The 63,328-nt window shown below is 31.2% G+C and overlaps 2 protein-coding genes across 2 annotated transcripts in view; both read left to right on the top strand.

The window, feature by feature from the left end:
• Positions 1 to 8,738: 8,738 nt before the first annotated feature.
• Positions 8,739 to 43,575, top strand: LOC107437252 (annexin A13). The gene is made up of 11 exons (XM_043046976.3): positions 8,739 to 8,860; positions 16,978 to 17,020; positions 22,464 to 22,527; positions 23,501 to 23,595; positions 27,354 to 27,558; positions 31,204 to 31,283; positions 34,692 to 34,745; positions 35,450 to 35,639; positions 38,263 to 38,321; positions 39,872 to 39,994; positions 43,441 to 43,575. Exons 2-11 carry the CDS (start codon positions 17,006 to 17,008, stop codon positions 43,507 to 43,509), a joined length of 954 nt encoding a protein of 317 aa, XP_042902910.1. The 5' UTR covers positions 8,739 to 8,860; positions 16,978 to 17,005; the 3' UTR covers positions 43,510 to 43,575.
• A 3,393-nt stretch (positions 43,576 to 46,968) lies between these two features.
• LOC107453180 (cGMP-dependent protein kinase 1) overlaps positions 46,969 to 63,328 on the top strand; it is a 90,093-nt gene continuing 73,733 nt past the window's right edge. The window contains exon 1 of the mRNA XM_087166423.1: positions 46,969 to 47,603. Coding sequence (XP_087022549.1) covers positions 47,308 to 47,603 — 296 coding nt within the window. The 5' untranslated portion in view covers positions 46,969 to 47,307. The remainder of the gene's footprint in view (positions 47,604 to 63,328) is intronic.

The raw sequence follows: 63,328 nt of genomic DNA, 5'->3' as shown, positions 1-63,328 counted from the left end.
TCAGTACTGAAATAATGTATGCACAGTAGTAGATGGATCACGGGTTAGATTCCTCTTGTTATCGGTCTAACCGTTGGAGGTTTTCGCGGTTTTTCTCATCGTGTCAAGCAAATGCTGGTTAGTTCCTCAAAAAGTTCAGCACAATGGTTAATTTGTTCCAATGCTTAATCCTGGAGTTCCTTTGTCTTCAAAATTACAAGGCTACGGAGCTGAGCATAATAATCATAAACTCGAAAATGATTCGGCTGTTTAACAGCGGTTATAAAACTGAATAAAATATTCCGTAGAAAAAGGATATGCAAACATTAAGCACTTACCGGTGAGAAAGTGGCTTATGATTTATTTGATTATGCTGATTAGGGGGGGGAGGAGAATTATGAGCACTGTCTAGGTAAGAGACGTGGTGGCTCAAGGGATAGAGCGTTCGCCTTCCAACGAGGTGAACCGGGTTCGATTCCCAGCGATGGCTGGTCGATTCGGATTCCACACTCGACTAGCACTGACCACAGTGCTGACATAAAATATCTTCTGTGGAAGACGGATCATGGGTTAGAGTTCCCTTACTATCAGGCTAACCATGAAATTTTCGTGGTTTTCCTCCCTAACGCAAATGCGGGTTTAGTTCCATCAAAAAGTCCACCACGAAAGGAAAATTTTTCCCAATACTTGATCCATGAGTTCCCTTGTCTTCTGGATTGGGTTCAAAATTACAAGGATTCGGAAATAAACATTTGTAGTCGTAAACTCGAAAGATTGGGTGGGCTGTTCAACGGCGAATATGAAATAAAATGTTTAGGTAAGACATTAATATAATCCTACGTATAAAATTTAGAAAAAATTCTTAATGCATTGTAGGAGATTTGTGACATGCTGACTAAGACATCCCAAAATTGCCTAAAACATGTTAACGAAATATTTGAAAAACTCTGGATTTTATTTGAAGATTGTCTTAAAATGTGCCATTTAACAACTATTACTCTAACTGCTTCGCAACGATTTTTGAATTCTGTATTTTTTTGCCTTGAAATCAATAAAAAACTTGTTGATTCTAAAAAAGAAAGAAGGAAAAAAAAAGACATTAATAATTGTCACGTTTCGTTCTTTTTTTAGTGTGTGCCAACTAGTAACACGCACGTATGATTGCCATCATTGTTTAAAAGTAACTAAACTTCGGGCGGTTATTCATCATTCCTGACTTTCGATTCGCGATCATTAAAAGAAAATTAACCTCTCTTTTATCTTTTGGTGACCAACGGCGCAGCGGAAACTTGCATCAAAATTAAGATGGCGACCCGCGGAACTTTCGTAGGACTGGTGGGCGTTTACTTCCGAATAATAGCATTGAAGAGATTGAAAGAGAGGTGTCATAAATAACGGACTGAATTCTTTTGTTTTAGAAAGAGTTCGTTAAAAAAGAAAAAAATGCCACGACAAAACAGACTTTGAACGAAATAAAACTAAAATGTATAAATGATGTCTTACTATTTATAGAACTTTTGCTTAAGGAATATCTTTGTATTGAATATTGTAAATTTCAAATGATTTTCCATTGCATTAATAAGTTAGCCTAATTGGGAGCCGGGGCAGAAACTTCTTTTGGGGCCCCCCTTTACTTCAGTAATGAAGAACAGAAGTGGTATTTAAATTTTTCACCTCATCTATATTATATAAAACGCTAATACGTATGTATCAATAAAACCGATGATATTTCTTTTCTCGCGTTGGCAACAGTTTTATGTTTTAATTGATAGGCTTCGGCGCGCAAGAGCACGTAGTGAGCATTATATGTCTAATCGGGTGAATTCTCACCGAATTATCAAAAAAATTCTCATAGAATTATCTCCATCGAAGATTTACATCCGGCGTTCAGTACTATTTCATATTGTTTCACAACACATGGTTTTAGCCCACTGGTGGGAAAGACTTTAAAACAAAACTTACAACAGTTACTTTTCTCAACAACTGAAATTTAGAATAGTGTGATTAAGAAAAATATGTGAACTGTTTGCAATTTCAAATTAATATTGAAATGCACAGGTTTAGAATTTTCTACAGTGAAAAGTTTTCGGAACTTCAGTGTTCAAAAAAGTATACAAAAGCTAGACGTTAAGAACGTATCCAATGAGCGAGCATCGGATTGCGAAGCAATCCGAAACGAACTGCGATAGCAGTTCCGGGGGTTGGCGAGCACCAGCGAGCAGGGGGCGAGGCCTCCTAGTTATATATATATAACAAGTAAATTTACTAGAATGCAAAATAGCTCTCAAGTCTCCCCTCACCTCCAATCGTCAGACGAAACATCGTTCTGTCCATTTTATTGATTTCCTGACAATTCTATGTCCATCATGCGAATTCTGTTTTCTGATTGTTAACTTTGTCATCTAGCTGCGAAAAATTCATATCCTTGCTGAAATTAGGGCGGAATTCAGTTAAATTTTCGGAATTACGATAGCTCAATTAAGCCAATCGAAAGATCGGATTTTTGTAAACATATCACATTTTGCGAAATGTTAAAATACAGGCTTTTGATTGGTCAAATTTGTCCATCGTGATTGCGAAAATTTAGCTGAATTCCGCCCTAGAAAACCATGGATTTACGAAATATAGATTTTTTTGTGTTCATACGAAGGAGTATAACATACGAAGGAGCTAACATAAAACTGACGGATTTTACTCTGTACTGATATTTTGTTTAAAAAAAGTTAAATAAAGAAACATAAAATAAACTTTCTATCGATTTAGTGTGGGGCCCCCGGACAACTGCCCGTATGCCCCTGCCTTAGTCAGGCTGTGGTAATAAATAATGGACAATAGTCCTTTGAAACCTGAATTATTTTTGATATAGAAAAAGTTTTTTGTGGTTTAGTTCAAATGTAATATTTTTTTGTGTATTTTATGATATTTGTTTACTCAGTTATTGCTTCCATACGTATTTATTTGTTTTCTTTCATACCATTCAAACTATTTTAATTCTTATAATTTAATTGCTTAGTGATGTCAATAGTGATTTATTAGAGTAACCCCCTTTTTTCACCTTTACACGGATTCGTACATTAAAGGAGACTACCCTCAAGGGAAACAAAACTTTTTGTTGCTGTTGTCGTAGGCCAGGGGTGGCGAACCTTTATACACCAACGTGCCATTTTTTTCTAAAAAATTGTTTAATGAGGTCATGAGGTCAAATAATTTTGACTTCGTGATTATTGGGAAAATAATAATACTAAATACTATCTACTCAATACTCTCTATTTACATTGAAAAAAAAAACATTTTGCAATGTCTCAGTTATACGCGTTATTCAACTTAAAGTAACATCAGTGTGACTTCTGTTGTTGCAGATTAGAAGACAAATAGCTTGTCAATTATTATTTGTCTTCTAGACAAATTATTATCTAGACAAATTATTTGTCTTCTAGTTAAGCTGTTAGTTTAAGCAGGACTGTTAATTTTTTTTGCTAGTTATTTATTGTTAGCTTGTTTTTTATGGTTATTAATTGCTTTTTTAGCATTAATTGATAATTTTTTATTAATAATTGTTTATTATTTTGTATACTTTTTGTGAATTTTAATTTAATTGTTACATATGCTTCATAGTGTAATAACAATTCATAGTGTAATAACAAATGTGATCGGTGCCGTGCCCAAAATATTGTGTCGGGTGCCATAAATCGCACGCGTGCCATTGGTTCGCCATCCCTGTCGTAGGCCATTAAGACAAGGGGGTGCGATTGTTCTTGTTTTCCAGTGGTGCCATTTATGGCCAAGAATTTGACTTCTGTCATATCCGTTTATAGGGTTGACCCATTCATTCATCCACAGATCGCAATTTTGACATGAACCAGAGAACGATCACTCGCCAATTTAGTGCTCCCAGAGGTATGATTTGTTATAGAAACATGGAGGACTCGGTAACCCAACAGATTCAACGTGCACCAGTCACCATTTACTACACGGGAAGTCTTCAGCTGGTTGGATTCGAACCCCCGTTCTCACGAACTTGAGTCCAGCGTTAATCTAGATGCCCTCTTGCTGTAAATAATTTTCTACACTTTTAAACGGTCAAAAAGCCTAACTACATTTTTAAAACACTGTATTTAGAAAGCTATATGAAAAAATCGGTCTCTTGGCGGCATAATCGAAGTTGACGATTTTTTCGTTTAAATCATTACAAACATTGAATAATTGCAGATTTTTTCGGCAATGTAAATTTTACCTTTTAAACATAAAAAAAAATTATTATTATTATTTTTGACTTATATTTTTATATTACATTACATTTTTAGCATTTAGATTGATATTTAGTGCAAACTTCTTAAGCTAAAACTCAGCTGGCTGAAACGGGATAAATCTTAACTTAAGTGTTATGAATGATTGTTACAAACTCACAACAATTATGAATTATGACTATTACAAGCCCACAACTGTTATGAATAACTATTATAAACTCACAACAGTTTAAAAAATAACATGCTATTCCTAGAAAGCTCTGACAACTGAGCATTTGATAAACGGTCGTAAACAAGTATCGTCCAAGTTGAAGTTTTCAAGCATGTAACATCTATTTATATAAACTAGGAAGATTCGCACGAGAACTCCTACAATTGCTTACCGTCATTCATATCTGTTTCTTAATTCTGTTTTGTTTATACTTTCCACAAAAATGCATAACATTTTGTTATTGAAATAGATCATTATTTTAATTTTATGTATTACATTTCTCTAACATGCTGATTGTAACGAAATGAGCGATTATCTGGATTTGAAAAATTATCATCTGTGTGTGAAAAAAAAATTTCTTTTTTGACAGAGTATATGAAAAAATTAAAAGATATAAAACTGAAGTAATTTAATTGTTCACAAGATTTTTTTTTAGTTTTTTTTTAATTGTTAATTCTCGACCTAATAAATTTCTCTTTTTTTTTTCCTTCACTAAATCAGACTATGTATATTTTTCTACACATCTTCATAATTTCAAGTTTCCAAGTCTTATGGTTTTAGCGCAAAACAATACAAAAAGGTGATATAAATAACACGAATTAGAAAGAAAATCCCATAAAAAAATGATTTACGAAATAAAGAATTTCAGAAACGTGAAAATTTGGAGCAGTTAGCCATTTTTCATACCTTTTTCGAAACCCACCTTCATCTAAAAAATACAGATAAAACAGACAGACGTGTCTTGCAAAGGATTCATGAACCTTACTAAACAGTTTCGGCAGCAATTTTTGTACAGGTGACCATGACAACAAATGGATGGATGTAATTAGAAGGGGACCCCAGGTCCCCGGGGGCTTGGGAATCACACCCACATTCTGTGAGAGATGCGTTCAAAGGCGATAAAAACAAAATCTCAGATGGTTTATTGTTTTTGTGCGTGTTATACCATGTTCGTAATGTCTACACTTCTTGCATACTTGATGCAGATTGTTAATCAATAGCCGAAAATAGGTAATTCATTTATATTTTTCGATGGAACGATTTCTAACATATTTACTAATACATCGAGCTTGTCATCAGAAAGTGAATTTATATCGGGCAATAAATAAAAATTGCATACATTTCAATCTAATTACATTTCAAAATTCACGAAAATGGTAAATTTCCAAGTAAATTTTAAGAATGAGTAAAAAAAAAAAATGGGTTATATAGATTTCCTAAGTTTTCATTAGAAAATTTCTTAGCTTCGCATACTTGATGCAAGATTTTTAAAAATTCCTTTAATTTCCATTGCGATTTAATTTTGCATTACTGAAGTAAGGTTTTCTAAAATTTCTGAATTTTAGAAATAATAGAGGCAACTCGATACAAAATTTTCTAAACTTCTTAATTTCGTACTTCTAAAGCGAAAATTAAGATTGTTGATTGATAAATGAAAATACATAATTCATTTAATGTTTTCTCATTAGGTTTGTTTAACATGCATTATGATTTTTATGCATGCAACACGCTTGCTTCTTATGTATTGATTATGACATCAACATACCTGCCAACTTTTAATTCCTTCCATTATGATTTCTCCCAGTGGTAGTAAAACGGAATTAAAATTTCTATTTTAAGCAAAGAAATACGTTGTATTAGAAAAATCTTAACTTAACAACCATGAATGCACACATATTAATATATATGCTTAATTTTTTTTAAGAATAGTGGTGATCAAAGTCATTTAAAAATTAAGTTCATAAAAGAAAAAGTAGTATATATTTACTAAAACTTTAAATATAAAAATAAAATTTTACGCCAAATGCGTAAAAGTTGGCAGGTATGCATCAAGCAATGAATTTATATATAATACATAAAAAGGTTTAACAAACCTCTTTATCTTAAATCTCTTTTTTAATTTATCGTTCAGAATTAAATACGTTCTCACGATTAGTATTCACATCTAACTTATACAACTATGAAGAACGAAAACAGTTCAGCGTTTAGTCATGTAAAAAAGCAAGCTTTGGAAAAAAATTACGCATTAAGAAAGCGAAAAAAGAAATGATTTTAAACAGTTATAAAGTTGAATTGTAATCTCAAATCCTGACCTCCTAATATCGGATGTAGCCGGACACCGTGCTACTGCGATATGTAGAGCTTCTGTTTTTAATGTCATCCGTGAAATTAGGAAGCGTTATGCATTCACCGAGAAAGAAAAAAATGCTATAAGAATGAGTGCATGATTACTTTTTTCCGAAACAAAACTCGAAATGAACTGTTAATAAAGTTCTGCGAATCCCAATTTTCCTGTTCTAAAGCTTTTTATTATCTTTTAAAAAGACAAACATCTAAAGAGAGATAGTTGAAAGAGAAGAATTTTATGGAGGTATCTGCGATCTAAGAAAACAATGAGACAGCAAAGGCTTTAGATGTGGATGAAACTTGGTTAATTGTGGGTCATACGCTTCATAAAGTGTGGGCAGATACAACTTTAAAAACATCTAAAGAAGCCTTTTTATCTGATCTTTCTACGAGTTTGAAAGGGTCTTTTTTTGGGTCTACGACGACTAATGTTCAACTCATTAGCCTTAAATTTTTAACCCAATCCCTTGAATCAAGTATTGAGAAGAATTTGCCTTTGTGGAGGACTTTTTGATGGAACTAACCCGCATTTGCGTTGCAGGGAGCGGAAAACCACAAAAACTTCCCACGGTAAGGAGACTCTAACCCATGATCCGTCTAAAACTGAGGATATTTTTACGTCAACATTGCGGTTGCTGCAAGCCGGATGCAAAATTCGTATCGACCAACCATCGCTGTGATTCGAACCTGATTCCCCTCAATGGAGGGAGAACGCTGTATCCCCTGAACCACATTACACACGTTGGTAGCAATTCTTTGAAAGAAGGCTTTCCAATTTTTAAATCAAATAAAAACAAAGACGTCGTGTTTTGAGAATTGGTTCGCTGAGATTCTTTTCTAACTCGTATAAGACGCTGTTTTAGTTATGGGTAATGCCACCAAACCATTTAAGAAAAGCTAGCGATTTGCAACTTGGAGGGAAAAAAACAAAATTACAGACTGTCTTAAAGCTATAAAATATTATTTTTGGTGAAGGGATTTTAAAAACTGAATTACTGGACATAGTGAAAGGAAACTAACATTTGCTGCGGATGAAATTACCAAAAGTCATAAACAAAACAATTTAAAGCAATGTTCGCCAGTAATGTCATCAAATCATTTCAAACTGTCGCCAATAGCTCAATAAGTGGAGTTGATAATACGGTAATAATCGAATCAAATCATATTAAAGTATTATTTATGAGGCGAAATATAAATTAAAACGTTCAGGGTATCTTTGGGATGATATATTTATCAAAAGGTAAGGCCAATGTAAAAAAAATTGCGAAATAATAATTTAACTAAATTTCACATATATTATGAGATTCGAAATGTTGATTATCATAGACGTATAAGGGTTATTAATATCTCATATGGTTTGGTTTATTAATGTTGCACGAGAAGAGCTACACTAATCAGACATTTTATCGTTTGAACCCGAACCATGCTCATGCTTTTAAGAAATTACTTTCAAATGAGAATGCTGACGAAATATGTAAAAAGAAATTTAGTGAAAATTTTGCAGTTTTCCCCATCTCGTCCATGCACCTATTACCATTTTTCAGAGCTCTGTCTTTTTCTAACTATGTTATTTTGACTTCGAATGCCACGTTATGCCATATTATTATGATTTTAACCCCTATCAAATGACATGGACAGTGCCTGAGCTGATTCCTCCCTTTCATATCGCAGGACTTTCAGTGCACCTTGCTCCGTACTTGCTCAATCGTCTAGGAGTACCAATTTACATTGAATTAATATTAAATAATTTGCATCAGTTATTTTGGATATGCAATTTAATTTGCAAATAGAAACCATCAAATAAAATGAAAATCGTTCCTCAACTAATGATATAAAATTATCCTGGTCATTTCTCCAAAGCTAAATTAAAGAGTACAGTAAAATAAATTAAAAATGGACAATGTCCATTATTCCAATCGTTTATCAAATGACTTATCCCGGTCAGGGAGGTAAAAAATGTTTGAACAATTTTATGATTCCCGAAACTCGTATTGTAAAAGAATTGAAAAAGAAAAAAAAAGATCCAGTTTTCATTCCGGAATGAAGGGAGTGGCTCTTGAAAAGTAAATCATCATTGGTTAGGCTTTTAATCCCAGAGTGAATTGACCAATGAAAGGCTTTACTACGAGTTGCGTGATGAATGGAATTTTTCCTTTCAATGCTCAAATTTCCAGTGTCATGCTTTTTTTTTCTCTCGTCAAAACGTTCTATTAATTCTCAGCGATGCATCAAAAGCTGTTCAATACATCCAATGTCGGCCACAGGTTCATAAAGAGGTGATTCGTCAACAGGCTATGTAAGTAAAAAGTTTTTTTTTTTTTTGTTTAAAAATTTATATTTCACATATTTGTAAAAAAAATATTTATCACAGAAATAATGCAATAATTTCTTTTAAAATTTTTTTCCTTCCAAATACAGTAAACTCTCGATATCTCAACGTTGAAGGGAGGCTAAAAGATTTTCGAGATAGCGAGTTTTCGAGATAAAGAGTTTAGAACTAAATATGTTCTAAAAAGTGGAAAAAATACATTCTAAAATATTACTCTAAAAAGTAGAGTTATGAAACATAAGAATAACTACTATTACGTTTGCTTTATTAATTATTAACTCATTATATTTTTATTGCAAACACAGTTGAAGTACTTGAAGCATTATTGTGATTAGCCTCATTTCTATAAAATTTGACGCATCAAATTGTTTCTAAGTATTGTTTCCACATACGTATTAGACAGGTTTCCAGAATTTCCACTAAATAACAACTACACAGAAATATGTTATTGCATACATGGAAATTGTGGCCTTATACTCCAAAAGCAGATCAATTTGAAAATGTGGCTTATCATTAGTGGTGATCAAGTACTTAAGCGAATGTGGTAATAGAGTTAACATTGTTGTCTCTTATGTTTTCAAAAAATTTTTAAAGTTTAGCTCCCCTTTGAACTACAGCAAATCTAAAAACAAATATTTTTTTATTTATTCAAGATTTGAAAACCATTTTTTCATTGACAAATCTGTAAGTAAAGTTTGTAAAACCTGAATAAAAAATGAACTTTTATCTTAATATCGTTGCTTATTTGTTGTGAATAAGAAATATTTTTAAAATTGTTACTATTCAAAAAGTTTGAACTTTGAACTTTTTTTATTGCTCGTACAAGTTTCTTAAATGTATATAAACTAGTTCTCTTTCTAAAAGCTATGATTCCTTAATGATGGATAATTCCTGTTCTATGATTCTTTACTATGATTTTTAATAATTTAGTAATGTTTAATAATTTTTCTCAAAACTGATAATGATATTCATCTGCGTTACTAAAAATGAAAAAAGAGGTGTTTTTTTCATCGATGATTATCCGTACTCATGCATTGTTTAAAATACGAAGTTTTTATTTTCATTTTACTTATTTATTTATCTTATTGAAAACAGAATTTTTTTTTTTACAATCACCTTTATGTAATCATATGTATTAAGCGTTTTATAAATTATTATATCATTTACAACTTGTTATGTGTGACCGATTTTTTTTATTTATTTATTCCTTCTTTTTATTTTGCACATACCTAATCACAGAAAATGTCATACTTAATAAACAAATAAGCAAAAGAATTTAAATATTTGTAGGAGGGGATTATTCAGATAATCAAGTAAAAATATTCTTTGCAAAGGATAAAAACAAAAAAAATTAAACACTAAAAAAAAATTTAAAAAAATTAGACTGTATTATTAATTCTAGAAAATAAATTAGATGTGTCAACGAAGTATGCATTTAAAGCATTCAAAAATTTGTTATTTTAATTTTATTTAGAAAAATTTCCTAATGACAAACATTGAAAGTAACTTTTTTCTTTGTTATTGCTTGTAATTAGTTTTTTTTTATTATTATTTCCATTGTTACCTAGTTTAATTCTCTTAATTTTTCTGCTACTCAGTTTAGTAAAATATAATGAGTCTGTTTAAAATATTCTTTTTTAAATAATTCCTTTTGAAATAATTCTTTTTGAAATAATTCTTTTTGAAATAATTCTTTTTGAAATAATTCTTTAATGTAATATATTTTATTTATTGTACATGTTTATTTTTAATTATTAGCTCTCTTTTAGAATCAAATTAATGCTTTGAATTATTTGCAGCTTTTTTTTCCCAACTTTAAGTACTGATAACATTATTGATGCTTTCGTCTTAAATTATTAAATATTTTATTTTCTTGATTTTTAAATGTCGATACTTTCAATTTGCAACACATTTCTTTAAATCGGAACGTGTCTCACAGTGAAACGTTATTTCAGTACGAATGCTGGACAAAGTTTAAACGGGCAAGAAACAAATCACTGTGCTTTCTTTTTTCATCTCGTTGTTTTTCGCGTATGTTCAGTACAACTAAATCGCTTACAAGATGAAAATTTATGAAGTTATAATTTTTTCTTCATCTCCGCCTAACGCCGCCACCGTTTTTCCACCCTGTTAAATACATCCCCCCAACTTCATTCGATTTAGCCGTGAAGATGTCAGTGTCCTGCCATTGTAAACAGAGCTGCATGAATAGTCATTTTTATTAGTTTTTTAAGCGAATTCCTGTAGTATCTATATGAAAAATCTATTTTTCACCTCATTATATGCAAAATCTATATCTCTATGCAGTTTTCCCAAATTATCTGCTTACGCTTATACTCATACGTTTATAAATTTAGTGTATAATCACCCTGTATTAGGATGGACAGAAAAATCGAAACACATAAAATCTCTTATCGGCGTGGAATCGTTGTACAATGTGCATAATAAAAAAACGGACCACCCTTAATAATTTTTGATCTAATGAACAGATCTTCACGATCTAGGACTCAATCTTAATAGCTCAAGCAGGGACCTCAAATATGCTAATTAATAAGTTTCAGATGATATTTTAAGTTACGTAATACGTTAAGTTATAGTAGTCGGAAACCCAAAAAATTGGTTCGGCTGTTGAACGACGGTTATAAAATAAAACAAAATAACATACACGATACTCAAGCTATGACTCGAGAGGTGCGTGGGGAAGTAGTACAGCACGTAATGGAGCATTGGGATGATTTTTCAATCTTGTCTCAGGACAGAGATGGAAATACTTCTGCTGCCAAATGTAGTAAAATGTCCCGAATTCATACTTATGGTGGTTAGTGTAATTTATAGGCTGCCAGTCTAATTTTGAATTATAACTAAAATTTTAATACATAAAGAACTTTGACAATATCGCGGGTATATCTTGAAAATAGTTAAAATTGAAATTAAAGTAATTCTGTCTGTGCAACAGCTAGACCAGGGGTTTTCAACTTACATGAGGTCGAGGAGCCGCAATTAAAAACACCAGTCAAATGGCTGGCCGCAACTTTATCAAAATTTTATATAGGACTGTTTTATGTTTGAAGGAACATTAAATATCACTGTCAGAGTTTTATCAACTAATACAAAACAAAAGTATTGAATTACCAATTAAAATAAGAAGTAGATTTATGATGAATTGCTTAAATTAATTCTTTTATCCACTGTAGATAGAATCAAGAATGTTTTTTGTTGATGGTATGTACAGAATAAAATTGTGTATAGTAATCAATCATTAAATAAAAAAAATAACTTTGATTACATTCAAGAATATTATAACATAACTTACATAACCTTGGTATTAGGTTAATATTTGCTTTCTCTCTTTACATTCAACTGTTTAAAAAAAATTTTGGTATTTATTTCAATGTCCTGGCATTCATAAACCAGGAAAATGACAGCCAGGATAATGACAATTTGCCATTATATAGCATTAGCTTTACTTCAATTTAACATTTCGGCCTAAGATGTTTACATTCCACAGAAAACAACAGGATGTCTTGAAATAACTCAGGTAAATCTATGTAGTTTATGTTATTAATGATTACAAGAAGGCAGGAAAATGACAACATAAAAAAATCTACTCACCTCAAAAAAATTTTTGAAATAGGTTTTGAACCAGAAAGTTGGTTCCTTATTCATGCAATAAGACATGTTCAGATTGGATGGTATTCTAATCAATCTATTATCTGGTGCTATCTATTTTGGTTATAAATCACTAAATAAAAGTAGCCAGGAAAATGATAAATTTTTTTGTGACAAACAAATTATTGACAGAAAAAATTATTTTCAACAAATAATACCCTCTAAAAATATTCTAGAAATGCTTACAACGGTTGAGATAAAAAAATAGATATTGAAAAATTTACGGGAAATTTTGAAGCTAGTTATTATTGGAAATATTGTTTGTGACATACCAGGAAAATGACATTTTGAAATTCAATAAAAATTTTTAAATATGCAAAACATTCAATGCTAATGCAAGGTCATTTTAAAATACTTACAGCAATGCTATTGATTAAAATTTAAAAAAAAAGTTATTTTAGTATTAGATCTTGGACCAAGAGACGGTAAATTGTCATATTTCGTGAGAATCACCCATATATAAATACACAAGGGTATACAATTCATCGTTTGCATAACTTTTTTATGGTCTTAGTGTTACTCATAATTTATAATTTTTCTGATAAAAACAAAATATTTTGTTTCATTTTTAAAATAAATATTAATATTGCTATTGCTCCACAATTTGGACTTCTAGTTTGTATGCTATGCAGTAATAATTTGTTTTAAACAATGCATGCAATTAAAATTTTACTACGTAAGTATAAAATGATATAAGAGTAACACTAAAATAACTAATTTCGGTTTTGTTATTTGTCTCTTTATTTAAAAAAAAGTATTACTAAATACCTTATAAGAACATACTATATTTTTGTTGTTTGAAACATTGATAGTTATCGACTTAATTAACATTTTATATGTAAAAAAACTTATTGATAATCAACAAGAGGATTATTCTCTTTTTATTTTCTGAAATCAAAATAAAATAGATATAATAATAATAAATATCCACACCTTTAACAACCTATAATAATTACTTAATAGTAGGACCTATTTTTAATAATAGAACCTATAATAATCTAGTTAATATTTTCCTGAATAATAAATATACAGTAATATATATATATAAATATAAAAATTCCTAAATAAATTTGAATATCCAAACAATTTTTCCTACATAATAAAATAATTTTCTAAATAATAAAAAAAGTATTCTTCGGCTTATAAATTTTATTTAAATATAATTTTATTTTTGATCGAAGAAATTATTTATGACATGAAATGTACTTTTATGTATTTTTAAGTTTGTACAACTAAAATATATAATAAAATTCGCTTGAAATTATTAAAAATTTTTTTTAAAGCATCAATGTAAGTTAAAGAGAGAAAATAAAAAGCGATTTGTTTGCAAGATATTGGCGTGAAAAAAATGCGCCAAATCCGATGCATGCGTTTCATCAAAAAAGCAGTAAAAATATCAGAATGTTTATAGTAATATGAAATTTAATTGTAATGAAAATACCCACAAATGTTAACTACATTGTAGCAGGGTTTGAAAAAACACGGGTATTTTAGAAGAAACCCTATCCGCCTGGGTTTTATTGAAAAAGCCAGGGGAAAATTGGGTTCTATTTGAAAAAACCCGGGGGAAATTGTTTTTTTTTTCATTTAGTGCTCTTAAACTCTAAGTTTTACTGTGTAAATATTTTTATTAAAAAGTGTTGTATAAGTTTGAAAATTGAAGTAAATCAAAAAGTTATTTTAATTTTGTTACATGTATTTCATATTAAGTTTAAATAACGCATTATCACTAAAACATATTTGAATCTTCCCTACTGTTAAGTGCACAACGTTTCACAATCTTTAACTCGAGCATTATAAAATATAAATGCAGCAATAAAAAAGGAACAAGTTTATTAATCTTTTTGTTTTCACACACATTTATTTACTATATTTATTAAAAATATATACATACATATTACCTATTATAAAATTATAATCAGTAAATATTTATAATCAGTAAAACCTAAAATTTCATCTGACTTTTGACTTTAATAAATACTGAAATAAATATTTAATGGTCTTCCATGTTTTTATAATAAGATTAAGAGAAAGTGAAATTTAAATTATATACAATTATAAAGAGTATCAGTTACTTGTCCCACTTTTTAAAAAAATAATTAACCCTAGGAAAATGATTTCATTTTTCGATAAATAATTTTAAAAAGTTCTCTTAGAAAAAGTTTTAGCTTATTTTTTTAAAGCCAGAAAAATAAAACAAATTTCTAATTTTTTTAAGCACAGGAATTAAAAATAATAACCTGTTTATTAATATATAAAGCATGCAACTATATTTGAAAAATTGATCTTTTCAGACTATAATATTTAAACTTCTATTTGATTTAATTTCATTAAAATATTACTTTTTGAAAAAACCCACTTAAAGTTTTCAATAGTACTATAAAATTATAGATTCGAGTTTCCTCTACTTTACAAATAATTAAGAACTTATTCATATAAATCATGTAACTCTATTTGACAAATTTATACTGCACAATAAATTATATAAAATTAAATGTGCATCAATAAATTTTAATAAAAACATTTCTTTTAAAAAAAACCGTTCCAAGGGTTTTTTTTCAAGGTGGGCCCACCCAATAACGAACCCTGTATTGTAGTCTATTAATTTAACTAAAAGTATTAAAAAATATTAGCTATTTTGTTAGTTAAAAACCAATTTAATTCATTCTTTAACCCAACGTGCTAACATACAATTTGCAAATAAATGTTTAAAAGTGACTATAAAAGAATAAAAAAAACTTATTTGTGATATGTAAAACGTCCTCCTTTTATGAATTTTTCTTCACATCCGTATGCACAGCAGTATTCGACCATTTTTTATTGATATTTATTGTTCAAAACAAAGCTTAGCAATCCACCGCCATAGTAAAGCAATGGGGATAGGGTTTACTGGAGAGAAAACCGTTCCGGAATCACGTGACAGTGTTCTTTGCGACAAGGGATGAGGGACTGGTTCTCTCTATTAAAACCTCTCTTCTTAGATAACAAGCTCACTACAGGGACAATTTCATCGCTATTATGAACCCAAGTCAAAATTCTTGATGCTCTCATCAAAATATTTTGATGGTCTCAGTGCTGTTCATGATGATCCAACATCATTTGATGGTCACATCCAACATTTTCCATTACGCGTTCATGGTTTTTGATATTCCAATAAACTTTCATCATTCCATGATGGAAAATGCTACTTTAATACTATGAAGGTTAACCATCAGGAGAAGTTTGACTGACCAACAACTCATGATGATCCGTGATGGTCCCAATTATACATCTCCTTGATGGTTTAATGGGAATTGCTGTTGGTTCTCAGGAATATACCATAAGAAAATTTGTGATGGTTCAACATGAACAAACTATTAAAACAGGTTGTTATTCTTCTTATGAACCATCTTATGGTTATTCTTATGAACCATCTTACGGTTATTCTTCTTATGGACTATCATAAATCAGTCGGAATTCCTACATTGAGATCATGGTTGTTCATGATCGTTCCAACATTTGATTTCTGAGACACTATGATGGAAATTTGTGATGGTTCAACATGAAGAAACTATTAAAACAGGTTGTTATTCTTCTTATGAACCATCTTATGGTTATTCTTATGGACCATCTTACGGTTATTCTTCTTATGGACTATCATAAATCAGTCGGAATTCCTACATTGAGATCATGGTTGTTCATGATCGTTCCAACATTTGATTTCTGAGACACTATGATGGAAATTTATGATGGTTCAACATGAACAAACTATTAAAACAGGTTGTTATTCTACTTATGAACCATCTTATGGTTATTCTTAAGGACCATCTTACGGTTATTCTTCTTATGGACTATCATAAATCAGTCCAAATTCCTACATTGAGATCATGGTTGTTCATGATCGTTCCAAGATTTGATTTCTGAGACACTATTGATGGAAATTTGTGATGGTTCAACATGAACAAACTATTAAAACAGGTTGTTATTCTTCTTATGGACCATCTTACGGTTATTCTTCTTATGGACCATCATAAATCAGTTGGAATTCCTGCATTGGGATGGTGGTGGTTCATGATAGTTCCAACATTTGATTTTTAAGATACTATGATGGAAATTCAAAATGGTTCAGCATGAACAAACCATCAAAGCAAGTTGCTATTATGTTGGACCATCATAAATCAGTCCGAGTTCTTCATAGAGGTGATGGTTACTTATGTTGGTTACCATCAAAAAATATAATGATAGATGATGGAAATATTGATGGTCACCATCAAGATTATGTTGGTCCATCAATGAAAATCTAAAATTTTGACTTGGGAATTATCGTAATAACAGAGACTGTGATTGACAACTTTTCCATCGACTTATTCTTTCGATCCTAATATTCATTCAATTTTTGTTTTATAGCATTTAATAATTTTTTTTTTTCATTTTAGAAAACAAAAGGAAAAAGAAAAGAAAAAGATGGCCACAGTTATAGTAAGCACATTACAAAATATCTATTTTTTTTTTCCTCTTCTCGAATATATTTTTTTAATATAAATACGAGTCATGATTATTTCTGTTGTTTCCAAGTGTCTTAGCTATGGGTGGTGTTTTCAATAAACAACAACAATCTTGAGCTTTTGATCTGCTCTACTTCCGGTTAGAAAGTATGCAGCTGCTTACTATAGCTTATTCTGCGATTGGATAGATTCAAATAGATAATTTTGTTTTTAATAAAATAAGTAATTTCTGATTTCAAATCTGCTGTGTTTCATAAAATATTAATGGTATTAATTAATTCTGGTGAGCTTAAAGTGAAAATTTGTTTTAGTTATTTAAATATGTTTTGTTAAAAAAGGTGACATGGTATCTAGATTTAGAAAGAATTCGCTTTTTTGGCAGTCCCGATTTGGCTTCTTTCAATTGTTTATTACTGTTCTTGTTGCACCAGCTTACGTTAGTGTTAGCATATTATTCGAAAGGCGAGATCAAGTTTATTTTACAAATTATCATTTAAAATTAAATTTCGAAGTTGGTTTATTGTTGACGAGGTATGAAGTGCTTCATAACGATTCTTTTCTCTCTTTTTCTTTTTCTTTTTTTTTTTTTTTTAATGACTATTCTTACGTCTTGAAAAGACAAGTTTTCTTCAAATGACAATTCTCTTTCTTTTAAACACAAATCTATATTATATAAAACGCTAATACGTATGTATCAATAAAACCGATGATATTTCTTTTCTCGCGTTGGCAACAGTTTTCATTTTTAATTGATAGGCTTCGGCGCGCAAGAGCACGTAGTGAGCATCGTATGGCTAATCTATATTATATAAAACGCTAATACGTTTTAATTGATAGGCTTCGAAACGCAAGAGCATGTAGTGAGCATCATATGTCTAATCGGGTGATTTTTCACCGAATTATCAAAACAATTCTCACAAAATTATCTTCATCGAAGCCGATGCTTTACATCCGGTGTTTAGTACTATTTCATATTGTTTTACAACACATGGTTTTAGCCCTCTGGTGGGAAAGACTTTAAAACAAAACTTACAACAGTTACTTTTCTCAACAACTGAAATTTAGAATAGTGTGATTAAGAAAAATATGTGAACTGTTTGCAATTTCAAATTAATATTGAAATGCACAGGTTTAGAATTTTCTACAGTGAAAAGTTTTCGGAACTTCAGTGTTCAAAAAAGTATACAAAAGCTAGACGTTAAGAACGTAACCAATGAGCGAGCAAAGCGAGCATCGGATTGCGAAGCAATTCGAAATGAACTGCCAAAGCAGTTCCGGGGGTTGGCGAGCGCCAGCGAACAGGGGGCGAAGCCTCCTAGTAATAAATAAAATATCAACTACACGTATACAAAAAAATACAAGTCAAGAGAGTCTCAAAACACATTGATAACGTTGCGAGCCAAATGGCTTCAAAATGCACCGGAATGAGTAACCCGGAAGTATAGACAGTAAAGAGCTTGCAGCGCACCCATCCATTAAACTACATCTGCAACTTTTGCTAAAATATTTAACTTATTTTCTTTTTTTGAATAAATATTAAAAGCTAATGAGCTCAGAACATTAACTGCAAAGATGTTGTGGATATCATTTAGACATTGCTATCAGGTGATTGCAAAAGCTCGTGCCAAAATTTGATTTACATAAAAAATACATATATTGCTTATTTTTATATAACTTTAAGCTAAGTAATTTAAAATCACGAAATTCGAACGAAATCTGTTCTGTTGCTGTCGCTGCTTAAGGGGCAATAACTCTCCAAAGGAAGAGGCGGAGCAGTTGCATCATTACTGCCAGGTTTTTCGGTCGATAGACGACTGGTGGCTGAGTGGTAACTCTTCGCCCTCTCATTCCACAGGTCCCCTGGGTTCGATCCTCGGACCGGGCAAGGTTGATTTAGTCTTTCATCGTCGATAAAATGAGTACCAAACATACTTGTGGACTAAACACTAGGGATTGAGCGTATGGCTGACCACCCAACCGGAACATCTGCTCCTGTTCCCCAGAGCCCAAGATCAAGAAAACTGAGATGTGCATAGTAGGCCTTGGCCCTCTGTGGGCTGTTGAGCCACTGAGTTTGTTTAGACTCAGACTGTATAGAGATGAATGAAAATAGAAGACTAGGTGGGGATCCAATTTTATTCAACATCGCTTCTTTATTTCAACATTATTTTTTATTATCAAAGCGGATATTATAAATAATTCGGATATTCACCAAAGCGACTATGTGATTGATGACATTCACCGGTGAAAGTCGACATTCTCTTGATTTCGATCATTCACGGTAACATATATATAAAAGTAATAACCAAATTAATTAAATTGCATAATGCTTAGATTTAACAAGTCGGGACACCAACTTCTAATACGATTAAGCATGGAATGTACGTCGATTCGGGTATTCGAGCTCAAACAAGGTTAACGGTTACAGTAAAAAAGTGCTAGGTGCAAGGCACCAACAGAAAAGAAATTTACGAAAATTAGGTTATAGCCGAAAAGTTGAAAACTGTGGGTATTGTGATAGCCTCATCACTGATAGTTTCTGTACATCTTGTTTTTAAGTTGTGCATCGAGAAAGGATTAGTTATTTAAAAAGAAAGCTGTGCAGTTCACTCCGAGAGTTCGACTCAACGTATACTTGTTTAAAATTTTCAAAATTGAAGAAATTTATTTCAACAAAATATCGTTGTACAAAATATTTACAATGCGCAGAAAATATTATGGATACTTGACAGTGTACAGCTAAGCACAGGTGACGCCGGGGGTTCAAATTCGCCGTAGGACTTGCGAGTCACTACTTCCGACTAATTTTTACGCCTAAAGCTTGAAAAAAAAGCGTCATCCAATATTATTATACTTGTAGTGTTTTCAATGTAACGTAGTCTTTCAATTCAACTTTCAGCGAAAGGAAACAACAAATGAATCCGAAAGACTCCGCAAGCTTGCTATGATGCTTACCCAAAATATAGCAAACAACGCTATTTTACATAAATATAGTCAAAAAAGGAAGAACACTCAAAACACCTCTAGCAGCAAAATGACATGGGCCCTCATTGGTCCAATATTCATAAATCTTGGCTCAATAAGTGTTCAAGGAGCCTTTTGAGCTTTCAGATTCACTCGACAGTTCAGATTCATTATTCAGCCAATATCGACCCTATATTGGTCGATATTGGATACATATGTAACATAATTAATCTTTTTATGTTAGTGCTTTACTATAAAACTTCATCCTAATTAATTATTCCAAATCGAAACACTTTCTCATACTTTTAAAAAGCCACATCCTGTTCTTAAATCTATTTTTGGCTCAAGTATGCATAATTAAATGTAAAGACACTTTTCCCCTTTACACTTTGTGAGAATCACACGACCTATTTAACAAACCAATTGTAAGTACTAAGATTTCCCTTTTTCCTTAAAATATAACAAAATAGAGGGAAATTCATTTGCTACTTTCCCTAGGATAAATACTTAAGCACGCAGTTTTGGAGTGCGAATTTGAGCTCCGCCATTGATAGAAAATGTTTTGACTGTACTGTTTGAAGCTAAATAAAATATTTTTGCCTTCCAACTGCTATCTGCGTGGCCCAACAACACTCACCATGACTGCCACCCTTTCATATATATATATATATAAATGCCGATATTGGCCCTATATGGAACCAATATTAAAAAATCTATAGATTCCTATTTTGGTCCCTTGGTGGATGTTCATGTAGGACCCCTATTGAGTCAATTTTGAGTCCAACTGGGACCAAGATAAAACTGTTGCTAGTGACTTTATTTATGGTGTGATATAAATATTGTTATAGGCTCACCTGTTGGAATTTATAAATCACAGAAAACTCCTAGAAATGGTAAAATTATGTGTAAATTTAATCACAAGTCACAATAATAAGACTTTCTAGAATATTAAGCCTGTTCACACATCGTCTCGTAAGTATAGCATAAGCGGAGGGATACACAGGAAGTTTTTTTAAATTTCTTCCCGTTTTACAAAGTTTGTTATTGTTTACATTCACTCCACCATGCATTAGAAATGCGTTGGGGATCACACCCACACTCGTACTTGTATTAACGTGCATCGTATTATAGGAAAATGGTTTAGTGAGTATTCAGAAACTATTATAAATGATATAATGCATGAATTTGCACATCTATTTAATTAAATATTCAATTATTGAAAAAAAAAATTTTGGAATTTATGAAAAGATAATTTATTTCAATTTATTTATTATTCAATTAAATCAACAGTTCGATAAACTAGTCATAATCTCATAAACGTTCAAAAGTGATAAGTTATAATTTAAATTATTATCATAACATTCATTTGAGTAATATTAACTAAAATCAAAGCGAAATAATTTTCATAAAACCTCTTTTTTTCTTTCAAGTAGGTAAGTAGGTACTTCATTAACGTCACACTAGAGCTGTATAATGGGCTATTGGCGACGGTCTGGGAAACATCCCTGAGGATGATCCGAAGACATGTCATCACAATTTTGATCCAATGCAGAGGGGATGGCTCGCCTGATTTGGCAGCCAAACGACCAGCGCACGAAGTCGAGCACTTTACGGCAGAACAGTTCAACGAGGACCAATACCGCTCACCCTTGGTTCCTACGCAGGCTGGTCAAAGTGGTCACGCACCCGCACACTAACGGCAGCCAGTGATGCTTGACTTCTGTGTTCTACTAGGAGCCGCGTCTTTACGAACAGTCCACTGCGGGACTTTCTGCAACCGAAGGCCTTTCTTCAAATATTCCTCGACGTACAGCCCTAATTTAAAAGTTTAAAATGGTTCCAAAAATGTTACAATTTCGATCATTATGAAAAGCCACTTATTGCATGTCTTTGCATAAACGTGTTTTAAAATGAAGCTCAATTTCTTTCATTTCAATTCGATTTAAATAGGACGAAATATGAGGGGGAAAAATTTATTCCGCTCTCCTGATTAAATTATTATACAGTACAGAACCCGTTATCCGGAAATCAGAAAACCGGAAGACCAAAAACCGAAACGAAATTCGATAAATTTTCCCGCCAATTTTTTTTAAAAAAAATGTTTTTTTCCTCATAAGATTTTAGGATTTTTCTTTCTTTTTTGAAAGATCTTTTCTTTTTTGAAGACCTTACCATCATTTTGGAAATAATCATTAGTGTATTACTCCATTGTTTTTTCCTTTTTTTAAGATTATTTCCAAAAAAAATTATTTTTTTAGTTGGGATTTACAATAAGAAAACGGCTTTTTGTAGCGATTCAGAAAACCGGAAAAATCAGTTATCCGGAATAGTGATGGTCCCGATCGTTCCGGATAATCGGTTCCCTACTGTATGACCATAAGTAAAGGGAGAGTTAATATTTTCGAGGGTGAGATTGATTGTGAAAATAATCGAATGTTTTTTTTTTTTTTCAGTTTCACCACCCTTTTGATTCAGAGAGTGATGCAGTGGCTCTTAAAGATGCAATATCCTCTTTAGGTAAGATTTAAAATTGCTTCAGATCTGATTACATTTACAATGAAGTGTCTAGATTGAACTAAGTGTGGACTGTTCCACCACTTTGAGAACAGTGTATCACTGAAATTTCGAATTAACGTTTGTATACAAGATTGAAGTAAGAATAGATATTTCCAGTAATAAAAAAAAGTGCCTTTAGAACTAATGTGCACTAACTAAGTTTAATAATGTCCGATTCTTAAGCCTACCAATGCTAGACATTCTTGTATCTCCATTTGTACAAGAGATTGAAACGATAATTCCTGATTTACGACTAAGCCACAACAGACAGTAATAACTCTGTATCACTTTATAGACTCTTTGATCAATAGTTATCATGTTAAGATGCCAAGATCTATTCTTAAGAATATAGATATAACGGTATTTTTTGGTTAGCCTGACACAATTAAAACGTCGCTAAAAATGTAGACCTCCGTCAATTTCTAAAAAATATTTTTTGTTCCATTTTTAAACACATAAATTAAATTCAATTAAAAAAAATAGATAACTTAGTCGAAATACGCCCGGCTAACCGAAAAGTACTGATGAAACCTAGAGACTATTTTTGTTTATAGTCTAGGCACTACAACATAAAAATTTTCATTGCTACAGCTGTAAACTTCATGGTGTCTTTATACGATAGTTGTAATTTAGACAAGCTCTTTTTATAACAATGGACTATAATTTAGGCACTATAATTTAGGCACTATAATTTAGGCAATATACTTTTAGAACTATAATGTTTAACCAGATAGTCTTTTTACAATATGTCTTTCAACAATAGTTGATTGCCTACACATCATTTTATGACGATAGTTATATTCTAGACACATTCTTTCGACGATATTCTATAAAAAGAATGAATTTTTTATGATAACCTAGATTTAATTTTGGTGAGTAGTTCTAAAAATGGCTGTATATCCTTTCACTTTTAAATTAGTATACATTTTTATAGGCGAGAGAGATGATGCTCTTATTCAAATCTTGGGCAACCGAACTAACGAGCAAAGAAAAAGGATTATGGAAACATACAAAATCATGTTTGATCAGGTATAAAACGTTTTCATTTTTTAAATTTATGAAAGCTTGAAGTTAAAGCAGTAAGGCTTATATAAAAAAAGAAACATGTTCAACGCTAATCAACCGGATTCGACAGAAAATCACAACTCATTAAGCTTATTCGCCAGTGTTAAAAATCACATTTATTTTTAACCGTGAAAAAAATTTGTTGCGTTAAGTACAGAGAAGATTGGTTAGTTTAAAATAGCTAAGAATCACGCTAGGAGACCGAACTTTCATTATAAATGTATTTATTATGGTTTTATGAGAGTTAGATTCGATGAGTGTAAGATCTTATGTGCTTATGCGCACCATTTTTTTTTAAATAATGTACTTATTATATGTCAGTTAGTATATGGCAACGAGTAGAGTTTTGTGGTTGCCATGGTGATAGTTTTGGAATGTAAATAATATTTGAGTGAGTCTAAAAATTTTCTTTTTGGAATGGCGATGCTGTGATTTTGTTGTTGAGTTAATAAATCTTCCCTTTTATTGAACCTCGATGGAATGACCTCGATGGCTATTGGTCCTCGATGGAATGACCTCAAATAAATCTCAAAGGACTTCGAATCAAATAATTAAGAAAACTCTACTATTACGTTTATTATTACTATTTGTTTAGTTAATAAATCTTCTCTTTTATTAAACGTAATAAAAAAAAGAAGTCGAAAATTAAAATTGACCTCAAATAAAACTCAAGGGACTTCGAATCAAATGTTTAGGAAAACTATACTATTGCGCTTAATAAAACCGAAGATTTGTTAACTCAACAACAAAATTACAGCATCGCCGTTCAAAAAAGAAAAATCTTATACTCACTCAAAAACTATCACCCCGGCAACCAGAAAACTCTACTCATTGCCATCTACTAACTGGCTAATAAATTATTTTACCAAAAAATAAGGTGCGCATAAACACATAAAATCTTACAATGAGCCTGCAAGTATCAGGGCCATCAAACCGTGATTATGTAATTACGGTAGTTTAAAAAAGCACTTTTTTTATTTTCTCGATTTGATATTTACAGTGGACGCACTGAGTCCTCAAGATATTGGGAAGCAAGGGAACTTTTAAGGCAATGACTTCGGTCTTCTTTCTTTGTTATCCTACGTACATTTGTATCCGTTATTTATTTCATCTTTCTATTTGTACTTTTTGCCTTGCCATTGGAAATAAAAAAATAAAATAAAATAAATAAAATAAATGAATAAATAAAAAACATTTACAGTAGTCGTTACAACTCATAGAGCATCTTGAGCTTAAATAACAAAAAAGAAATGTACATGAAATTGCTTTAAAAAAATCAATATTCAGACATCCTGCTTTATTTAAATGGATTTTCTCTGAGTTAACGGATAATTGGTGTCACCTTTTTCACTGGAAAATAGCCTGATAGTTTTTTCATTAGGGACTCATGATCCGAAAGACCAGATAGATTTCTCAGGAAGGTAACTGTACATCAAAGGTGCCCGAATACATAGGGTATATACTGGAATAGCAATACCGAAATTGCACAATTCAGCAATAAATGATTTCATATCAATCTCCTTTATTTTCTTTATCACATGAGCTCACACTAACTGGGGTGTGTAGCTTTAGAAATTATCCAAGCAAGATTTTAAAAAAATCATCTTCAAGTTATCCATTACATTTATCATCAAAATTTTGAACTCATATCGTTACATTTATGGGGCAAACTATTCTCATAATTATAATAATAACCTCTCTCTCATTAACAAATCATACATCCATTTAAACACTCTGAATAGAATATACTAGGAAGTTTATCTAACGGGTATTTCCGTTTGTTCATAACTCGAAAGTTTTGGAAGCATTTAAAGCATAAAACTGAAAGATATCAAGTGGGGATGATTAGCTTATAGCTTGTGTAGAAAAATAATCTTTAGAGATTAAAATGGCAGTTAGCAAAGTAAAAGTGCTTATTTGAATAATGAGTAAAATAAGAGGCAGACGAAGAGAATGTGTGATCAAAAAACATCACGCCATCATCCGCATCCACAATACAGACAGGATCTTTTATAGAGTGATATCTAAATATTTAGTAAATATATAAAATATTTTGAGAGTCCGTTACCATTGAGAAGCCAGGAGATATAGAGTTTGCCTTCCAATGAGATAACCCGGATTCGAATCCCAACGATGGCTGGTAGATACGTATTCCACACCTGGCTCGCACTGACCACACTGCTGACGTAAAATATCCTCGATGGTAGACGAATCATGAGTTAGAGTCACCTTATCAGTCTAATTGTGGGAGGTTTTCATGGTTTTCTTGCTCATGTAATGCAAATGCGGGATAATGCAATCGAAAAGTCCTCCACGAAGGCAAAATTTCTTCCAATACTTGATTCAGGCAATTCCAAAGCAACGAAGTTGAACATCAATAGTCGCAAACCTGAAATTGGGTCAGCTGTTCAATGACTGTAATTATGTTATAACCGTCGCATTATAAGAAAAGTAACTGGTATGCATTATAAGAAAAGGATAAATTAGGAGAAACATCATAGCCGGTATGCATTATGAAAAAAGTATTACGGTAATAGTTCTCAGAACAATCGGAAAGCTCTTAGCTGCTTGGTGTTCTGATGTGTGATAAATGTCTTAACAGTGGAGCAATTTTATTAAATTTTAAATGAAGCTATATTTTTTAATGTTGCTGTTTTGATAGTCATTTAACGCTTCTTAGATGAGTCATTTAAATCCAAATCTAAATCTAAGTAGAAAAAAACATGAAATGTTAACTTAAAATTAAAGAGCTCTTAAAGTTAATGTAAAGAGTTTACATAATCGGTATATTAATAAAGAATACCGAAAGAAAAAAGCAATACTTTTGCAATTAATTTAATCTGATGGCAACTTTTGTAATTAATTTAGTCTGCTGGCAACTTTTGTTACTAATTTAATCTGTTGTCAACTTTTTTTTAACTAATTTAATCTACTATCAACTTTGTTACGAATTTTGTCTGTTAACAGAGTTTTTATATAATTTACTCTGATGGCAACTTTTGTAGTCGATTTAATCTGTTGCCTACTCTAGTAACTAATTTAATCTGTTTACAACTTTTGTAACTAATTTAGTCTGATAGCAACTTTTGTATAGAATTTAATTTGTTTGACAACTAATGTATCCAATGTAAATTGTCAAAAACTTTAGTGTCCAATTTAATCTTTGTAGAACTTTTGAAAGTAATTTAATCTGTTGACAACTAATCTATCTAACTTAATCTGTCAAAAACTTAGTATTTCATTTAATTTTTAGGGATTTTTTGTATCTAATTTCTTCTGTTGACAACTAACGTTAATGTTACTGCGAATGACCAAAATTGGTGGTTGTTGATTTCTGCCGGTGAATGTTAACAATCACATAGTTGCTTTGGTAAATGTCTAAAATATATATTAGGTCTAGTTAAGTGACACTGCCCTTTATGCCCTACATTGTTATTTTAAGGTCAAGCGCGACTGTCCAGTATGCATTTAACCGGTACTCCGGTAAAATTAATATAAAATCATATATAACAAATATTTCCGACATTTGTTGACATTCACCGGGGAAAGTCAACTCTCTCTTGATTTCACGGTAACATATCTAACATAATCTGTTAAAAACTTTAGTACCTAATTTCATCTTTTAAGTAACTTCTGAAACGAATTTAATTTATTGGTAACCTAAACCTTAATTATATCTTGAATATATACACATTTTTGAAAACAAACAAAACCTTTTACAGGATTTGAGAGATACTTTGCTGTATAAGTTAACAGGCAACTTCAAGAGGACAGTCGAACTACTGTTGATGCCGTTAGCTGAATATTATGCGAAGTTGTTGAGGAGAGCCATTTACGGACCCGGTAAAGACGAGGATCTCCTTCTTGAAATACTCTGCACAATTACAAACATTCAGATCCAGCAAATCAAAGAAATATACCAATGCAGTGAGTTATTTTGTTTTCATCTGCACAATTACAAACATTCAGATCCAGCAAATCAAAGAAATATACCAATGTAGTGAGTTATTTTATATTCATCTGCACAATTACAAACATTCAGATCCAGCAAATCAAAGAAATATACCAATGTAGTGAGTTATTTTATATTCATCTGCACAATTACAAACATTCAGATCCAGCAAATCAAAGAAATATACCAATGTAGTGAGTTATTTTATATTGATCTGCACAATAAGTAGAAATTGAATAATCGGTAGTATAAAGTATGCTTTTAAAAGATAGGTACTTTATTTACGTCGCACTAGAATTGCACATTGGGCTATTGGCGACGGTCTAGGAAACATCCCTGAGGATGATCCGAAGACACACCATCGCAAATTTGATCCTCTGCAAAAGGGATGGCTTCCCTGATTTAATAGCCCAACTACCTGTGTGCGAAGTCGAGCATTATGAAGTAGAAAAGTTTAACGAGGACCGATACCGTGTCCCTACGCAGGCTGATTGAAGTGGTCACTCACCCGCTTACTGACCGCAGCTAGTGATGCTTCGTTGTTCAACTGGAAACTGTGTCTTTACGATCAGTCCACTGCTGTGCGTGCTTTCAAGAGATTTCGCTAAGTTTCACCAACTCTTTCTACGCTTTTAGCGGTTTCAATTTATGATTCTTTGCTTAGACCCACTGAAATCAAAATTCATCAAATTCTGTGGAGGGAAAGAACATTTGACTTTAAAAAATGGCAATTTTCGGCATAGGTTGAAACAGACTTACGTAATATAATTTGCCGCCTTTAAGTAATTCATTGCGTAAATTTATTTTTCAGTTCAAAAAGAAAAATAAATAAATAAATCTAGCCCCAATTATAACAAACAAATAAAAAATAGTCAGAAGATTTTCAAAGTTATTCATTGCTTAAACTATGCAACCGACAAGGATGAATAAAAATCTGACTTCAGATCAAAGAAATAAATAAAAAGTGGTAGCAAGATTTTTTTAAGCAATTCATTGAGTAAATCTACCAATCCACGCGGTGATGTAAATCTGACGTTCTAAACTGAACGAACAACTAAATATCTAATAGAAACTAAATATCCGTGGTAGTAAGATTTTCTTTCCTGAAATAAAAACTAGGAAAATTATCTTTTCTTTTTATCTGGCTATTTGATCTTGCCGTTATCAAATTTATGATCCAGATTTATTACTATGGAGTTGAACATTAGTAGTCGTAAACCCAAAAAATTGGGTCGGCTATTCAACGAGGTTATAAAATAAAATATTTTATGGCGAATGCAAATGATTTGCTTAGCACAGATTAAAGTGAATAATAAAATCATGCTTTTGTCACTAATTATTTTTTTAATCAAAATATCGTCATTTATAAGAGGCAACAATAAGTCAGTAGAAATCTGGAAACAAATTAATCCATTATAAATACTTATTAAGGCCCAATATTTTTTCAATGCAATGGTATAAAAAGTGATATATGAAAGGAATGATACTGAATAAATGATAGTAAATAAATAAGTATAATAAGAAATTATTTATCATGTAAGCTAGCACTTAATTATTAAAATTAATTGCGACATAATTATAGATCGGAACTCAACGCTTTATATTAATTATCTTTCACCGTTGTAATGACTATATTCCATACAAATAATCACACCAGATTTTCATAATAATAAACTTAACTTTATTAAAAATTAAAAGAAACTAGTCATTATTTTTATATTCGAGCATCCAGCTCTTAAACAACCAAGGGAGAACCTCCCCGGACCAAGATAAACATACCTCTACCTCGATTCCTAGCATGCCCCCGAAGGGGTGACACAATGCGCCAAGTGCGCCTGAACGATCGCCAAACAGTTGCCAAACATTACAACCGTAACCACACACAATATACACTACCCTACATTAATGGAAGAGACACATTCAGTTTTTGATATTTTTTGAAAATTTCTCAAAAAATACTCGAAGGATTATTTTGTGACTTAAGAATTGTTTAGTTCCTGCGATTTTTCATTCTTAACATTAGCAATAGGATTTGAACTATTAGAGGATATGAACACCTACAATAAATTATGAAAGAAAAGAAGTATTTTTGAACACCCTAAGCCAGTTTGTAACTTGTATCAATTACTTTAGTTCTTACTTTTAATAACTGCATACAGTTTCGTAAACCTAGAGTAGATATTTATGAGGATATATATATATACTGGCTTCAGTAGTACATGTTACTGCCATCTACCGGCAACTGCTTAAATTAAAACTTGAATACTTTCGGAATAATTTCGCATATTCTTTTTTGCCATATTCGTCTTCGTTTTTAACTTTATAAATATTCATTGGAATTAAACAAAACTTTCCTAATAATATAAAATTAATAAAAAGATTGTTGGTTTAAAATTTTAAAAAAAAGTCGTTGAAAAATGCGCAAGATATAAGTATTTAAAGTACTTTTATACTGCGCATGCGTAGAAAAAATTTAAAAAAGTTTTTTCCATAATTTTGTAGTCAATCGTATTTGGCAACTAATAAAAAAAGCTTGATTTGAATATCTTAATAATTAAAAAAAGTTTAAAGCACTTTTCTGAGTAATTTTTTGTACTGTTTAAAAGAAAGCTTGAAACGATCAGGGGTTTGTCCACAAATTATATTTTGTATTATGAGACGAGACAAAATTTAATAACAAATGAAAGTACTTACAATAATTGTTCGTAAGCCAAAATGTGTTGGTATAATAAAAGAAAACATGCGAAGGAAAACATACTTTTATAGGGGATGATCCCCCACAATGCTGACCCTCATTTTTAATGAATCTTATTTAATAGTACAAAATGAAATTTGTGGAAAACCCTTATTTAACCGAATTAATGCTCTTTAAGAGATTTCTTTGACACGTTTCCGTAGCACTTTACAGAATGAAAATTCCGTCTAACCGTTCAAAAGTTATAAGGGTTTTTGCTGACTTAATATTTGGGGAAAGACCTTTACACAATGCCAACCTGCATCTATCAAAAAGTACCACTAGTTATCATGTCTTATATACTAGTGAATTGATGTTCAATAATCATAGTAGTAGTTACACCACAATACTCCCCCACTGGAATTTTATCAGGGATATAATTCAATGAACGGATATCACTAGTTGCTGTATTTGTGAAAGATCGGGAGAGCTGGATTAAGGTCACTGGGTTTCGTGCTTAGCCATGAGAGCTGTATTATGTTCATGGTTGTGTGTGTGGTCACTCCTGTGTTGCTATTAGCAGTCGAGTGTATGCAGGATTCCGTTGTGTATATATGAGTATATGTATAATATATATAACAACGCTGTGTATATATATAACAGCGCGAGGAGCACGATGACGCAGTCACAAGTAGCAAGTCAACTATTCAATGTGGGCCATTCATCGAAGTAGTCGTGATCATATCACGTCCGGGTCACCAATGTGGGGAAAAGACCATTAGACAATGCCAACCTTGATCTATCAAAAGGTACCTCGTGACATGTCTTATTTAATAGTGATTTGATATTTAATAATCGTAGTGGTAGTTACGCCACAAATATGTGTCAAAAGTATACTTAAAAATTGTAATAATTTTATATTAATTCTGGAAACGTTGTATTTCAGAATTCGGTAAATCGTTGGAGGATTCAATTGCAAATGATTGTCAGAGCAAGTTCAAGCACATGCTTCTTCTAATATGCAAGGTTGGTTTTCATTTATTTTTCTCTCATTTTCTGAGGAGTGTTATTAGCAAAGTTGAACCATTTTTACGATAATTTTTTTAGGTCATTTTTTTAGTAGAAGCAATTCTCCTCCAGATAATTGGATAGTAGATGATTTTTTTTAATAAATTTATAAATATTTTTGTTTTGCATCCAAAATTATTTGTTTATTCATTTTAGCAATTTAGAATTTTTTTTTCTGAAAAAAGGTACTTTAGAATCATTATTTTATATTTCTCTCCTTATGTAAGTAAGCATGATAACCATGTTAATTTTTTTTTAATTAAATATTTAAATTCGGACTTATGCAAACAGTACTATATTAATTTCAATTTTTTTATGAGAGGATAATTTGTTGGAATTAATATTTTTTATAGTAATTGCTTATGTTATTGCTGAAATTGTGTACTTGCACTTCAAGAAGATCACAAAACTCACACATGCGACCTATGAACTCAGCTCCAGTTGATCGTTTATGAGCAAAATGGCATCTTAAAGTTTATCTAAGTTTCTCCCCGAGTCAAAATGTTAATTAGCTTGCAATTGATTAAATGCAATGCCGTATCTCACATCGAATTTATCGAAAATAACTCTTTATCGCCTACGTCTTTTCCTTAACTTAGATTTATTAGCAGTTCATATATTTTATTGTAACAGTAATAAATGTGTTTTGTGTACCTGGCAACTTCGATACATAATTAGTTTGTTTATATTCTACATGGCTTCATGCCTGTCATTGTGTTAAGTAAAAAATATGTAGTGAAGGAATTAAAATCTTTGTAAAAGAATCTTTGTGTAAGAATATAAATTATGCCACTTAAGAGAATTGAATTGGCTCTGCTTACTCGAAATAGCATGGAAAGAACAGTTACAAACGTAAACAAATGCCAAGTTTCAAGAACCAATCAGAATCGATATACTCACACTACGTCACTTGCAGGTATCCCATAGACTTAGAGCCCCTGAATTAGACAGGCCGACTCATCATCTATTTTTGCTCCAAAGAGCTAACATAAGCACAATACTAACATAACGTTAACTTGCGAACTTTTTTGCTCCAATATTGCTTGATAGGTCAGCTCTGATAGTATAGGAGCCTTACATAGACTCGTCAAGTAAAGTCAAATACCACAGACATAAATTCATATATTTAAACATTGGTAAGGTTAATTGAATTGCTATGGTAATGAATGTTTGGTAAATGTCCATATCAGGGAGCCGTAAAAAATTGACAACCTATTACAGACCTGCGTTAATAATAGCATAATGACTTAAATAGTTGTGGCAATCTGCTACCATGGTAGTAGGTATGTATTTAATATACTAATGTAAATACTGTGGTAGCAGATATTTTACGGCCTCCTGAAACAGATGAGTACCGAGGATTATTATTCGAATACTTTGCTAACCATAGTTCCCAAATTAGTCTCCGTATTTAATATTGTTGGTGGGGAAAGTTAGACAAAAGTGTGAGTTCTAAAGTTTCTAAGTAGTTACGGGAGCTCAAACTTTTATTTGAATGCTAAATTAACACTTTAGTTTCAAAAATAAATAATATTTAATGTGAAAAAGAAGTTTAAGAAAGAATTATATATTTTTTGGAAGTTTGAAAACAAGAGCCACATTTCATCCAGTCTTTATTATTGGTCGACACCGAATCACTATTCGGACTGCACTATTTCGGACACAGATTTCGGATTTAACAGAAAATAATTTAACCGTGGTACAAAACATATTTAAATTAATACTTAAAAGAGGTATTATCTTCAATCAGTTAGAGACTGCTCTTTTAAAATCCAAACTTATCTAACCGAAATTTTCAGAGCATTGGCGACAATGACAAATAAATTCAACCAGAGAGGCGAACCATAGTGTGCCAGTTAAATTAAGATCTTCATGTGTTGTATTTCTTTTTTAAAAAATATTCTTTTTAAACCATTGAATTTTAACCATTGAATTTTATTTTAATTGCTGTCTGATTTTCTGCTTTAAATTTGAAACAAGGCTTTTTTTACGTTATTCAAATGAACTAAATTGCAAAGTTTTTCATAGTTTGTAACTAAAGTTTGTAATTTCGCTCTTTACTCGAAGTCACTTCCTAAGAGAAAGCATATAGACATCCTGCCATATTGTCACCCAAAATCGAGTCCTCTTTCGATGATGTCAGTAAACGTGAATACCGAAGTCAAGACTTTTGATGGTTTTCCATTGATGGACCAACATAATCTTGATGGAAACCATCATAATTCCATCATGAACTGCTATGTGTTTTGATGGTAACCAACATAAGTAACCATCACCCCAATGTAGGAATTCGGACTGATTTATGATGGTCTAACATAAGAATGGCAACTTGTTTTGATTGTTTGTTCATGTTGAGCCATGACGAATTTCCATCATTTTTTTTTGTCCCATTGACCACAGAAATGCCAGAACTGCTACTCTCTTCTCGTTACCCACTGGGCACCTGTGGCGAAGCAAGCCACTGCGGTGGAGCAGCATCGCCCACGTCACACAAGCACAAACACGTTTATAGGCGTTCACATTCACAAACAAAGAGGAAAGGACATAGAACACACAGAAAGAAAGAAACATCCATGCCCTGATCAGGATTCGAACCCGCTGCCAATGGCCCCGCAGTCAGACACGCTAACCACTCGGCCACCTGGTCTGCTGAATTTCCATCATAGTGTCTTAGAAAACAAATGTTGGAACGATCATGAACAACCACCATCCCAATGTAGGAATTCGGATTGATTTATGATAGTCCAACATAAAAAAACCCAAATTGTTCTGATAGTATATTCCTGAGAACCATCAAGAATTCCCATTAAACCATAATAGAAATGTATAGTTAAACCATCAAGAATCATCACGGATTTTGGTCCATGAAAATCAAACTTTTCTGGATGGTTCACCATGTTAATAGGTATTTAATATACTACCATGAAGGTTAACCAGCCATCACAGTATTAAAGTAGTATTTTCCATCATGGAATGATGGAAATTTGTATGCTTATCAAAAACCACGAACACGTAATGGAAATTGTTGGATGATGGTGACCATCAAATATTGTTGGACCATCATGAATAGCACTGAAACCAACATAAACCATCAAAAAAAAATTTTTCATGGGACCATCAAGAATTTTGACTTGCGTGATGCCATCGAAATATATATCACGTGTTCTAAACTGTCCCTCATTCATTTCGAAATGACCTGTCTGCAACTGGTGTCAGGTGATTTCGGATAAATATCAGCAGTAATCTAGCTCGGAGTCTTATCTTCGGTCCTGTCCAACTCTCCCCAGCTTCATAAGGAAAACATTGCACTTTAATTTTTTTCTCAATTTTTTTGTGTGTTTATTGCAAATCATTTATTTTCAATAGGCTGAAAGAAACGAAGGAGTTGTGTCACTGGATAAAGTTAGAAACGACGCAGAAGTCAGTAAATCTTTTCCTTCTTTTTTTTTTTTTACTTTTAAAATTAAAAACATTCATAATTATTTTTCAGCAACATTTATTGCAGGGTGTCTTCTCCCGTCTTTATAATGTATTTTTGAATCCAAGTCAAATTGCAAGCAACCGGGAGCATATTGCAACACAGAAGGAAAAAAAAAAAAAACTCGAACTCATTTTTGAAGGAAACGGAACTCAGTGGCGCGACAGACCATAGAGGGCCAAGACCTACTGTGCCCATCTCAGCTTTCTTGACCATCGGTTCTGGGGTGCAGGTGCAGATGTTCCGGTTAGGTGGTACTCATTTATCGACCCACTGAAGGGATGAAAGGCTGAGTCAACCTTGTCCTCCCCGAGATCGAACCCAGAACCTGTGGCACGAAGAGCTACAATTCAGCCACCGTGGATTAAAAACCATTGATAAGACCGGATAAAACTGTTTCTATTAATCGAATTTCTCTCGCAAAGAGGTTTCGCGTTAAAAAGATTCACTATCTCTTTGTTAAGATTCCTCAAATTTTGATGCCGTTTCTATTTTTTCCTCTTTCTTAACCATTAATTTGTGACCCATCACACTGCGTTACTTTTGATAAGGATTCTAAAACTATACATTAAGGGCGGTGGTTGAGAAGCACTCGTAGAAAAAAAAAACATCAATACTAATTTTTTCTTCCTTCTTTGAATTGCAGGCGTTATTCGAAGCAGGTGAAGCTGAATGGGAAACGGACGAGGCAGCTTTTAACACGCTGTTTGCATTCGAGAGTTACGAACATTTGAGGTTTGTCTTCCAGGAATACGAGGACATCACTGGAAGAACACTTTCGGAAGCCATTGAAGCAGAGACAACGGGATACATGAAGAAAGCTCTTCTTACAATAGGTTTCAAAATATTTATTTATCTACCGCAACATATCTTTACATCGGAATTTTTTGTATCGCGATATAGAATTAATATCACCAAAAAGACATGAAAGAACTCTTCTTACATTTAGTATCGAAACACTTTAACGAATTGTTCTGCTTTCCATTGTATCATATGTTTATTACATTTTAGCAGGCAGACTACATCAGAATTTTTTTGTATCACTGTATAGCATCAATAACATTGACATTTGATCGACAAAAAACATAAAAGAAGCTCTTCTTACGTTTGGTTTCAAAATATTTTAACAAATTTTCCTGATTTCTGTTGTATCATATCATTCACTAAGTATTAGCAGTATAGCTACGTCAGAATTCTTTGTGTTCTAATTCATCGACAAAAAAAGATGTGTTTCGAAATATTGAGAAAAAGCACCGGAACGTATCTACATTTCTTAAAAAATGTTTTATAAAATAGTGTGAAATATCGTTAAGACATAACCAAAATATAGCCAAAAATATCGATATTTAGCAATACATATTACTCTTCAAACTACGATATTGGTGATATTTAATTATGCTAGATTATTATTTAATTGAACAGTATTTTCAAAGTAAACCATTTTTTTAAGAATTGTTTTAAGCTATTTTAATCACAATTTTAAAAAAATGGCACTGGAACTCGCACTGTTACGTTTCTGTTGTTTGCGCTTGAAGAATAATATCGTATTCAATATTTATCTTCATTGATTGGTCGTGATATAAAAGCTGTCGATAATTATTCGTATGCTCAATAATTTTCACAGCCATTCAAGAAACCCACTGTGGGAATACAATATAAAATACCATCATCTTGATTATCGCTCTTTCTTGATGTAGTGCGAAACTCTAGTAGAGATAGATTATAATAGTTATTTTAACATTTATTTGCACAATTTTTAATATTTTAATGAAATTTTAGGTCGAATAAAAAGTGACCCACGAAATGAAAACTCTTTAAAGAAAAGCGGATGATGATAGAAATGTAATAATTTGCTGTGTTTTGCTTAGGAACCAAGAAATCTATGGTGGCGACTTTTCAATAATTCGCCAATAGATGGCGTCACTAACTGAGAAAAACTAAACTGCTTACTGCTGCATGTCAGACACTACATTTTAAATGATTACTAAGGTGTCTTTTAATTATGTCCTCCGAATGCACCATGTTTTTGAAAAATCAATGTTATACAGTTTTCTCAGTTAACTGCGTTGTTGAAAAACTTTTCTTTAGGTAAATTTGAACATGGGTGGAATTCAATAGTCGCTTCTGTTAGCAAAAGCAGTGCAAAACATCTCCGTTTTTCTTTAAATAGTTTTTCAAATCGTTGGTCGATTTTGCTCTACTCGGTACCATTTTGACAAAATTTCTAGTTAGGTAGCAGCTTTTAACTAGGGTCTAAAATGTCTGAAAAATGAAAAAAATAATTATTTATTTCTGATTTACTCGATTATACAAACAATTTCTGCGTTACATTAATATTACTTTTATTAATAAACATATTCTACATTTGTTCCCAATTTATGATTGATAACATGGGAAACCGATAAAACTAAACAATACAAAAGAACGAAATGAACTATACAAACTAATAAATGTCCTAAGCAGGGCTTTATAGTGATTAGTTAAGAGCAGCCCCAACATCTAAGTGTTTCATATTGGATCTAGCCCCAGCATAGTAGTCTATCAAAACACTCAAATCAAGTTAGAATCCGAAGTAAATCAATAAAAATCCCAAGTGCTGGTGACAATAAATTAATCAGAAAATTAAAATCAGGGTTACACACAATACTTCAGATATATAAATAGTAAAACATTTAGATAAAATAATATAAAACAAGAGTGATTCGCTATCGCAACGCTCAAATATGCCATCTCGTACAAACTATAGATTTTTTTTTTCAGTGTACTTGCTATATGCACCTTTGTAGTATCAAGTTAACAAAATATTACGTTGAATAGCCAAAACATTATAGAGCGAAAAATAAGCCCTTTTAAGGAAAATAATCAACTGACTTTAAATAAATTCGCAATTAGATACTTAAATTCAGCAACGCTTAAGTTTTAACAAATAAAACTCTTATTTTACCTTTGGACCATTATCATTATCACCATGTACCAAATCACATACCATAGCATACCAAATCATTATCGCTTTAATATAGTCAAAATCTTAGGGGGCGTGTCATCAGAATTTCAGATTACATATTTACATGCCCGATCGGGCTTAGAGGGTGAAAAACTCTTGTCAGATTGGGTTCTTTAGGTGCTTGGCAGCAATTTTTTGGTCCCGTTTAGCTGTGCTTCGGACTACACGTGTTTTGAACAAAATAGAAATTTTATAAATATACACATTTGATTGCTTTTTGAAAATGTTTTAATATGAAACCAGCGTTATGTTGCATATGCTTAAAACTTCTTCAACAAAATAAGAATTTTCATAAAAATTTATAGACGCATAACTTTTAAGTCCATATTTTAATATGAAATTAGTTCTAAACGCATTGCAACAAAAGTAACGACAAAAAGTATCGATAGCGTTTAAATAATATTGTTTTCAGTACATTTATCTTGGAACTAATCTAATTAAATGTATTTTTTCAGTGCGATGTGTAGAAAACACCCCCGCTTATTTCGCCAGAAAGTTATACAGAGCCCTAAAAGTAAGTATTATATTCTTTTTTTTTTTTTTTTTTTTAATGGTGGGCACTGGGGTCTATTTCCCATTGGCTTCAGAAATGTCAGAATTGCTACTTTAAGGACTAAGGACCGAGGATGCGCGGTATCGGTCCTTGTTAAACTGTTCTATCGTAAAGTGCTCAAATTCGCGCACAGGTCGTTAGGCTACCAAAGCGGGAGTGCCATCTCCTCCGCAGAGGATCAAAATTGCGATGGCATGTCTTCGGGTCATTCTCAGGGATGTTTCCCAAATCGTCGCCAATAGCCCAAGGAAACAGCATTATTACAGAATATTTAAGAAATAGAAGCAGGTGAAACCACGTGAAAAAAATTTAGATAACCAATTTTAAATCTCGAAATACTTGAAATTCTACTTATTTAAAAAGGCAGACCAGCTGCTCTCGGCTAGTTTAACATTCAAGAAAAATCTCTCGTTAGTTGGAATATATGTTGGTAGTGGTAAAATAACAACTGATTTGACATTAGTGAGGGTAGATTCTTGTTCTAAATTCTTTGAATTTTAAAGGTTTTGATTAACACGATATACAAATAATTCAAATCTTAAAAAAAATGGGTTTGTTTGTCACGGCTACAACTGTACTGTAGTCGCTTGTAACCAATAAAAAAAATAACCAATTATTAAAGAACGTGGAATAAACTTCCAGTGTAACTTGGTTTTGATGAAATAAAACTGTAAATTAGCAAACAACATCGATGTTTCCTTTTAAGTAATGAAAAACGTAGAATTTTCTGCAGTTTAATTTGCAAGAATGTTTAATGATTAACATATAAAGAGAACATTTTCCCCACATCTCTCCTAATCATACTAATTAAAATTTTTGAACAATTTTTAGGAACAGGGGCTGAAATTGACCCTTGCATATACTGTCCGAATTTTATGATTCTGGTATTCAAAGAAACACAAGCAATCTTTTCTATTAGTATTATGAAATTCTTTATTTTAAAGTTAAGTCGCAAAAACTTACACAGGAGTCTCAAATTAATATAAAAGTGCAAAAAAGTTGCCTCGAATATGACCGATACTCTTTGTAAAAAAGAATAGGTATCTAAAAGTTGCCCAATTTTCCTTTCTCCATTCTCCGTTACCATGATTTCGTCTAATCTTGCTTCTTCCCAACGCAGTAATTTTCAGTAAAAAGTTGGAGTATACTCCACTAGCGTAAGAAAAAAAAGGTAAGATTTGCCGAAACCTTGGTAACGGAGAGGGGGAAATCATGGACATTTATTCTATTTTCAAAGAGTAATACAATTTCTTCTCAAGAAGACGGTATTAAAATGATCAAAAACCATTCCCTAATAATTCGTAGTTAATCTCTTTATTTTAATTTCATTCGACCCACAACAAATGGATTTTTATAGTATCTTACTCTTAAGATGATTAAATTCGATCACTTTTAAGATGATTAAATTCGAGAATGATTCATCGAGTTTTAATCAAATTTCGAAGGAGTGTTTAAAAATATGTATATTAAGGTGCTTAAAAATATGTATCTTAAACATGTATTGTTTCTAGGGCCCAACGAAAGATGACAAGTCTCTAATTCGTATTGTTGTCAGTCGCTGTGAGATTGACATGGTATTCATTAAAACTGAGTATCAAAAGAGATTTAAAGAACATCTGGAAGACACAATACGGGTAAGATTCTCATACTTTTTACAATATTTTTAAAAATTTAGTAGAAATTAAATAATTTCAAAAATATATGTTTTTTCCAAGTGGGGGATAACTATACACTCTCTGTCAAGGCCGTAGCCAGGATTTTTTTGGTAAGAAACAAGGACGGTGGGGGGGGCGATATGGTAAGAAGCAAGGACGGTTTCAGACATGCAAAGTAGGGGGAAAACATTGTAACAAATATTGTTTATTCTGTTGTTCGCAAAAGTTAAACTAGTAATTAAAAAATATTACGTAATAATTATTTTTCAATTAATATTACATAATAATTATAATCAATTTGTAAACAAAGTTTACAAAGACATGCGACGGGGATTTGAAGAAAATTTTTTGATTACTTTTTTAGGACAAACCGGAATATTCCGAAATATGCTTAATATATTAATTATAAGAACATATAAGAATTATCATTCTCATGATTAATATTATTTCTTCTAAGAACTTGACTGTTTTGATTGTTTCGACCTTTGTTCGACATTTTTCTAGGTAAAAACTAACAGTTATTCAGAAATGAAGTAAAGCTATCAAAATAAAATATAAGCTACTTACCAAAACGATTAGTTTTCGTCATTTTTTCTTACACAGAAATGTCAATCATCTAAAATTTTGATATTTTCTCGAAATTATTCTCAGCTATTTTGATTGAAATACTTTACGCAACAGTCTTTGCAAAAATGTGCAGCTTACCGACTACAGTACAGGGCTGAAAGACCATATATATCGAGACGGAAAACAGTAAAAACTGGTAACAAATAAATTTAATTTTTTTGGTTTTTTTCCCAGAATAATAAAAATCCATAACTACCAATTGTTTTTACGGATGCAATTTTTATATTGAATTCCTTCTTCGCCGTGAAAAATTTCCTTACGGTGAATTGTTATTGTTGAGAATAGATTAACTCCTCCCGAATATTATCGAATATTGAAATAGTTCTTCTACCAGTATTTTCTCTTTTCCGTCCCGCTTTTAGGCCTGCTACAATACGATAAGCAATCTGTATCGATAAGCTTATAAAACAAAAAATGGTCTCAGGGTCAAATGACCCGATGTGGTAGACAACAGTATACGACAGGTATTACTTAAAATAAACAAAACCAAAAAAAATTATATAAAAATAGTATAAGAACTGTAGATTAATTAGTAATAAAAAGTCAAATTTGCAGAAGTAATAAAATGATACGTGCATTTTCGATGCATAAGTTCAAAATGGGTCAATTGATCCGTTGTGGTATTATTAGTGTTAATAAAGTTAGTTAATAAAAGGTTTGATTCGACAGTTTTTGTTTTTCTTTTTACTGAGAGGCTCAAAGAAAGAATAAAAAGTTTGAATCCCAGAATTTCGGGGGGAAGGGGATTTGTCCCGACGGTCCCCCCACCTGGCTACGGGCCTGCTCTCCGTAAATATAAAAGGTATCCCAAGTCAAAATATGTAAATTGTATCCCATCATCCAACATTTTCAGTTATGCGTTGATGGTTTTTGATTTGCTAACAAACTTCCATCATTCCATGATGGAAAGTGCTATTTTAATACTATGAAGGTTAACCGTCAAGAAAAGTTTGGTTCTCATGAACCAACAATCCATGATGAATCTTGATGGTCCATGACGGTTCCAACTATACATTTCCATGATGGTTCAATAAGAATTCTTGTTGGTTCTCAGGAATCAAAACAATTCGTTTTTTTTTAAAAAAAATTTTTGATGTTGGATCATCAAAAATCAGTCCAAATTCCTATATTGGGGTAATGGTGGTTCATGATTGTTCCAACATTTGATTTTTAAGAAACGGAATGATGGAAATTTGGAACCGTGGAAAATATGATGGAAATTTCTAATGGTTCAACATGAACAACGATCATGAAAAGTTGCTATTCTAATGTTGGACCACCATAAATCAGTCCGAATTCCTAGCTTAGGATGATGGTTATTTATGTCGGTTACCATCAAAAAATATAATGGTTCTTGATGGAATTATTGATGGTTACCATCAAGATTATGTTGGCCCATCAATGGAAAACCATCGAAAATTTTGACATGGGGTCTCAATGTTACGCAAGGTATCCAGCTCTCCATACTTTCCCCTTCTCTATTATTATTATCGGTTCAGAAAATTTTGCTTTTCCCCACGCCAGTTTATTTCAACTTATTATTGATATGTACTACCATGTGGGGAAAAAGCGAAATTTGCTCTAACCATGTTAACATAGAGGGGGAAATGAATCGAGTGTTGAAATCGTGTCACCTTGAGGCGCCTATAATATTTACTGAGGGTGGGCGGGGAAAGCCTGGTTAGTAGGACGTTGGACGCGTGTTCGTGATAGCTGTGATTCGCTGGTTGAAGAATAACCATGCATTAAATGGTGACTGGTGCAAGTTAAACCTGCCGAGGACACAAAGTCCTCTAAGTTTCAGTATCAAATCAATGCTGAATTGGGTGTACTGAATTGGAGATTGATCGTTTTCTGTTTCAAAATTACGATCTGTGAATGAATTTTATAGGTGTATAATTGGGGCCCCTTTGTAAAAACGGGCTGTGAAGTCGTATTCTTGGCCATAGATGGCGCCACTGAAAGACAAAAACTTACACTCTGTCTTAAATCACAGCTTAAATTCGCCTGGTTTCCCAAACAGGCTTGTTAAAATGGCTAAATGTATGTAGTTTAAAGTAAATATACTAAAATATATATAGTTTAACGTAAAAGAACATTCTTAGTGTTTCACTATACACCACTTTCATTTAAAGAAATTGCTGCCATTTTTATTGTTAAGATACGCTTAAAGTTTTAACAGTGTATCATAAATTTGATAGAAATGACCAAAAAGAACAGTGTTAGTAATAAATGAGGAATAATAATTTTTACTTGAAATTAAAAAGAACAAGGTTATGAATGGAATAATGTATTGGTTAAATAGCTTTATTGACCCTTTCATAAATTGTCTTAAAAAGGTTGATCTGGATATACTATTCTGATCATTTAAATGGAAAAATCACATAATTAAGGCATATAAGCTGTCAACATTGCGAAAAGTATTACCCTAAAATGAAAACGCGCTTCTCCTTCGTTAACTTTCAGTAACTCTGAAGGTTTTTTTTTTACTATTTCAAATATTTGGAAAAAAAATATTTATAAAATTTTTTTTTTTAACAAATGAAGCATTGTTTGAAGAAAAAAAAATAACGGCACTAATTTCTTAAAAAAAAAAAAAAGATTTTTAAAACCTTAAACCTACCTTTATTTAAAGACTATTTTCTGGGCCATCTTAATTTTAAAGACTTCATTTAAAACCTTTTTTTGAGAACTATTAATATTCAATGAAACAAACAAAAACTTCCTTTTTAAAAAATTGATGATACAGAGAAAATAGTTTAGATTGTTTTAAAAATTAGTATATTTCTTTCTTTTAGGGAAATGAACCAGAAAACTATGAAAAGTTACTCATGGCTTTAGTGACGTTAGACAAACAGAAGAAGTAACTACAAAACCTTCTACTTTTCCTGCTTTTTCGTGTATTTCTCAATAAAATATTTTTCTTTCATTAATCCAAATGTCAGAATTATTTATATCTGAATTATGCTGATGATTAAATGACTATTATGAGATATTTCCACAAATATTATTTCGGTAAATCTTGGATTTTAATATAAAATAGCACTAATAATAATTTTGTCTAATTGTAATTTTGTCTAATTGTGTTCTAATAATAAATTTGTATACCAGCATACCACATGAAAAAATTATTGAGATTTGTGAAGGTATTTATGACAAGTATTTATTTGATGAAAAAATTGATAGGTTTAACTGGTTAGATTTATGCAAGTTTAATCTTTTTGAGAATGTTCTTTTTAATGGTTTAGATTTTTATAAACAAATTATTGGAATTCCACAAGGTAATTCCTTTTCTGGGGCTTTTGCCAACATTTTTTTGCACTTTTTCGAGGCTAAATTTCTTGAACATAAAGTACTTAATGCTTTCCGATACATTGATGATTTGATTTTGTTTAATTGTGACGATTATAATTTTATTTATACTATTTATCCTGGTGATTTGGTCCTGAAAAAAACTAATGAAAATTGCTTTAATATTGAATATTTAGATTTTAAAATTGATATTGTTAACAATTTTATTAAAATTGGTGTGTTTGATAAAAGAAAAGCCTTTAATTTTAATGTTATTTTTTTCTGCAACTTTAAAACTAATTTGTGTAGTAAAATATTCAAAAATTTTGTTTTTTCGCAATTAGTTAGGATCAAGAAAATTTGTAATAATGTTGAAAGTTTTCGGGAAGCTGTGGATAATTTTTTAAATTATTTGAGTAAAAATGATTTTCCTTTTAATTTTTGTAATGTTAATTTTTTAATTAAAAAAATGATAGATGGTTTTTAAGTTTTTATATATTTTTTCTTTTAACAGGGCGCAATTCTAGTCTTAACTGAGCAGCCCCAGTTAAGCATTCTATTAATTTATCTACGTATCTCCTTCTCCTGACCTTTTTCATTTCATTTTTAAACTTCTACTGCGCATTATTATAGGGGGCGTTGTTTTTCAGTTTTTAGTGTTTTCTTTTCCTCCACTTGCTTTTGAAGTTTATTCTTGACCTGTGACTGTGAGTTTTTAATTTTCTGATGATTTTTATTGATTTTCTTTTCGTAATTTGTTTATTCTTTTGAATGTATCTTGTTTTTCCTGGACCTCTATACAAAACCATCGGGGTACTGAGGGAGATATTTTAAGCTTTTGCTTCTCCCTCAAATAGAAATGGTTTTGTTTTTAATGGCTACCGGGGCCGGTACCCCCTGAAGACGTCGGCTTCGGTGGTCATATTTTTATTTTATTTCATTTGTTTTGTATTGATACTTTTTTCTGAAATTTCTGCTGCTTCTTAGCGCGTTTTTTTCAAAGAAGTTTTATCCTTTTGATCTTAATTATTTGTGTTTTCTTTCAGTATTTGTCTAATTGTTTAATAATTCACCTAATAAGGTACTGAGATATGTATAATCGTAACAATTCACATCCAAATTGTCTTAATTATTAAACCAATTGTTTTCATTAATTTGGGAAAATAAAAACGCACTTTGAATTAACATACTCTTTTTGTCTTATTCAGATTCCTCAAACCATGATGGAAAGTCCTACATAAGTTAGAATGTTAATTAACGATAAGTTAATTAAATACTGAGCCATATCACTCACCGAATTAGTTGAAATGTGGTTCTTTCTTGTCTATGTCTTTTACCTAACCTAGATTTTTAATTTGTTTATGAATTTTTTCTAACCGTGATATATTTTTTTTTTGTGTACCTGGCAACTTTGGAGCACAATTAGTTTCTTTATGTTCCACATGGATTCGGGCCTGTCCTGTGTTAAGTCTCTGTGTAAATATGTAGTGAAATAATTGAAATCTTTGAGAAAGAATCTTTGTGAAAGAATTTAGAACGTATCACTTAAGAGAATTGATACTTGAATGGCTTGGCTTAGAATGGAAGGAACAATTGCTGACGTATACGAATGCCACGTCTCAATAACCAATCAGGAACGAGATTTCCACACTACGTCACATTGTGAATTTAAAACTCTTTACGCATTCTTCATTCATGTTAACTACTTTTGCCGTTTGTTGTCATGTTCAAATAACGCACAACCGGGGGAGAGGCGGAGGGGGCTTTAGCGCCCTCATATTTTACAAATGAATTGATACAGCCCCTTTTAAGACTAAAATTTTCCACTCAGTATTTGTGTAATTAAGTTTACAATAGAAAATAGATAATTCTTTTTGTGTCTAATAAAATGCTAAAAAAATTTAAATGATGACTTTCTAAAAAAAATGTAGAAATTCAAGTGAGCTTTTACATTTCCTTGGCGAAATTTGTTTCCAAATAGTACCTTATTCATCCTCCCGCACAGGAATTATACGTCTCTGTAGCTGACAGATAGGGAAAGTCTTGATTTCAAATGTCCCAGCGAACATAATTAAAAAAAAAAAAATGAAACAGTATAAAAGAAATTACCGTAAACTGAGATATAAATAATTTACCGGTAGACAATTTCTTTCATTAATTTTATTTTAATTTCAAAACAATTCGAATCATTTAGTTAAAATTGCAAGTACGATTTTTTAATTGTCATCTTGCGACGAGTTTCAGACAATTCGAACTAATACTAAACAATAATTCAGTTTATATATATATATATATATATATATATATATATATATATATATATATATATATATATATATATATATATATATATATATATATATATATATATATATATATATATATATATATATATATATATATATATATATATATATATATATATATATATATTCACACAAATTTAAAACTTCTTACACATGATTATATAATTTTATATTATTCTCTTTTTTCGTTCTTTTCATATCTTTAAAAGTAAAACTAATTGCCCGAATTGAAAATTTCTTGCAAATATCAAACACACTACAGGTTTAATTCTTTCGTATCATATCTTTATGCATAAATTTCTTGAATTTGAAATTCTTTCATACTCTAATAAAATTTATTAATCCAAAGATAATTTCGGCGATTATCAAAAATTCTTTTTTGCATGACATTTTATAAGAAATATTAAATATTAATAATAGAAAATGAATTAATGTTAGTTACTATAAGTCAATTGGAACAGAAATATTTTATCTGCAAAAGAAACGAGAGAGCATAATGGAGAAAAAAAAATTATGTTTCTAATTTAATTTCGTTCTCTCTTTCTCCTGCGAGAACCAAACGCAATCCTTGATAAGAGCAGACAATAATAAAATACTCTTAAAACAAAAAAAACCGTTTAGAATTCTCTAAGAGCTGTTTCGTAGCCAAATGAAAGAGAGTTGGCGAAAATTATAGGGAAAATAATTCCCTAAATGACAACCCTTCTCGACCATGGCCGACTTTTTTGTGTTTGATTACGGAACATGTGCGATTATCCACAAATGTTTCTCTAGTAGCGTAAACATGACGTTGCCCTTTTTTTAAAGAAAAAAATCACGTGTTTATGAAGACGAGATTCCAAACGCAGTGATAACGTTCAGTGGATTATGATCTGTCCAAAGTGTCGATAACTTTTTCCACGATTTTTATCACAACCTAAATAAACTTTTTTTCATCAGTTGAGTGGAATAAATTGATCGAAATAAGTATGTTTTATTTTATGCGGTGTTGAATTAAGTGAATAATCATGAACTGAAATTTGTTCGTCTTTTCATATATTCTCTTTCGCTGATTCGTTTTGGGTTCCAATGACGATTGATACCCTAAAAATGGGTACCGTCGAGGAACTTAAGAATTTCGTGGAAAAACAGGAGGGTATAATAAATCATTTGAGTCTTTTACTCCAAGACAAAGATGAGGAAATCAGACAATTAAAAAGTTTGCTAGATAAATATCAGTCTGTACTGCCTTCTGTACCGAATAGATACAGCCATACTGCACCCCGGAAAGTCAGGGCTCAGGGTATATCCGCTGAGCCTTTGACTCTAAAATCAATTCAAGATCTTGTTAAAGCCAAATTCTCCTATTATCCTAAGTCAGAGAGGTAAGTTGATTTTTCAATAGATTATTTTTTCTTCACAGTGATAATTAAATATTCTGAAACTTGTTGAAAATCATAATATTATAGGTCTAAAATTAAGAAATTTTGCGAGTGGTCAGTCACAGCATTTTTTACAGTGGCCACTTTTTTTTTAAAAAAAAATTCGAATATTTTAAACGATTAAGGATTTTAATAATGGGGGGCATTTATTTGGGGGTAGTTCACAAAATATGGTAATGCTAGGTTCATTTCTAAAATGAAGTTTTTTCTTCTTCTTTTTTTTCTTTTTTTTTAAGAAACAAATGTGTGAATGTAATTTTTTAGAATATTATAAAACATTTATAATATTTCCAAATCCATTAAAAAATAAGAATAAAATGTAGTGTATTTTCGACGGGAAAAAAAAGTGAAAATTGTTTGATCACAAATTTACTCACTCTGTTGTCGGTGGTGACCGTTAATTTTCTCCAATATTTATGCAACCTTAATTCGGTGCTAAATTGAACCTCATCATTATCATTCATCATTAAATTTGTTTAACAATCACATTTTATTTCACGCAGAATATATTGCTTAAAGTAAATATTTTCCCAATATAAAAGTACTAGTAATCCAGTAACTAATTTAAAGTGTACTTAATTGTCCATTGATAATGATCTTTTGACTGGATGCAGGTAGTTTTGCACTGATGTAGTCCCCTTTTTGCACTGATGCATTCAACCCCCCTTAGTAACGTTGCAGCATAATGTGGTACAAGATATCGATAGTGTGGTCCAACGTTAAGTGGATTTTTCTATAAGTGTGCAATATGCTCAATGCAAAAAAAAAAAAAAAAAAAAAAAAATCAACAATTAAATGGAGAATAAAATTTTTTATACAGTAAAGCATTGTTCAGGTTCATTTATCGTCGTTTTCGAACAAAATATAATCAAAAACTATTCAATTATGCATCCTAACTCTGGATGTTAGTACTCTAGTCTGCTGGGTTATGGGTTCAAAAGTCTTGTCTTATTCTTTATGAAAAATTCAATATTAAATTTATTTAAAAATTACAAATTACAATAATTAATAACTAATCTGTTTATTTATTAGATAATAATTAAATAGGAAAAAAATTTAAATAAACTTTTACAAAAACAATCACATAAAATTTGATTCATTACAAATATGTTCGGTTTCTGAACTGCCAGAGAGTGACATGTGACAATGAGTCAGGAAAAGTGCGACTTCATTAATGAAAGGCGAATTAAAATTAACTACGTCAATGTTTACCTGCTGAATTTCGAATTAAAAAACAGTAAATTAGTCTTTACCTGTAATTGTAAATTAATTGTTAGACAGAGAAAAACGAGTAGGAAATCTCGGAATGAAAAACATCGAAAGTAATCGGATCTTATCCATAGTAAACAAAACGAAAAGTGACGAAATCACATATAGCAAAAAAAAAAATGTTTGTAATGGAAGCAGGTGTCGTCAATTGACACACGTTGTCATCACTTATTCTTTTTTTTCTTCTTACTAGTTTATTATTTATGAGTGAAATAAGAATTCTTTTCTTCACTTCTGCTTTTGAACCTGTTGCTACAAACTTAAAAAAATTGCGATCATATTGAAAAATCAAAAAGCTGTCAAAATATTATCCATCAATGTACACCGGTGTAATAAATTGAGAGAATTTGCAGACTTGGTCGATTATCTATAGATTTAATGGAACGGTTTTAATGAAAATTTATATGATGAACAAAAAAAAAAAAAAAAAAAAAATAGTGCGTGGAGTCCCTCCGCGCGGAAGAAGTTAAATTTTGCAACCTGCGACGTAGATTGTAGAAGAATCAGCAGTCGTAGAAGGATCACTAGTTCTATTCAACGGCTCTTTTTCCTGCTCCACTCGCTTCAGTGCTCTGTAATCACGGTAATATTGTGCCTTTTTCCCTCCTGGACCTCTTGAACCAGTGGAAGTGCTTGTGGTTGCCTCATCGTCTCGCCATGGAAAATGTATTTGTATTAATAATGTATGTGAATGCGTCATAATGTAATTTCAGAAGAGAAAACCTAACAATCAATTGATATTCACAAGAGACGTACCTTGACATAACCTTAAATCCGTCGCATTGTCCGTGGGATTGTTTTCACTCATTTTTTTACAATTGTTATCCACTAAGTTTGAAAATAAAAAATACTACCCTATTAAATTATATGTGTATCAAAACAAACTAAAAAAAATATTTATAGAAAAACAATACTTTTATGCTAGTGAGAACCAAAATAATATGGAAATGAATGAGGGAAAACTGGATCCTACCACGTGATTTCCCGGCCAATGAAAACGTAGCGTTAAACGTTTAACACAACATTGTTGGAAGTCGCATAAGAAGTATAACTTCAAAAAAAAAAAAATAATAAATAAATAAATAAAGTTTAATAGGGAGTATGGTCCCCTCTTACAGATATACAAGCCTTGCAGCGTGATTTCTTACTTGAAATATGGCCTGAATTGTCGTCCTGTAGCAATTTCATACCTCCCGACTCCAACGAGTGTTGTGCACGATCATGCGTGTGTATTACAATTGTTGGATGATTATTTGTTTTGTAATGTATCAATGTATGTACATATCAAATTTCATTAAAATCGGTCCGGTAGTTCTAGAGCAGTAGTTTCCAACTGCGGCCCAGGGCCCGCATCCGGCCCGCGAAGCTTTTTTTCGTGTCCCTCGAACTAAAATATATTAGTTGTCATTTTTTTGCGGACAATTTTCGTAATAATATGTATGGGTTTAAAATACTTTTCTCGTAAACAAAAACCTAATTTCTTTGTTTCTGTGAAACTTAACATACCAACGGTGCAAAAAAATTTATTTCTCAGACTTGGCATCCAAGAAAATATTTATTCAAATACAAAAATAATCTTTTATGTTGCTCTTTTTTTATTTCACTTTTTTGTGTGATTTTTTTGTGAATATAATTTAGCATGTGCAGGGGTCTGTTTAGAAGAAATTTGGGTCCGTTAACGGACCCTTCACAAAATATTTTAACTTAAAAACGAACCCTTCACAAAATGATTTTTCTTTTAATCGGACCCTTCACAAATTTGTTTATCTTCATTATTATTTTGTTAATCGAATAAACCCTTTCCAGGGCAGAAAACAAGAAAGATGGATGTAAACGAATTAAGTTTTGTCTTCGGCAGACGATTCTTCCATTATTCGTCCGAAATTAATATTCTGCGTCCAGCAGTATAGGCTAAATACCAAATATTAGTATGTTGCGTCTCTAATTTAGAAGGAGAAATTGTTGTTTATTTTTTAAAATTTAATTTTTTTGATTACAATTTTACAGTGTTGAGCATAATCTTGTATGTCTTTACAATTTAAAAACTCCCTGAAAAAGTTTTTTTTTGCAATAACTGACCCTATTTGCACAAATTCATAAAAGCGGACCCTGCTTGAAAGAATGTGAGTAATTTTTTCACAATTTCACCAAAAACGGACCTTTCACAAAATGTCTGGACAGACCCTTGTTTTCATATTTTTGCCTACACCAATTTTAGGCGACAATCGTATAAACGCCTTTTGGCATTGGCAACAGTTTGGCGAGAAGTAGTAATGCGTTATTTTAAGGCGACAGAGAGTTCGCCTTAAAATGAGGTGAATCGGGTTCGAATCCCAAAGATGGTTGGTCGATACGAATTCCCCGTCCGGTTTGCACAGATCACAGTGCCGATGTAAAATATCCTCAGTGGTAGACGGATCATGGTTTAGAGCAGGGGTTTCCAACTTACATGAGGCCGGGGGCCACTATTAAAAACACAAATCAAGCGGCGGGCCGCTACTTTATCAAAATTTTATGTAGGACTCTTTTATGTTTGAAGAAACATTAAATATTACTGTCAGAATTTTGCCAAGTTGTACAAAACAAAAGTATTTAATTACAAATTAAAGTAAGAAATAGATTTTTAAAAATATTTAATTGCATATTAAAAAATTCGGGCTACAATAACTTTAATGTGCACCCATGTCTTAAACAATTAATGTGCAACGGATATCTAATTGTTAAGATATAAAACTTTAAAAAGGTTGGTATTAAAACTTACATAGTAGCACACAAAATGTTCAATGACAAAATTGAGGTTTGTCTGCTGCAACTACCAGAGAATAGATATTTGCATTTAAAATTTACAAATGTGTGTGCAAATAGTTTCGTCCAAAATGAGTGGTTTCAAAAAGTTAAAGCGGAGAATTTCTTCGAGAAAATTTCTGATACACACATGCTAAATTATATTCACAAAATACAAAAATGAAATGAAAAAGAGCAACCTACAAGATTATTTTTGTATAACAACATTCAGTATTTGAATAAATATTTTCTTGGATGCAAAACCTGACAAAAAAATTTTTTTGCACTATTGTTATGATAAATTTCACAGAAACGAAGAAATTAGGTTTTTATTAACGAGAAAAGTATTTTAAACCCATATAGATTTTTTACGAAAATTGTCCGAAAAAAAAATTTAAACTAATATATTTTAGTTCGCAGGCCACAAAAAATGGCTTCGCGGGCCGGATGCGTCCCCCGGGCCGCCAGTTGGAAACCACTGGTTTAGAGTCTCCTTGCCGTTTGGCTAACCGTGGGAGGTTATCCTGGCCTTCCTCTCTATGTAACGCAATTGTTGGTTAGTTCCATCAAAAAGTCTTCCTTGTAGGCAATTTTCTCCCAATACTTGATCCAGGAGTTACCTTGTCTTCTGGATTGGATTAAAAAATACTAGGCTACGTAGTTAAACATTACCAGTCGTGAATCCAAAAATTGGGTCGGCTGTTCAACGATGATTATAAAAAAAAATAAATGTAAAAAAATCGCTCAAAGTATGTAACGTATACTACGATTTTAACAAAACAATCATATGACATGATTTAAAATTAACAAACTATGTCCAGAAATATTTCTCAGTTGCATTGCTATGCAAATTTCCTTTGAGAAAAATAATACTTTTTAAAGCAACAAAGCTTGCCAAGTCAAGCAACAACCAATTGTTGCGAATTCAACTTGTACTTAAATGAAACCACTATATTTTCAAACAAATAGATTCAAAATTAGATCGAGGAAAGTTAAAAATTTCGATTATGAAACAAAACAAAACAAAAAAATTCATCGGGAATTGGTGATTAAGTTGGATTCCTTTTAAATAGATTCAGTTAACATCACTACACTTGATATATAAGTACTTCCTTATTACAGGAATTTTGAGCCGTTTAATGACGCGCTAAATATATCTATCTGTATGACAACACAGTTTCTAGGAAACAGCAATTTGGTTTACAGTAATTCATTCATCTATTGAAAAATAATAATAATATATTTTCTAATTTATCTTTATAATCACGCTATATACCATCTAACTGAAAAAAAATATTAAAATGCTCATTATCATTGTCATATAGAACGATTTAGGTAAATTCTAATGAAAGTTTATATTTTCGTGAAATTGAAAAAAAATATCTTTTCATAATTGGGTACTTGTACTTCTAGAAGAAGATCACGAATATCCACACTTATGACCTATGACGTCATCATCAGCTGATAGCTTCTAAGCAAAATCGCGTGTTCAAGTTGAGCTCAGTTTCTCCACATAAATTAGAATATTAATTAGCATGAAGTTAATTGAATACAGCGCCGTATCGCACATAGAATTTGTTGAAATACAATTCTTTCTCGTCTGCAACTTTTACTTAATTTTACCCGTGATATATTTTGATTTTGTGTACTTGGCAACTTCGATGTATTATTAGTTTGTTCATGTTCTACGTGGCTTCGCGCCTGTATTTGTGCTAAGTAAGAAATATATTGTGAAAGAATTGAAATCTGTGTGAAAGAATATTGAATGTGTCATGTTATTTTAATATTGCATGTCTAAAATATACTCAAATATTTAAGTGCTGGACACTTTATCGGACTCTTATGAAGCTCGATGGTCCACCCAAAATAGATGAGAAACTTCAATTCTTAAAAACTAGTAAACAGATAATGATGATCGACGCAAAAGTAAAAATTAATTTTAACGTAACTTCTTTCCTTTTTTTAAATTTTTATTCTTCTTGTATTAAATTCTCAATTTTAAAAGAATTTTTTCTTCCCGTATTCTTTCCACTATTTCAGGCGAATGATTCTAAGAATTCATTAATTTTTACCTGTGTTTATAGTAGTATTAAGGGTATAGCCATAAGAAATTCCGTTTTTTACCTAGCTGGAATATTTACTACTGTGCAATAGTATAAACAACGCAAGAAAATGGGCCTGACAACTTTTTCTTTTATTTATTTTATCGATAAATTATTGAATTTATTATTTATAAATAATTATTGAATTTATTATTTATAAATAATTATTGAATTTATTATTTATTTTATTAATAATTATTAAAAAAAAATTAAATTTATAGAACATGTAGCTTATTATACAAAAATGCCAAGTATATAAAAATCTCAATTTTGAATTTTTTTGTCGGTTAGGTTGATTTTTCTATTGCCTGGCAGTTTACTCGTTTGTTAACCGTTTGTTCTATAATTATATACTATTCGTAAAACGGATCACTCGCTATTCTAATGTTCTGGTTGCATGATAAAATAAGTACAAAATAGACTATTAATAGATAACAAAGAAACAGCTAAGGTTACAATAGCTAAGAAAATAAATGAAATAGCTAATTTTACTCTTATTATACATAAATGCCAAATATATAAAAATTTTAATTTTGAATTTTTTGTTTTTAGGTTGATTTTTCTATTGCCTGTCAGTTTACTCGTTTGTTAACCGTTCGTTGTATAAATAGATATTATTCGTAAAACAAATCACACGTTATTCTACGGTTCTTGTAGCATCGTAAAATAAGTACAAAATAGATTTTTAATAGATCTAATGTTACAATAGCTGATAAAATAAATGATATAGCTAATAGTAAATGAAATAGCTACTCTTATACTTATTACACATAAATGCCAAGTATATAAAAATCTCAATTTTTAATTTTTTTTTGTCGCTAAGGTTGATTTTTCTATTGCCTGGCAGTTAACTCGTTTGTTAACTGTTCGTTCTATAAATACATACTATTCGTAAAACGAATCACACGCTATTCTACGGTTCTGTATGCATGATAAAATAAGTAAAAAATAGATTTTTAATAGATAACTAAGAAATATCTAATGTTACAATAGCTGATAAAATAAATGATATAGCTAATAGTAAATGAAATAGCTACTCTTATGCTTATCATACATAAATGCCAAGTATATAAAAATCTCAATTTTTAATTTTTTTTGTCGCTAAGGTTGATTTTTCTATTGCCTGGCAGTTAACTCGTTTGTTAACCGTTCTTTCTATAAATAGATACTATTTGTAAAACGAATCACACGCTATTCTACGGTTCTGTATGCATGATAAGATAAGTAAAAAATAGATTTTTAATAGATAACTAAGAAATGGCTAATGGAATCGGTAACCGTAGAACATTTTCCCCACAATAGATGATAGCGACTACTGGAATAGGCTTAACCTTGCAACAGATCCAGTTTTATGCAACGTACACTTTGATATCGTGTCCTTAAGATAAAGCGAATCTTGATTTGAATCCTTAATATAATCTCAAACGATGGATAAAAATATATTCCACGCTTTCCTGGGCGAAAAATAAGCTAAATCAGAAGGCATTACACGCTCGTTAAAAAAAGAAAAATGGCGAAGGTCGTCGTATGACGGAAAAAGATAATTTTGAATTGAAAGAAAGCTTCGATTGTGAGTCGCGTTACTAAAAGGGAATATTGTAAGTTTATGTTGATGAAGTTAAAAAGAAGATTGCGTTTATATTGGTTACAGTTACGAGCTCAATGATCTGCCTTTTTTTTCCCAACTCACTTAATCTGTCCGCTTTAATGTTGACTAAAAGAGATAGTGAATTGTATACGTTGAAATCTATATTAAAAAAACACATGGTATAATTTTCTTAGTTTTATGAACATAGCTTTAACAATACATAAGTATAATTCTATATTAAGAAGAGAAAAGTTTAGTCAATTTGAGTGGCAACATTTCTAAATTGCATTAAAATAGTCAAATAGTTTCTGGTTTATAAAAAGTTGAAATAAATGTCACGCTTTTAAAATTTTTATTTCTCAAAAATTACATGAATGGTCTTATAAAAATTTTATCATTTAAAATTACATAGGTTTAAAATAGTATAAAAATACGCTTAATTTACAATTCATAATGTTTTTGATCATAAATAATTAAAAATAGATTATTAGAAACTATCTTTGCATAAACGAGTACTCGATTTGCTTTAAAATGGTGAAAATTTAAAATGGTGAATGGCTTTATGGTGAAATTTTTGGCAGGTTTGTTCAGTGGTTCATCTATTATAGGTATGTTCATCTTTTCGTTCCAGGTACGTTCATCTTTTGTGGCAGGTATGTTCAGTGATCGGAAGTAGCGTACTACAAGTAGTGAAACAACTGTAGTCGCTACTTTTTTTTCGTAGTTTATAGTGTAGTGTGGTACTTTTGTAAAACTTTAGTGAGTGGTGCGATACAGGCTTGTAGTAATCCTAGCAATTATTTTTACCCAAGTCAAAATTTTTGATATTTTCCCTTTGATGGACCAACATAATCTTGATGGTAGTCATCAATAATTCCATTATGAACCGTTATATTTTATGATGGTAACCAGGGGTCTGTTTAGAAGAAATTTGGGTCCGTTAACGGACCCTTCACAAAATATCTTTTCATGAAAACGGACCCTTCACAAAATATTTTAACTTAAAAACGGACCCTTCACAAAATAATTTATCTTTAAATCGGACCCTTCACAAATTTGTTTATCTTCATTATTGTTTTGTTAATCGAATAAACCCTTCCCAGGAAGGGGGGGGGAAGAAAAACAGACGTAAACGAACTAAATTTTGTCTTCCGCAGACGCTTCTTCCTTTATTCGTCCGAAATTAATATTCAGAGTTCAGCAGTATAGGCTAAATACCAAATATGTGTATGTTGCATCGCTTATTTAATAGCTGCATTTGCTGTTTATTTTTTAAAATTAAATTTTTTTAATTGTAATTTTCCAGCATTGAGCATAATCTTGTATGTCTTTGCAATTTAGAAACTCCTTGAAAAAGTTTTTTTTTTGCTGTAACGGACCCTATTTGCACAAATTCACAAAAGCGGATCCTGGTCGAAAGAATGTGACTTAACGTTTATTTTATATTCACAAATTACGAGTGATTTTTTCACAATTTTACAAAAAACGGACCTTTCACGAAATGTCTGGACAGACCCCTGGTAACCTACATAAGTAACCATCACTTCAATGTAGGAATTCGGACTGATTTATGATGGTACAGCGTAAGAATAGCAACTTGTTTTGGTGGTTTCTTGATGTGGAACCGTCAGAAATTTCCACGATAGTTTCTTAGAAATCGAATGGTGTAACGATCATGAACCACCTTCCCTCCAATGTACGAATTCGAACTGATTTATGATGATCCAACACAAAAAAAAATCAAACTGTTTTGATGGTATGTTCCAGAGAACCTGCAAGAATTTACATTAAACCATCATTCCTAATTTAAAATTTAAATGAAAGAAAAAGTAAGTTCAGTCAAACCTAGAGTAAAGGCCTGGTTTCTTAGGACAGGACGCCGTCAGCTGGAAATCAGCGCTGACCTCTGATTGGTCCATTTGTGAGTTTGATAGCATACGTCATCGAACGCTCATCTTGAACTACAATTGCCGTCCAACTCAACTGCAGTTGGATTACAACGTGACGTTAACCACAGAAGCAATGGCGGACAACATCCAACAGCACATTGAAATCAGCCAAGATTTTGATTTTGACATTAAACATAGCTTCTTCATTAAACGTAGCACTCTTCATTTAGCTCAGCTATAATGTGTTTTTTCTTGGACAAAGTTATTATTTGTTCTCTAAAACATTGGTCGACAAAAACAAAATCAATACAAATTCAAAATTAATATTTGTTTACGTTATTAACGCATGCGCAATGAGAGATAATGTCTGCGTTGGACCGACTGCTCACGCTGAGCTAACAAAAAAGTATTTTTTTGGCATCAGCTCTACGTCAACTTTCCGCTGACGCCCAGATAAGGCGCTAGTTCTAAGAAACCAGGCCTTAAGCTAACAAACCAGTATTTTGTTGGCGTCAGCGGGACGTTGACGTCCCGCTGACGCCCAGATAAGGCGCTTGTCCTAAGAAACCAGACCTTAAGTCATGAAGTTTCCAATGCTGAACAAAATACTTCAAAATATTAAAATGCAGACAAATTATTATAAGAGAACTTCTTCGTTGCGTAATCTTAAGTTATCATTTCATAATTTATTTTCATTTATATATTTTAAAATGTTCTTTTCAGTATTTGTAACTTCATGGCTTATACTAGGTTTGTCTGAACTCACCTTTTCTGTCTCTTAAATTTTAAATTAGTAATGAAGGAAAAAGAGAATTTGCAAGAAAAATTTTCTTGCGTAGTATGGCGTCCTCTTAAAGTAGTGAAATACTTACTAAACTCCATGGTAGTTTGTATTGAAAAAAAAAAGTAGTTCTCTACATTTGTACCAAAGTAGTTGTAGTAAGCTACAAAAATAATGTAGTTTTTTCCGACCACTGGGTATGTTCATTGAGAGAAACAACAACAACAAAGTTAGGTTCTTCTGAAGAGCCTTTTTCAGTTCACAAATTGAATGTCTTGTACAGTCAGTACTTGAATGTCAGTACTTGTATAAGCTTCTCCCTACTTACTCTTATTTTGTGTGAAGGCTTATAGCAGTAGGCCTATTTCTGTATCTTTATTTCACTTTTAATTCATAAGTTTTTATGTTTGATTTAGTATGAATACTTTAGTCCTCATTAACTAGCATTTTGAATCATTATGATTGTACTCGAAACTAGTAGACAAAAATACCATAATTGGGTATAATATGAAGAAAACACAACTACTTCGATTTAGTAGGAACAACATATGACGCAATGCTAAACGAATGGAATTTAGTTGTTGTTTATTTAGTTATTGTTATTAGTAGTTGTTGTTATTTGTTTTAGTTGTTGTTGTTTATTTAGTTGTATTTAGTTTCAATAACTTTTCTTTATAATGCAATAAAATCTGGCGAGCAGCTATTTAAACGATCGAACACTTCGTTTGTTTATTTGTGGCTTGAAGTTAGGCTCGCAGAAAATGCCGTTCATGGGTTAAATTTAGTAGGAACAACACAACCTGTGACGTAGGCTATAGTATACCCAATTAGTGTAAAAGTTATTATAAGTGTAATGATACTTTTTTTGTATGTTTTCTTTTTTGCTCTTGTAATGTAATTTATCAACGTTTATTTTCATGTAAATAGGTCTGGTTTTACTTACGTTTAATACCACGAAAACGAATAGTTTTATTAAGGCAAATAAAAAAGAAAACTATTAAATATAAACCGGATGCAAGCTATTTCAATAAATGTGAACATAAATTAGGCTCTAAAGAATGACATTTTTTTAATCCTCTCCATTAATTGGATGTTCTCTAGAAAAAATTATCTTGTGATTATTTACGTTTTCACAGGAAACGTTTGGCCATAAATAACGATATTTAGGTTGAAGAAATTTTCGTATTAAAAGATTAATGTCGAATAAAAAAGTGAATAACCTACTCTTTTCTTGGAAATAGTTTTTATCCCACACAGTGCTCTGTTTTTGACCTTATTTTATAAAAAATTGTAAACAGAATTTCAGAGGGAAATATTTTTCACCCACAAATAGAATAGACGTTTAAAGGTTACATGATTTCTCCACTCTCCAGATTTTTCCCCTCGCCTTTACCATGGTGATGCAAAGCTTGTTTTTTCCTCTCGTCTGTATTTTTCAACTTCTTACTGAAGCATACAGCCTTGGGGAAAAGCAAGAGTTTTTAAAGAGTATCACAATATAATTGAAACATTTGTTGATCTTAGAAGGAAGCCCTTAAAGTTATTTAGGGAAGAAATTTTTTTTGACAAGTTCATTGTTTAGGAACCGTGGGGGGAAATCTGGTATCGATGAGGAATGTCGAAGAATTTTGTTTTATCTCTCCTAGAAGAATTTGATAAAATTTCCCTTGCAAAGAGGATTATTTATAAAAATTTCCCCTGAACACCACACAGTGTTCTTTTGGTGGAAAAACAAAGTAAGTGATATTTTACTAATTTGAAAAGGAAAAAAAAAGAACAATTTTTCAATGTAGAGAATCATCAGAAAACTCCTAACAAGCTCGTTTTTTTCTTTTTTCTATGTAATACCGCATTGTTTTAAGACTTCGCAAAGAGAGGAAAAAAAAAAATTCTAATCTGTATTTTCACATTAAATGTTAAAGCGTTCGTGCAAATCATACACTGGTAATATTCAATTACATAACTGAATGGGCTTACAATTTTACAATGGTGGGACAAATTATATACTCTTTAATTAAATTTGTAATTACATAAAAGAAATTATTGAAAATCAGTGTGAAATAAAAATAATTGATTAAATATTATCTTGAACTTATTTATACAGTTTTTTTATGAGGTTCTAATTATATTGTAATATAAGGCAGGGGTCTGTTTAGAAGAAATTTGGGTCCGTTAACGCGTTAACGGACCTTTCACAAAATATCTTTTCATAAAAACGGACCCTTCACAAAATATTTTAACTTAAAAACGGACCCTTCACAAAATATTTTAACTTAAAAACGGACCCTTCACAAAATGATTTTTCTTTTAATCGGACCCTTCACAAATTTGTTTATCTTCATTATTATTTTGTTAATCGAATAAACCCTTTCCAGGGCAGAAAACAAGAAAGATGGATGTAAACGAATTAAGTTCTGTCTTCGGCAGAGGAATCTTCCATTATTCGTCCGAAATTAATATTCTGCGTTCAGCAGTATAGGCTAAAAACCAAATATTTGTATGTTGCATCTCTAATTTAGAAGCAGCAATTGTTGTTCATTTTTTAAAATTTTATTTTTTTAATTATAATTTTACAGTGTTGAGCATAATCTTGTATGCCTTTACAATTTAAAAACTCCTTGAAAAAGTTTTTTTTTTGCAATAACGGACCCTATTTGCACAATTTCATGAAAGCGGACCCTGGTTGAAAGAATGTGAGTAATTTTTTCACAATTTCACGAAAAACGGACCGTTCACAAAATGTCTGGACAGACCCCTGTAAGGAAATAAACTGAAAAATATATCGAACACAAGCTTGAGATAGATATTAGAAACGATACGTACTCAGTAAGATCTTTCAGGGCTGTGGAGGAAACTGGAAAATGCCATACGAAACTGGAGAAAGCCATAAGAAACTGGAAAAGCCATACGGAAACTGGAAAAAGTCATAAGAAACTGGTCAATATGCAAGAAGCTAAAAAATGACAAATACAGTTGAGTTATAAGTGTTAGAATGTATTGAATTAAAAAAAATAAAATTGAATGTAATTAATTTAAACAAATGAAATTTATTATTTGAAATTTTAGCAGAATACTATATTAAAATATACTATATTAAATTTAAAAAAAATAATAAAATGTAATACCCGAAAATTCTAATTATCTCTCTCGATATCTTTTTTTTTATGCTCGCACTTGAGCTGGTGTCGAAAGCGACAAATAAGAGATTAGATGTTGCCAAAATTAACTTTTTTAAAACATATAAAACTGAATTTAAGAGTTCAAGATAGATAAAAATCGTTTTATAAACTTATTAGATAACATGACGTAAGGTTATCGTTTGCGAGAAAAATTATTTATCTTTTATTTCTTTCTATAGTGTCACATATCTGTTTTCCTAAGTTAAATTTTTTTCAGGCACTGTGATTATTTTTAAAATTCAGTTCATCATTCAATGCATTACGATTTACATTCATAATTTATAGTTGCGATAGTATTTTTATGAATATTGTCAAAAGAAAGCTGAATATATACATATACATTGATATAAATACATTGATATACATTGATTCAAAACGCTGGAAAACAAGATAAGGTAATGATATAATCCCGCGTTCAGTCCACACGATTATATCCGCTAAAAAGAGTGCTTTCTAATATTGTATTAATATAGCCAAAGTAAAATATTCATCAATACAATTGCATTGCAATGTATTTATATATGATACTATATACTCACACTATTGTATTGATATATTTTGGTTCCGCCATATTAATACAATACACTTTTTTACGGATATCGGCGTCGTGTGAGCTGAACGAGATTATATCTTTACCTTATTTTGTTTTCCGGCTTTTTAAATTTTTTTTAAAATTTTTAAATATTTTTAAAAAACATTTTATTATTAATAATTTTTTTTTAACTTTAAAAAATAAAATAAAATTTCTTTGATTTATTTTGTATTTTCAACTTATTTTATGAGTTCTTTGTACTTGCAGCTTATGCGCATTAAATAAAACTAATTACTTTTCTTTATTTTCTTAATTTTCTTCATTAATCTGTCTTTTCTTCTATTCTTTTTTTATCTCTTTATTGTGTTATAAGCTAATATAATAATACATATAAGCTAAAAATATAGAAAAAAATGTACAAAAATTTATGAATAATTATTAAATTAGAAGAAAAATTATTAATCTAAAATATTTTTTTTAAAAATATTTAAAAATTAAACAAAAAATTAATAAGCAGTAAAATCGAGCTTGATATTGTGCCTCAGAGTTTTGGGCTGTCCTAACATGTTTTCAAGAGTTTAGATAACTTCTGATTTTTGATTTTGGTTATGGAGTCTAAGGTATGGAGTAGTTCAGTAATGAACAAAGTTATGTATTAGCAAGTCTTATATTTCGTTGTGGAACTAACTATGGGTAAAACATCTTGGCCAACCATTGTATTTTTTTAAAATTCTTTTTTATAATCGTCGTTGAACAACCGACCCAAATTTAATATGCACTTTTAACGCATATTTCTATTTGGGGAACTTAATAGTTATTAAACTATAATCGTTGATGGAATTTAGCTTCCTGTTTAGAAAATCTTACTAGAACAGATATTGTTTTAACCGTGTTGTTCTTTGATGCCCTGTTGCTATAGCGAAAAATGATGTTGTTAACATGCCCATAATGTGATAAAACAATCTTTTTTAACTGATTACATTTCATAAAAAAGATCACTTTTTTTTTTCTTCCTCACAGTGGCTGAGGTTATCTTGCATTTATTGCCAAATATGTTTTTGACTGAGATAAAGTTAAAAAAAGAAATATTCGTGAGCGATGAAAAATTACAATTATCTTATATTCGTAATAATTTCTGAATTTATCGTCTGCGTTCAGCGGATTCATGGCATATCCGGTGGAATTATTTTTTTTCTTCTTTCTGAAGACATCTTTTAATTAACTTCCGTTTTATTTTCTCTATTTATACATTTGTTTGTTAAGGACACTTTTTCATTGTTGAATAAAAGAAGTTGAATAAAAAATATTCTATAATGACACATAAATTATTCTTTAATTTATTTATATCACCCAAAATTTTTATTTTTTAAATTCTTTTGCATAAAATAATATATATATAAACAAGATACAAATGATATACAAAATTTTTTAAAGTCAATTCCTTCTTAGAACATATTGTTAACGTTTTTTATAACATTCTTAGAACATATTGTTAACGTATTCATATGTTGACGTTTTTTAGCCTTATTTATAAATTAATTTGC

Source organism: Parasteatoda tepidariorum, chromosome 6 (genome assembly GCF_982258835.1).
Source record: "Parasteatoda tepidariorum strain Cologne lab strain chromosome 6, Ptep-v5.0, whole genome shotgun sequence".
In the NCBI taxonomy this organism is placed as follows: Eukaryota; Metazoa; Arthropoda; class Arachnida; order Araneae; family Theridiidae; genus Parasteatoda; species Parasteatoda tepidariorum.
This window is presented reverse-complemented; position numbering and strand designations above follow the sequence as displayed.

Bases quoted from the DNA above. Each gene is read 5' to 3' on its own strand.
- LOC107437252 (XM_043046976.3), top strand. The intron at 31,284-34,691 runs GTTGGTTTTCAT...TATTTTCAATAG, and splicing joins TGCTTCTTCTAATATGCAAG to GCTGAAAGAAACGAAGGAGT. The intron at 35,640-38,262 runs GTTTCAAAATAT...GTATTTTTTCAG, and splicing joins GAAAGCTCTTCTTACAATAG to TGCGATGTGTAGAAAACACC.